Raw genomic sequence first — 63,968 nt, 5'->3', positions numbered from 1 at the left:
TATAAACGCTTTGTTCAACACTAAGAATGCAGGGCTCCTTCCTTAAAACCTGGAGATGAAAGAAATTGATTGCGACTCCGCCTGTATATAAATGGTTTTGAAAGAAAATGGATGGAAAATTGTTGAACATGATCAGTACTGAATAGGATCTGCATTTTAATGCGCTAGTTAAAAAAAAAAATACTTAAAACTGTAGATAAAGATATGATTGGAAAATATTCATTGTGCATTTTTGCCTTTGTTATTTTTAAATTCACTATCCAATAACTAACAATACGTGACAAAATGTCATGTGGCTGATATCACTTCTTGGAATTTTTATCAAGGTTTATTATGTTGCCTTTTAACACGCTACCAATTCTCTCAGCATGCAGAGCAATACAAGAGCATTTGGGAAAGTAGTAGTTACAGAAATTATACCAAGGGGTAAGCGTGCAAAAATGTGCTCATAAAATGAAATGACAAACTACTGCATGCAATGACTGATTAATAATTTAAGGGTGACGCTGTAGGAAAATGTATTTAACAACCCTACATCTAATCTTCCTAACCGAGATTAAATATTGGCAACAATACCAAGTGCTGGAAAAGTCTGGCTGTCTTTTCGGTCGGCCTGCAAAGTTTGGGAAGGGGAGTTTAACACTGAAGTACAGCATAATAACCACTAAAGTACATTATCCACAGGACATGCTAACAGCCTCAGAATAAAATAAAGCAATGAAACTTATGGTTTGTCACGTTCGTCATCATCCAGTACCTGCAAAGTCTCTACTGACAGATACAAGCAGCTTTCCAAACAAATGACCTGCTTTCACGTTACTGATAGCAAGATAAATCCAGTCCATCATGGAACAGTCATACTCACATTTCAGACCCGGCTGCTGGATGAAGACATCGAGAAAGGAAAACGGAGAATGGCCTCCTGGTGCTTTGACTGATCAAATTCAACCCAGACGCTGTAGATCGTGGAGAGCGAAGGTCTTCCGTGATGCAGACATAGCAAATACAATCAATGGAAGCAGCAGAGGGAAGGAAATGTTCTATAGAAAATCGAGATAGGAAATCGTGTGTCGTGTTTAGTTTTCTGATCAGAGTATGTGTATAGTATTCTGAAACACAGGAAAACGTCATTAGCATTGGACAATATTGTACTATAACCTCAGGAAATAGACTGCAGATTCATAGTGAGAGACATTAACCGTTACCTCTGGTAAGACTTAAGACATCCTACTAAAATGTCGATTTGAATGGAAAAAGCACTGTTCAGGGTGGAAAAAAAAATCACTTAGCAAACATCCAGCAAAAATCACCTGTTTGTGTATTTGTGCAATAATTGAAGTGCTACCCAGTACGGCAAAGGCCTCAAAAGGGAAGAGGCATTTTTACTCAGGCCTAAGAAAAACGTGCCTGAAACACTGACCTGCCTGAGCAGCGCTCTGCCATTTTCCTCAGACCTCACACTTATGTTGACATTTACATAAACCTTCCACTCAGTAAAATCATTACTTACATAAATGAGATCCTCAATCTGAGTAAATCTGCGATTCTCAGACAAAAATAACAAAAACATGCCGAGGCAGCTTTACAGTTTGCGGGAAACTGGTAACAGGGCAATAGCAGTCGGGACGGAGTGGGTAACTAACATTTGTAGTCTGGAAAGTAAAAATCAAGCTGCTCCAAGCTAGAGCGTGATACAATACGGAAGAAGCCTCTCCAAGGAGAAGGAGCTTATCAAACTCAGACAAGAGGACAGATTTTAGAGTAACAAGGATGTTTCCGTGCCCAAAGTCTGCTACCCTTCTACCTCTGGGCGACTTGCCCACACTCAGCCCAGAATTGGACGGCAATTCCATCGATGGGGTTATTCCCATTTGGCAAACCGTTACAGTTTTGGGAAAGAGAGAGGTTCACCTTCACATCTGTGCCACAGGCAACACTGGAATACAAGTCAAAGTTTCACACATAGTGAGGGGGTCACGCGAACGAACAAAAGCCTGCGATGGTGACATCATATACGGAAAAGACACAGAATAGCTGCCAAACTGCCTGTCTATTTCAGGTTCTTAAGCAGAAACACCAAGTACAAAAAGTTGAGAAACCAATCAGGGTAGAAGTCAGCATTGAGAATTGAAATGTCTATTGACTGCTCTCCTCTGTCACGACAGCGTATGGAGAGGAACTTATTTATGCATTGGAAACATGCACATTATCTCTGTCCCTTTGAGAGACCAATATGGATGATTATTATAAAAAGAAATGATTCAATGCAGAGGCACGGGGAAGTCAATATCACAGCGTATTTGCGTATTAACAAGAACGGTTACAAGAAGATAGAATGAATTACCATCTGGCGACATGTAGAATGGTGAACAGACTACTAATCATCCTTGAAAAGGTAATTACACTGAGCCGGTCCAGTAAAATCTCCAGTTGTAAAAACAGACAAAGCATTATATGGTTATCAATTCAGGAAATAAAAAAATCCTCAGTATAATTCCCACTACATAGAAGGTACGAAAAATAATCTGTGGAGAGGAATAATACAGTCTAACATTCTGCATGACTGGCAATGTTTCCAGTGAACAAAGTGGGAATCTATTATACTGATGTCAGCTATTATACCAGAAGTCACCTGATCTTTGACAGACTTCCTCATGATACATGGACCCAGCCATGAGAAGTACTGCTCAGAATCCAGCACGAGACCTGAGTGCAAAGCCCAGAGGCCTAAAGGACGAGATAATGGTGGGTCTTAAAGGATTATGGGTTTATCAGTTACCATGCATCTAATGCATTTGTATATAGGGACCTCTTCATTTGTAACCATTACTCTGCTGGGCTTATCGCTGATGGATTCCTAGTGATGCGAGTCCCTTTAATACCAGCGGACTCCACATGGCCTAAATCCAGCCATTCCTACAAGGCCGATGTACAGGAATGAAAATGCCACCGTATTTATCATTATCGCATAAGCGTACACACACACACACACACACACACACACACACACACACACACACACACACACACACACACAGTACATTTATTCATATCTTTACAGGACTGTCCATTCATTTCTATAAGCATCATAACCCTAATCCTAACAATGACAACCTAACAAAACACAAGCCTTTTGAGTTTCCCCTTTGTGAGCACCAAAAAAATGTCCCCACAAGGTAAAAAAAAAAAAAAAAACAGGTTTTTAATTACACTGCCATCCCACAGACAGATGAAACAGATGAAGAGCAGAAATGAGAAGAAAATGTATGTAGGGGATAAAGGAAGATAATTCTGTGTAATAAATGGAGGAAAATCCATCCGCAAACCAAATCAGCACAAGGTCCAGCCAGACCCAACCTCTTTATATTACATTGTACACAAAGACCCATAATACATAAATTACATAACCACTATGGCAGCTGCCATGTTCACAGACTAAATAGCTCTTGGTGGAAAGTGCTCTTCATTGAAAGAGCCTCCTGCTGTTATTCCTTAAACAAATGAGCACTGATTCAACAGAGAGGCCAAGACAGACCACAGCACTGTTTCAGGGGCATCATAAAACACAAAGACGAACAATAAAAAGATATAACTGAACTTTTATTGGATGTCTAAGGCTGTCCATGCATAGTCTAGAATGCTCATCACAGAAAATAGTCTACATATCCTGACACATCAAATTAGGGAAAATATACATTTGCAAATATAACTGGATTTAAAGGAGCAGACTTAATAAAAACATAAGCCTAAAATAAGCCTAATTTGAGTCATGAAAACCGAAATCTAATGCAGTTACTGCAGCCATAAAATACACCTGTTCTCCATATCATTAAGGGCAACACACCCCAGAGGCCTTTCCAGCAGAGTGACTGTCCGCGATTGATGTGGCATTAAAATACTCCATAGCAGCATACTCTCTTTATCTTGCTCGATTAAACTATGAATGGCTAGATTTGTCAGCAATGGAAAAGAACAAAAGAATATCTCATACACACTTGTAAACACTTGGATTGTATGTATACCTTCGCTTAAATCCATCGATATTTCTGAAAATCGTAGCACTTGGATATCAAACACTAGCTACAAGATGAAAAATCTCCACATTCCATAGGGAAAATAGGACATTTCTGAGAGAAATAAAAAAATACACTTTAATAACACATTTAATTCATTTAATAAGGTCTTAATGTAATAAATGTAGTACTGTATGACTGCAGATTTCAACAGAGTGCAGCAGTCAAAGATCGTCACGCCATGCATGACTACAAAAAGCCCCGTGATCTTCCATGCGGTTGAACCAAAATCAACAGGTTTAACTGTGACTCATAGCACTTTGGCTTGCAGAAGATATTCTTTGCTGCTGTGGAGTTTTGGTATAGAGGGGAAAACACTCAGTCGAACTGCTCCTTCATAGTGAGATAATACAGGACAACACCAGTGGGGAAACCCCAGGAAAGGCCCACAAAAGTCACCAACTGTGGCAGGCTAAGAAATTAACACCTGGAGAGTTTAATTTAGCCGTGCAGTGACTAACATGGTAACCCAGTTCTATCAGAACAAGTTTAACAATTACAGAGCATTGCGGGGCTTCGAACGACCTTCCTCTGCATACTGACCATCAGCGAGGCCTATTCACTGTACAAAACATTTACATTAAATATAACCCAACAAATTAAGGTGAAAATCCCATTACACCATACGGTTCTTTGTATGACACCTATAAAATACACCATCAAGAACATTCCTTATTTTACAGATCACAAGGTGCTTTAAAAGCTTTAAGGTCTCCCTGGCTACACAGGTCTTCCTGCGGCAGGCAGGGAGACCCCAGAAGCAGAAAAGGAGCGTGTGCGATGTAAGACACCGGTCTTCACACGAGGGTCCGCCTCCCGGGGCCTTCTGCACTTCCTCTACCTGGTCAGCTGACCGACCACCTTCAGGAGGGTCTTGTTCTCTTGCTTGAGCTGTTCATTTTCGTCCTCAAGGTCATCCAGGTCCTGCCGAGGGACAAAAAGAAATTTTGGACATTGGAATTTTAAAAAAAAAAGAAAAAAAGATGCTCTATGGATCGCTTTCCTCCAGCTGTAAACACAATCAGACCATGTAAGGCCATCAGCCAATAAGAAAGCAGTGCTGCACTGGTTAATTCAGCAGGTCATCCCAAAAAACCCACATCCACAGCGACCCCCCCGGGGGTCAGGTCCCCCACCCCTGATATAAGGTGAATAACAGTTCAATGTACAACTTGACACTGAAATTTCCCTCGGAAACATGCAAACAAACTTCACCTTGTAAAATCAGCCTGGTGTCAGTACACCAGCAAGATAAGGATCTATCATTTCTACAGGCTGCAGAGAAAATCCTGTCACTTGTAAAATAAAGCAATTAGTGGAACAAAGGACAGTCGAGCAGAATGATCAGAGTCAGAGCGGCAATGCAAAAATCATCTTTGTAAAGCGGGAAACGAATAACCCAGCAGATTGGATTCACTACTGGGCCCCTGAGCAAAGGCCCTAAAGCCCGACTGCTCTAGTGACTAACAAAAAAAATGTGTCACTCTGGATGAAAGTGGCTGCTAAATAAACAAATGAAACGTAAATGTAAAGAAATTACTGCTGGAGGGACGCTGTCAGTGAACCTGGAAAAGGCTGCAAATAAAAACTGACATCTAATTTTCATGTTTGCGGATAATTAAGGAGATTAGTCAGACGCTGCTACGAACACAAATGAGGCCATTAGATGGACAGTCAAATAAACAGACATTGTTAATACAATTACATATAAGCTAAATAAACAGTCAGATTTCAAATTTATTATTCAGAGGGAAAAAAATGAATTATGCAACAGATTAAAAAATACCTGCAAAAATCGGTCGTCATAAATGAAATGGTACATTGAGTTGAAAGACAGCTGATAGGCACAACCTACTACCTAAGCAATGCAGCCGTCATTCTCCCAGATCAAATGTGGGGGGCATTTGGTCCCCACTATGTAATATAAACCTAATCCCCACACACACACACTCACTCAGTAACACTTACAGCTCCCTTAAGTCCCACAAGTCAGGGAGAATCAGGTGACTTGTTTCGTCTGCATTTGAACAAACACTGGCACTTCATGTTTGGTTGGCAACGTTTCCAAAAAAGTTGGACTGCGGTATAAAATGTAAACAACAACAGAATACAATGATTTGCAAATCATATAAATCCATATTTAATTGACAATAGAACAAAGACAGCATATCAAATGCTGAAACTCAGGAAATTTATGCTCCGTTTGATTTTGACGCCAGCAAAACGTTTCCAAAAGATCTGGGACTGGGGCATGTTTACCACAGTGCTGCATCACCTCGTCTTTTAACAGCACTCTGTAAATGGCTGGGAACTTAGGAGAAGAGATGCTGGAGTTTTGAAAGTGAAATGTCGTCCCATTCTTGCCTGATATAAGATTTCAACTGCTCAACAGTTTGGGGGCTGTTTTGTCATATTTTTCGTTTCAAGATGCGCTTTTTCGTCTCAATGGGTGACAGGTTTGGACTACAGGCATCCCAGTCTAGCACCCGGACTCTGCTACTACAGAACTAGGCTGTTGTAATATGTACAGAATGTGGTTTGGCACTGTCTTGCTGAAAAATATGAGGAATTCTCTGAAACAGACGTTGTCTGGATAACATATCTCGCTCCAAAACCTGTACTTATCATTCAGCATTGGTGGTTTCTTGTCAGATGTGCACGCTACCCAAGCCATGGGCACTAATGCACCCCCATACCATCATGGATGCTGGCTTTTGAACTGACCGCTGATAACAAGCTGGATGGTCCTGCTTCTCTTTAGCCCGGGGGATGCGGTATCCATGATTTCCAAAAGGAATTTGAATTTTGATTCGTCAGACCACAGGAGTTTTTCATTTTGCCTCAGTCCATCTTAAATGAGCTCGGGCCCAGAGAAGTCCGTAGCATTTCTGGATCATCTTTAGATATGGTTTCTTCTTTGCATGGTAGATTTACATCCGGCATTTGTAGATGCAGTGACAAACTGTGTTGACAGACAGTGGTTTTCAGAAGTGTTCCTGAGCCCATGCAGTGATTCCCAATATAGAATTGCATGTTTTTAATGCAGTGCCTCCTGAGGACCTGGAGATCATAGCTATCCAACAGTCATTTTCAGGCTTGTCCCTTATGTACAGAGATTTCTCTGGATTCCTTGAATATTGTAATCATTAATATATTAATGACAATGAAATTCCCAAATTCTTTGCAATGTTACATTGAGGAACATTATTCTTAAATTGTTGCACTATCACTATCACAGTCTTCCACTGAGTGGTGAACCTCTCTGCCTCCAAGTCTCCTGGAGGCTCATACCCAGTCATCTTACTGGCCAATATTCCAACAGGTTTTGTTTTAGCATTACACAACTTTTCCGGTCTTCTGTTGCCGGCATCAAATTCAGCATTCATTTGTCATTAAACAATACAATTTCTCAGTTTCAACATTTGATAGTTTGTCTTTGTCCTATTTTCAATTAAATATGGTTTTATACGATTCGCAAATCATTGTCTATTTACATTTTACACAGCATCCCAACTCACAATGTGCCTTATTAACAGGATTAACACAGCTTAGTATTTTTGTTTGCACTTCAGGGCTGGAGATAAGTCATTTTTGACCATGAAGTACCTGTATGTATAAAAAAAAAGAACAAAACAAATCAGTCTATGGTACAATATGAATGAACAGGATGTACCTACATTTTTCTTGTGTCTGTGGCCACAAACCAGTGGCAAAACCACACAGTACCGCACAGCCAAAAATGAAGCTGGGGGAGCGATAATTGAAGTGGGGATTTAAATAAAAGCTGGCGCTTCAGTTTCATGGCTCATCTGATGGCAGCCCGCTGATGACATCACAAAGGGAAATGATGCTGAGGGGAGCCCGCTGATGACATCACAAAGGGAAATGATGCTGAGGGGAGCCCACTGATGACATCACAAAGGGAAATGATGCTGAGGGGAGCCCGCTGATGACATCACAAAGGGAAATGATGCTGAGGGGAGCCCGCTGCTGGTAGCGACCGTCCATCACAGCGTTTTCAAAGTGCGGAAAGGAAGATCATCATGCGAAAACGACAGATGTAACGGAAGTCAGGTTCGGGAGGAGAGCGGGCACTCTTCGCGGCCGCCCTGCCGGCGCTCCCGTCCTAGTCAGACCGGCCCCTCGTCACAGAACCACACACACGTACCCGATTCAGCAGGTCCACTTCCTCCCTGAGCTTCTCGATCAGATCGTCCTTTTCCTGGTGGGCCGCCAGCAGTCGGCTGTTTTCCTGTTGCACACTGGCGAGCTCCTGGAGACAGACACCCAGCACGTGAGAGCCAGAGGAGTCCCCCCACCCTGCAGCGTGAGCATTCTCTATCAGAGATACCCCCCATGTCCTCTTTTATCCTGTCATTCACTGGCATGACAAAGCTAGCCTAGGCTTCTTTAATGTACAATTTCAGGAAGATGTGCATTTCACATGGTCTCCCAATATCATGCTGGTTTCTTCCAGGTTATTTCACACAAATCAAATAGGCACCTCCAAATTGCCCATAGTATGTTACAGCATGTGCCCTGTGACAGACTGGCATCCCATCCAGAATGTTCCACAGCCCAGACCTGTGATAGGCTCCAGCCCCAAACCCCCCCCCCCCGCCAACCTTGACCAGCATCAGCGGTGGGAAGACAGATGGATGGTTGGAACACCACAACCTAAATTTCTTAGTAGATATCATCATGTACACAAAAGCTCTACCCTACAAGGATGAGAAAACAGCTAATTACCTATTTTCATATCCACAATTCAGACCTGAGACCCATATCAGCACATCTAAAAAGCACTTATTTTAGCAACCAATAAGGTTGATCTTTGAAAGTCACAAGGGAAATGACAGAGGGCAAAAGAGAATTTCAGATATTTACAGTTGCTCAAAAGGTCATCGCTGGTTGAAAAGTTACTGCAGTTTGGAAAAAAAAGTCCACTATCATAAAAACACCTAATTTTATTTTTCACACCATACCAGACACATACGAGTTGCTGGTTGGCCTTTTCATAGCATTTTCCAAAGGACAGCTGGCCTATCAATGCCAAGCCCTCCGCCAACCAAGGCCGAAGTGCATTTTTATGATTCCCAGGCGCCCAAGGAGAGTTTATTTTGTTTCACGCACAATAAATCCATGGCAAGAGATCATGAACACTTATGAATCATGGATGAAGAAAGGCAGACTGGGAACTGAACCCGAGTAGGAAGCCGCAGAAGGGCTCACGGCTCCCTGCCCTCGTACCGTCAGCCATAGGAATTACACTTCCAGGGTAAAAATACCAGAAAAACTACTACAAATCATAAATGAATCACTAAAAGATAAAATCAATGAATAATAAAAAGATCTGATTATGCTGAAGATTGATGGTCCCTTAATGTTACAGAGTTCCGCATGTGGACAGAGGGATGGGGGGGGCTCTCTGCTACCTTGACACCGTACCTTCTCCAGCTCCTCTACTCTTCTCTCCAGGCCGCTGTGACGGCTGTTCCCCTGCCGGATCTTGCCGTTCCCCCCAGGCTCCTCGTCAGCAGCTGGACTGGCCGCGCTGAGTCAGGGAAAACAGCAGCCATGAGACCACCGGCCTGAACTGAACATCACCCAGGTCACCTGCCTCACACCGCGATTAGACCGGTCCATGGGGTCACTACACATTAGTGGGATGACCACAGACATTCAGTAGGCAGTTCAGATGAAGTATGGTAGGGTGTTCGGTATGATGCAAGGTATGTTTTTCAGTATGAAGTTCAACTGGATGTTCAGTATGATGTAAAGTAGGGTGTTCAGTATAACATAGGACAGGCTGTTCAGTATAACGTAGGGTGTTCAGAATGAAGTACAGCAGGGTGTTCAGTATCACGTATGGTGGGATAATCAGTATAATGTAGGGTAGGGTGTTTGAAGTACAACGGGGTGTTCAGGATGTAGCGTATGGTGTTCAGCATGAAGTGTTAATGAGCATGAATATTTAAAAAAAATGATTAACTATGCAGTCAAAAAGAAGCCCCTTTCGAACGGCTAGCACTTTAACCATGATGAATGTATTGCCACAAACGCAACATTTCATTTTAAAAGGGCCTTCACTCTTCAGTCCCTACAAAAAAATCCTAAAAAATAAAGAACCACAACCATTCAAAAACCCCAACTATTACGTTCACAATTTTTTTTCATGATTTGACACCGATTTCTATACTTATTAAGAATGACCAAAACCATGGAATGATCCGGTCATGAACCAGGGTGCAAAGGTACCCTAACACACTGCCGGAGGGAACACCCAGGGCCAACCCGGAACCCCATGGATCAGGTCTATGCCGACCTCATTTCCTTACGATTTTACCTCAGATGAGTATTGTGCAAAGAGCTCACAGACAACTGCCCTCTCTGCAACCCAAACTAATAGGAGCTCAGACTGCCTGATTCCAAATGAGATTTTCTGAATCACATCCCTTCTTTTCTTTAAAAGGCTTACTGGCATATTCTATGAAAAGGGGATATTAGTGACTCCATAATACAGCACCAAATATTACATAAACAGAACACGTAACTCGCCTGGCCGCTGCTACAGTTATCGAGATGGTGTGTTTCAAGCAGGAACCAGCTAGAATCCTGGCCTGACCCAACTTTTTATGGTAAAAACAACATACTGTAATGAAGTTTTGAGACATTCATCGAGTTAGACAAAAAACAGCACATTCTGCACGGAGAGCGGAAAAATAAAATTAAGGAATGAGCCTTCAACCTGGCTCCTAAAATCCTACCGATATATTATCCCTGGAATTTATTTTCCAAGAAAAAGCCTTTAATCGTTAAGAATATAGATAAATTCAGCATGGAGCCTGCCTCACAGCATATATCCTGTGAGATGCCTTTGGTCGTTGATGGCGTTTTAGCAATGTACTTTTAAGAGAGGTAGTGGAGCCCTGTTTCGGTTAAAGAGCCATCACATGTGAGACATTGAAAGAGGCTACCTTTCTCGGCATATCACTGACTGGCTGTGGGTTATGGAATTGTGTCCAATCACCACACTCTGTTCCCTGTCCCTGAGCTGCCATTGTGCATGGGCCCTTAGAATGATCTGGATGAACGAAAGCATGGCGTAACACAGCACGTCAAGCGGGTGGCTAAGTGCCTGTGTGGCTGAAGGCCATGCAGAATTACGGGGAAGCCTGCTAACCACATTTCCGTAAGATGATGGATGTCCCTCCCCCATCAAATTAAAAGATAAAGAAAACCCCATTTGTACTTCATTCAAACCCTTTCGCTGCAGATGATGCATGAAACTTTACGTTTGGTTTAACACAGCTTGCCACTGTATTTGTTGTGTGTTGTGCATTTTTTTTTAAATAATTTTCAAAGTCATTCGTAAATCATAATCATTCGTAAAATAATTGCGGCTTTATTTTTTAGAAATGCACAAGACAACAATGTTAATTTTCGTTTACCGCTGTGACGCTAAACCAGACAACACAGAATTATTGCAGAGAAATTCGCTGTTGTCTGAAAATTATAGCTTTGGTAGATACTGTTATGGCAGCTGCTTCGCCTGCTGCCCTGGCAACAAACTGGAGGAAATTACACAAAAAAAAAAAACAAAAATAAAAACAAAATGTGTGTTCAAATTACAGCAATACTCGAGACTGCGGGGTAATTACTATATGAAACTGCATAAAAGTCCTCTGGCATTGTGGGAAAAGCTGCCTTTACTTTGGTAAAAAAAAAAAAATACATAAATAAAGGGAGAATTCGCTCCAGCAGTGTCATCTGCTGCAGTGATTACAGGCCCAGACTGACGGTCCCCTGTCTCAGCATAGAAAGCATGAACCCGGAGCCTCTCCTACTGGAGCCCCCCTAGACCCCCCAACCCCTCCAGCACTGAGCGCTTACCTTTTGTAACGGGCCGTCACGCCTCTTGGCGTCTCCTGCAAAACAAGAATGAAAAACAATTTGATAAGATAGACAGTGGCGTCAGGAGGGGGGCGACAGAGTGGCCGTGGGAAGGATACAAAAGCAAGACGGAGAAGGAACATTCTGAGGAACCGCGAACAGAGAGGGAGGATCACATGACAGAGGCGAGGACGCACGTTACAACCTGTCAGGCGCAGCCAAATGTAGGGCCTGATATCGTTCCCTTAAGTGAGGAAACTGATCTCTGACGTCCTTGAACTAGTTAGTGTGTCAAACTTCTGGATACAACTGCATTTTGTTTACTTGTTCACGTTACAAAATTACCGTCAAAGCCAACCATGTCAATCAGCTGCTACTGCCGCAGATTTCGGAGGAAAGCAGCTTTAACCTCTCCTGGAAACATTACCAGTGCATCGGAGGAAAGCATTCGGCAAGTGCACCGTCTCCACCACGCAAGCCAGCCAGCTGAAGTGAAAGAAACTCAGAGCATCTGTGCCGCTGCTGCAGAGTTTGGCTGCACAGTGTTCAGACCCAAATGCACTGAAGTCAATCTATTATACCAGGCAACTTGACAGAAGTGCTCAAGGACAATGAGGTGATAAGAAACAGATGCAAAACAGCAAGGCTGTTTGTCCTGCTGCTATACTCTTAGACTTGTCCTATTTGTGCAAAGTCATCGTGATTTATTCAATTAATTACTTTTTACATAAAGCTATCTATCCAAGATAGTTAGCAGACCCCTGTGTGATTTACAAGAGAAGAACTGGTTTACACAAAATGAATAAAATTAAAATCGCAAGATGTTTTGAACAGTTTAACCTATTTGATCACTGAATTTATGGATCATTATTAACACCAGGCAGAGCAGTAACACAGTGGATAGCCTGACACCGATCTCAGTGATCCTTGTTGGCTAGAATTCCTCTGGGTACTCTGTCATCCTGCCAGAATCCACAATCATGCAATGAGATCAACTGTCATTTCTAAATTGCACAGTGTATGTTCCCTATGACAGGCTGTTACCCCATCCAGGGGGTACCCCAGGCTGGCACCCCATGCTGCCTGGCATAGGCTCCAAACCGCACCACAACCCAGCACCGGAGAAGTGTTTGCAAGATGAACAGAGGGTTAAAATATTAGGTGACACTTTTCATTAAGTGCACCTTCATAATGCATCCATTATGCATTCATAGACCATTCATAAGCACCATGCAAGTGCACCTTAACATCCTAATATCCCTTAACAGCTTTAATATACAATAAACATTACATGATTATGCAGTTATAATGTTTGTTATTATTATATAATATCTGTTATTAATGTATATTACAGCTGTTAAGGGATGTTAGGATGTAAAAGTATACATACATGATATTTATGAATGTTTTCTGAATACTTAATAAATACATAATGAAGATGTACTGAACGTTTTATGAATGCAATATAAAAGGAATATGAAGGTGCCGTTAAAGCGTTACCAAATACAGTGGTACCTCGACCCATGAACAGTTCTGTTCATGAACAAATTGGGTTACGAACCAGATGTTCGAAAAATGTTTGTATTGGTTCGCGAACCGTGTATCAGGCTGCGAACACACAAACATCCCCCAAAAGCGCCCAAAGAACCACCAGAAGCACAAAGAAGTGTACATTATGCCCAAGAACGGTTGTGAAATGCATAAAAAAAACTTCATGTATGTCTTTACTATCTCTCTTCAGAGGTCAAATATCTGAAAAAAAGGGAGGTCTGTTATAGCGTTACCTTTCAGTGATTGATAAACATGTTTTTGATGATTTTTAACAGTCACATATCTATACATTTTCATAATCAATACTTCATTAATAAATTAAGTAACTCCTATTTAAATGTTATATTCTCGATTCTGCGTACTGTTTGTTTACAAACAAACAAAGAAGTTCATCGCCATACAACGCGTCGCATCACGATATGTACACAAAAAGTTTAGGTATATGAAAATAATGTACAGTATAAGAAAATAATCAATTTCGAAATTGTTTTTGACTGTTACTCAGTCTTCTAATGTTAATTGTTTCATTTTTTGAGGAGATGTTTTTTGCTTTTTTTTCCCTGTGTTTTGGCGTTTTTCGAGCGACCAGCCCGCCAACAAGCGTATGCTCAGTTGTCCTGTTTTATTTAATTTAGCATTATTTGTGTATAATTAAGGTTATTTTAATTTGTCTATATTCTTGGTTACATAAAACATTTAAAAGGTTTTGAGGTTTGAATGAATTATTTGTATTTACATTATTTAAAATGGGAAAAATTGATGCAGGTCACGAACTTTTCGGGTCACAAACTTAGTCCTCAAATGCATTAAGTTCGTGAGCTGAGGTACCACTGTACTAAGAACACACAAGAGAACGCCTGGAAAAACACTGTTTATTGTTATGGAAACGTAATCAAACATGGCTTGGATCTTTATGTCAATGCAATACATTCCACCACTATGTCATGGAATGAACACTAGCTCTGCTATTCGAGCTCCGGGCTGCTGATTCCCTCCTCACATGCTCTGAACTCCCATCCCATTGGCTGCTACCTGAACCAGCTGCCCCTCTTCTGCAACTCGTCATTCTCGCTTTAGAACTGATGGCACCATAGATTTAGCTACACTGATCACATGACCCCCCACCCCACCCCACACCACACCACACCTATGAGTACTGATTGAGTAAGCAAAACACTGATATGGGGGGGCGGGGGTGGGGTGAAACCAAAACAAAACAAAAACAAATCGCCCAGTTCCTTCTAGAAAGGTCTAGTCTCCAGTCTCCACCCGCATTATACCGCTAAGAACTTATCAGCTGGCACTGATCTCACCAGTGATACCACCGGCTGTTCACTTAGACCGCATAGATAACAGCATTCATGAGGCGGCCGTGCAGCGAGCTTAGCGTACAGGGGATGCCAAACTCCACACTGCAAAAAATCTAATCAAATCAAGTACTACAGTCAGCAACAGCACAGATAACGACACAACAGCAGAATTATAAACATCGACCTGTATTATACATGGCTTTGACAGACAGATGGGAGGGGACACAATGCACGGGATGCTCCGCTGGTGCACGACGGGGTAGCGTTTCATTAAGCGCCCAATGACTCCCAAGGAGTGCACCCCGCCTATCAGAACACTTACTGCGCAGCCGTACTGGTTCAGACGGCCGTATGCAGAGCTCAGATGCTGCAGACTGACCATCAATCCCAAAGAGCACTACAATGCGTTTATATTTCCATATGGAAAATGTAGAAATCTAACTAAATCTACAAGTCCATCCATCTTGCCTCTAATTGCTTATTCAGTACAGAGTAACGGCATCCTGGAGCCTGTCCCAGAAAGCTCAGGGTGCGTGACCTGGGATAACCTGGACCAGATACCAGGCCATCACTGACTTATAAATACTGCTGATCAAATATAACAAGATACGTAACCTTCAGAGCAGGCTTCACCTCATTATATATACACACCTTCTGGCCCATATGTACATTGTGCTCCTATACCGCTACAGAAACACAACAGCACTGCATATATATGTACTGCAGAAGTGCTCATCTCTCTCAGTGTGGCAGAGGATGAGAAACTGAGCAGGTCACCCAGTTCATGGAGACAGAGCACCGAGATATCTCGACTGTCCAGCTCGCGCTCCTACCACCGGCGGACTGATCAGCACGTTCACGACCACCAGCCACTAGAGGGCCATGCGAGATCGCAGAGACAGTAAAGCCCCCTGGGAGAAGGCAGCGATGCTAAGGGATCAAAGATCAGGCCTGTGGCGTATATGGCTGAATGTGCTACAGTGCTACAATACGTCTCTGTCCGAGGGTGGGTAGTGGGGGGGGGCGGTGATTGATTTAGCTTTATTCAGCCATAACCCCATAGCACAAAGCAGACACATTCCGGAGTGACGTGGTCCCACCCAGCGGCAGCACGCCGATTCGCACCAAGAACACCTCAAAGAAATGATTAAAAACAAACTCACTGAACTGGCACTGAGGTCCCCACGGAGAGTCCCATCCACACAAATATTTCCCATGACTGACCTCATTCAAAGAGCTTTGATTACAATATAATTAAAATGCATGCAGCACGGGGGTCTCTTTGCGTGTAGCTCCAAGCAAAGTGGAAAATGTAATCTGACTGCTTCAGAAATCCCCCCCCCACCTCCAAAAGAAGAACATGCAAGCAAACAGCAGGCTAACGGGGGAGCTGATGCGAAACAAAGCAGGCCAGCTTATTTAGGGGGAATGGGGGGCGGGGGGCTCCTTCACATCTCCTGTGTGGGAAGAAAATTCCAGGCATGGCTAATTCTTAAGACTGAAAACTTTGAGTTGTAATGTGACGTGCTCTCCAGTAGGGGGAGAGGGCACAAAGGCAATATGCATTTGGGTTTCAGACAGGATTTTAGGTGTTTTTAAAGACTTCGCCTGTTTACGCTTTCTATGACACAAGATGTTCAGATACCTTATCTGTTCAGAACAAGCGGAAGATTCCACAGTTCGGTAGGCAACAGCAGACAGGCAGAAGGGAAGCCACTGCACAGCCCAAGTGGCTAAAACCCAAAAACATTAGGGTTCAGAGAAAACATCTCGCACTCCCTCTCCCTCCTGACCTACCCCTCACATTACATCCTTCTGCACGCCCAACAGAGAGATGACAATTACAAACACATGGCCACAGATGAGGTGGGCTCTTTAAACAGGGGTACAAACAGCCCAACCGGCATCACATACTTTGCTTATTGAAAAAACAGCAACAGAATCTAAGTACTACCTTTCATGGACTTCTCCTCACGGGCAAAGACCTTTTTTTAATAACCAAACATTCCAAAATAGCCAACAATGCAGTCGACCATATTTCCTTATACCCATTTACATAATACAGTCCAGAACAGCCCACACAATTCTAAGAACAGGTGCCTTTGGCTTTCTGAGAATATTACGGGGGAAACAAAAACATTAGATATGCGCAGGGCTTTCAAGAAAGGCGGGGATTTTAGTGCCACAGAAATCAAATCGGAGATCAAGATGGGGGGGACGGAATTCAAAGAGCGACAAATGTTTTGGCAAGGTGCTGCATCAAAAAACGCATTCGGACTCTGGAATGTTCCACGTGATTCTGTTTTTGAAAGAGCTCCGGGATTATGGTTGCTGGTTTTAGTGTACGGTGCACATACTTTAGAGAAGCAGAGCTAGCTAACTGGTAACATATGGGGAGAAAGACCAAGAAAGCATCTCCTTCTGGTAAAAGGAGAGATGGAAGATTGCTTGTCAAGGAAGCACAGTGCTGTTTTCATAATATGTGAGTTGATAAAGGACGATAACAGCAGATGATGAACGTAGAAGCGACTATTTGGTTGAACAGATGATGTTGCTATTGCTGCTAAAACCCCTGTGAGCACAGACTAAACAAGCCACAGGCACAGACAGATATGAGGTCACATTGAAGCGTACACAGAGATACTAGCATCTCAGAGCAGGCACTTTTCTTTAAGAGATTACACTGTACAACTGCCACATCTTCAGGGTCTCAACAGAACATATGGCAACAAAAACTCCTCAAAGAAAAACTAAACACAAAAACCAAAATCGAAATAAGAAACCCTCTGCTCTTTGTGATTGAAATGGGCTGTTAATCAGACCATATGTCACGTAGCAGGTTAACTGTTTATCTGGATGGGACGCAAAGCTTCCTTCTGAGACATTTTAGATGTTTTCCACATTCATGACAGCCTTAATTTATTGCAGCAGGCGCCATAAAAGCGTTCAGTAAAAAGTCACAGTTTCAAGTCTGTTCAGTCCTAAAAAAGTAAAACTCTTATTTGGAGGGATTTGTATGAGTCACATTTCGGCAAACATCTGAGAGAAAACAAGACGCCCACGGTTTATGAAATTCGACATTTCACTTCACCTGCCTGGACTTATGCCGACAGAGATGGCAAATGAAACAGGCGAACCACGAATGAGGAAACAAGCGCGAGAAGATAACAGAAGAGCTTCACTCTGGCAGCGGGATCACGAGCCAGGAATTTCCAGCAATTGATGCTGCCTGAGTAAACGGTCCGCAATTTGGTGGGCAAAGTGAGGTCGGAAATGGTTTGTCAGCGAGGAGGTCAGCAGGCTGTAGGCGACACACTGCTGGAGTGAACAAGGACTGCACGGATCAAAGCCCAGCTCAGTAAAGCAAACTGAATCGTGAGGGTCGGAGGATATTCAGAACACGTTTTATAGAGAAGCTCAGAGTCTCATTTTTACTGCCAGCCTATGACATTCCAGCCCTGTTCTGTAGCTTTCCTTCTTCTAAAGGCTGCTGTCAGTGGAGTGAGGCTCTAAGAGGCCGTGAGTATCACATGCATGCTACACGAAAGCTGGCCTGGATCAGTATGTCAAGTTATTGTAATTAATAATGCGATTAAAGCACTGGGAAATTGCTGGAGCTCCAGTTAAGTTCTCTGGGGGAGACAGTTTAACGTCAAACAAACGCTTGCTAGTGATATTTCGCAGAGACCTCCTTTTGGCCTGAGGACAAAGCCAGGATGCTTTTCTGAAGCGAGACATCAGGATATTTAGTCTTGCAAAAGAACTCATTACTATTTTATGGTATATTTAGCTGACGCACACAGTCTAGCTGTGTCGGTGCTATATAAATAGTATCTTTAACAGATGAATGCTCACGTTAAAAACGTGCATTGTTACTGCAGACCTGATAGGCCTGAAGCACAGCGCTGCTTCGCTGCTCACTGGAGGAATCTCCAAGGAGCAAAAACGACGCAAATACAACGTATTTACGACGCAAATACAACGTATCACCTCGGATATTCTTAGAGAGCCACTCAAGCAGCCTGACTAATGACGTATACCCTCATTCCAGGTTCCTTGTCGCTTTCCTGCTCCTGCTACATTATAAGTGAGGATGGGTACATGACAGCACCACATCTGCAGGGAAAACACACAGACGTCCATGACCAACCATCAAAAAGGTCACCAAAAAAACAAAAAGTAAAACCACTCTGGAGAAACGACAGATGAAAGCCACTTTTGCTATCTGCTTTGCCGTAATGCTAATAAAAGCCAAATCATTCAAGCCACGAGGGGATTCCAAACGTCTTTCTAAAGAGCGCCGTTTCCCCCAGATGCCTGGATGACCGTGAAGTAAATTCACACATGAACGCTCTGTGCTCCATTAGAAGCAGCTAAGCATTTTCAGCGTAAACTGTCCCGGCCCCCCACCTTCCGAGGCAGGGAGTGTGCCTGTTAAACCCTTTGCTGTTGATATCCATTACCCTGCAGATTGAATCCAGACCCAGCCCTGAAGTGGAGGTAAAGGTGGTCGTATATTTCAAATGAAAATCGACAGAATCTACGTCGTTTTTGGCAATACAATGTCGTCTCGGGGTTGGTCAGCAGGACTTAATTAAGCATGCTTTGCACTGTGCCTCACTTTAAACAGTTTAAATTAGTATGTGTATTCAAGTATTCATACTGATAGTAAATGTAGTGCCCGTGCAATTTTTGCCGAGGAAGGCATGTGTTAAATTAGTGTGTAACCGCCAGCGTCGTTTAAATTGTTGGCTTCCCTGTCCATACTGCTGATAGTGTTAAGCCAATTGATAATAAAGAGAGCAGGTTCCATTTTAAAATGACTCTCGCACTTGCATTGATACGTTTATTTGCTCTCTGATTGTGGGTCTGCTGCAACAAAAACATTCTGGGGTTGTGGCATTACAAAGCACATGCGTCGTTTTAAGTATGACATAGGACGAACAAGGCGGCGGTGGCGTCTTAAGTACGACATAGGACGAACACGGCAACGGCATCGTCTTAAGTACGACATAGGACGAACAAGGCGGCGGCGGCGTCTTAAGTACGACATAGGACGAACAAGGCGGCGGCGGCGTCTTAAGTACGACATAGGACGAACAAGGCGGCGGCGGCGTCTTAAGTACGACATAGGACGAACAAGGCGGCGGCGGCGTCTTAAGTACGACATAGGACGAACAAGGCGGCGGCGTCTTAAGTACGACATAGGACGAACAAGGTGGCGGTGTCTTAAGTACGACATAGGACAAACAAGGCGGCGGCGGCGTCTTAAGTACGACATAGGACGAACAAGGCGGCGGCGGTGTCTTAAGTACGACATAGGACGAACAAGGCGGCGGCGTCTTAAGTACGACATAGGACGAACAAGGCGGCGGCGGCGTCTTAAGTACGACATAGGACGAACAAGGCGGCGGCGTCTTAAGTACGACATAGGACGAACAAGGCGGCGGCGGTGTCTTAAGTACGACATAGGACGAACAAGGCGGCGGCGGTGTCTTAAGTACGACATAGGACAAACAAGGCGGCGGCGGCGTCTTAAGTACGACATAGGACAAACAAGGGAGCAGCATCGTTTTTAGTATGTGATAGATTCGCACCAACGTCTTCGATTTTGTTTTGTCCAGACATCATTTGAAGTATACACCCAGCTTAAACCATGCACCACGAGATGCCTCTCTAGCGGAGTGAGAAGTTGGAGAAGCTGAACACCCGGCTGGTCATTTTCACTCAATTACGGTGCCGTGTCAGAGAAAGCAGCCAATTAGACCCGCAAATGTCGACCTGCAGAGCCACAGATGAATTAGGACAATATGAAGAACTGACTTGCTGGCTTGGGACCTTTTAGGTAAGAAACTCTATGAAATGATTGGGTCCACAAGCACTTTATGGTTACAATGTCATTATAAATAAAAATATATTTATATATTATAAATATATAAAACAGCTGCCCCTAGCACTTCCATTCTAGAGGATCCTCCCAATTGATGTAGGCCTCTCACACCACTTCCTGCAGATCTGGCAACAGCAATTATACTTCAAGTATATTTATTTAGCAGCAGCTTTTACCCAGAGCTACATACAGAGGAAGATAATATATCAGCAACATCTGATTGTGTGACTACTGATGCCATCACAGCAGGCACACCTCCACCAGCATGAGATTCAAGATATTGGGTGAATCTCAATGCCAAGAAAGCAAAGATCGTACTTGTGGTCTTGGCAAGACCGGTCTTGCTAAATCGCTTTCCAAGAATGAACTTGGGGCACAATGAATCATGGGATTGGTCTCATTCAGCGAGGATGCAACTGATGCATCCTTCATATTTGAGATGGAGCAAGATCATCATCCAGGGATTTTTACCGTCCTCTGTACTTCTGTTTTTAGGTATTGGAATTGATCTTCGGCAATAGAAAATTGACACGTAGGCGTTGGCATGTGGAAATAAGAGAGCGCCCCCGGTAGGTAAGGCACACGGCCTTCCGAAATGGGAGCGCAGACAGGAGGAGACGGCCTCCCTACCTCGGGATCCGTGCTCATGGACTCATTCTGGAACGTGTTGTGCTGCGTCAGAGCCTCGTCATTCTCTCGCTCCTTGTTGCTGCAGTCATCATCATCCAGCTCGTCCAAACTCTAAAAGGAGATGAAGGAGAAGTTTGCCTGAAGGCAGATTCTAAAAGGATTCAGCTACAGACCATCAACCCTCTTCATTCTGGCTGTACTCACTATCAGCATAAGGAATAGGATAACAAACCCGCCACTAGGTGTCATTCCCAGCCAAAGACATTTTTCTGGGTGCACAGTGCCTGGCACCTGGGGACACTATCCCCCCCCCCCCCCCCCCCTTGGGCCCCGGTTCCATATGTGTGGAGTTCCCACTGCTCATTCATGGGTCTTCTCCCAAGGTGTCTATAAATTACCCTTAGGATATGCTAGTGAGGTGTGAGCGCCCTGTGATGGACTGGCATCCCATCCAGGGCGACCCCATGCCCTGTGCTTCCGACAGTCACCAGGCTCACTATTACACTGAACTGGTAAGGTGGTTATGGAGACAGACTGATGGATTCCTTACTGCTGCCAGAACTGCCATTACTCAGATCCATAAATTACTGACATAAATTTCATCAAACTATAATAAATGTCAGAGAAAAGAGTTTTTTTTATTCCCTACAATACAGCTTCTATTGTGGCATTTGTAATTGGAATATTCAACCTTTTGAAAATTATTTTTAAAATGAAGACCAAACAGGCATCATTCACTACAGAAAGTACAGTATAAAACGGGAACAGTGAGGCGGATCGAATTTAAAAAACCTGCTGACAGCTGAACTCTGAAAATCCACCCACAGAGGCATGATGCTGGCTACAGTCCGGTTTTACCTGCTAAGGCCTCCAAAAAAAGCCAAGATGAGCAGGTACTGAAACGCCACAGGTGACCTTATAAGGGCAAAACAAGCATGAGGCCATCTGCAAGGCCTTTGAAGCCAGCAGCTTATTACCACACCCCAGTAAAGGCCAGCATTCTTCTTCGGTGGTCAGGAATGCTCCTCCCACATTCTCACATGGCGTTTAAAGCCATGTTCAAGGCCGACGGCCTGTGGGCCACATCCTTGGGCGAGTGTGAGACGCAATATTTGATGGACAGACACTTGTCCGTCTGGATCAGGTGAAGAAACCGTCTTAGTTTGAGGGCTCTTAAGAAAACGCATGCAGGATTAAGTGCTCAGCAACACACGCACTTCATACAGGTGAGAATGTCATTAGTCACTCCGGGTGTCTTTACCATTTTCAAGGGCAAGGAAAATGACACACAGCAAGCAGAATCAGGGCTATTTCGCTTGGGCTGGTTCACGCATGTTACAGAGCACTCAACCCACAGACAACATCTCTCCTGGAACAGAACCCAGAAAAACGTGATTAAGATCATACTTTACAGAGGCGACCCAGCTTGCCAACGAAACAGAGCTATAATGGCGCTAGACGTCAACCCAGGACATGAACTGTACAGTAAACCCAGTAATGAAGCAGTAATTACACAAATGCGGGGGTGGAGGGTTCAAAGACAAGCAGCTGACTCGAGATCTCAGCTCCTTCCTGCTTACACTAGTGTGGCTGCGTCAGCGTCACCCACCGCAATTCACCATGTGTTTACGCCGCCTGAACATGGTGAAACCCGAGATTCATCATCAGAGGAAAACGCTAATTCAGAAACACTACAGGTAATTCAACCCAGCTGGTAGAAAACAGGATGTATCAAAAAATAATAAATAAAACATACCGCAATATGGCAACAGGAAATAACAAAGCCTCCCTGACAACCATATAGGCATAAAATAATAGAAGCATTGTTGCATAACCCATCATCAAGCTAATAAAATGACTAATTTATGAAAACAATTACTTTATTTAGAACTGTATTCAGAGTTATTATTAGCTAACAAGAGTACAGAGGCTCATCCTTGGTTTAAGCTCCTTAAAGCAGAGATAAAAAACAGCCACCACCAGTAACTGATGATACCCAAGCATCCATTCGGGCTGTAGCAAGACTACAGCATGTGTTTTGTCTACACAAAATAACTGCCTGACATTATTACAAGGCAAATCACATCCCTCCATCAGGAGTACACTGGATTATGGGATAGTGTTTACATTAACAGCATACAGCTTGAAAGGCTTGTCTGGTCATTCATCAGATCCACAATAAATTTAAGTGAGGCTTCATTGGATCCTTCAACCCAGCCTAGATATGCTCTCCAGCTTTACTAGGGGTCGTATATATCAACACATACTACAGCTGGTGAATGTGCCAAGGCTAAAGACTGGCATCCAGTTGCTCTGCATCTCGGTCACTGCGATTCGTCCCTGGCAGACGGCAGATGAACACTGTAGTGCAAAGGGGCCACCACAATTCACCAGAACGAGAAATGCACTAAGTGCAGGTTTGCATAACAAACGACATTCATAAAATGAGCTTTGTTTTCACTGGGTGACCAAATGCCCTCGTAGACCACAGCTCAGAAAATAATCATTCCACTGGCCATTGTTTAACAGCGGAAATTTACCCGAGAGTCCAGACCGTATGTAGAGGAGCAAGCGAGTTCTTAGTTTAACTTCAAACTTAGAGGTCTTCAGAAGAGATGCAGATGATCAGCTCCATTGTTAAGGGACTGTTTTAAAGCTACTATTTTCAACATTATTACTTGCGTAACATGAAACAGCGAATTCAGCTATGGTGATCTTAATCGAGGTTCCATCACATTTGCTGGAGAGGAGGCTGCATACCAGAAGCAGAGCTCGGGTCATTATGTTCTCAGCTTACAGGCCTCACCAACATTTCCTGTGCATTTCTTGTTAACCTTTGGGACTTGCAATATGGGTCAGATTTCTGCATTTACTTACATTACTCTAAAAAGCTGCCATAAGAAAAAGCCCAACCAGGAGTTACATGACGCTAAAAGCAGCACGGTGAAACCGCAGATCTTTAATCAGTCTTGTTACATATGGATCGCTGGTGCTGGACTAAAGAGTCATACAAAAACCTGCATTCTTTGCTAAACATCCATAGTTATTGTGGGTCTTCAATGTCCATAGGACCAGCATGAATGAATCCATTTACCCATAATTCCCCGGCTGCTCACTTCCACAGGGGTGCTAGGCTGGACTCTGTAGCAGGTGGCTTTCAGTGCCTACTGGGGACAGTTGTCATCTCTCCACCCTGTGCCATGACGCTACCAACACTTCAGCTGGGGTCTCATTCATTGGTTGTCACTCCCAGCTTGCATTTGCTGCCATTAATGAAATTGTTAACAGGAGGACATTTTCACAGCCATCTGAAGTAACCAGCATGTACACAACAATCACAGAAAATTCTCATAACATGGTAATTGCTAGACATTTGACAAATGCACAAGACATAAAAATCCCAATTTGAGGACAGGGTGGGAACAGAATGTCCTACTGGTTTGCTTGCTTGTTCGCTTTCTTGGCTGCCGTGTTCCACTGCAAAGCTTGTGATTTAGAGGTCTGATAGTGAGAATTAGCCCAAAGCCAAAAGAGTTTGGCTCCAAGAGGCTTACATTCTTACAAGGGCCCCAACCACTTCTATTTGAAAGAAAAATGTCATGCGACCCCCCCCCCCTCAAGAACACAGACAGCTCACATGCACACTGAACCTTCCCCAAGGAGGTCTGTGCAGACAGTGAATCCTCAAATCACCCTCCATAGAATTCCTCTGTTTCTGTTGTTTTTAGACAAAGGATGCATATGGAGTAACACGCACATGGGTGAAAATGCAAGCAAAGTAACATGCATGTGGCTAAAAATGCACATGGAGTCACCAACAGAAACAGAGTCAATAATTAAAGTTACTAATTTTGGCATCAGCATTGTCATCTAAGTTTGATCTAATGCACTCTGAATGCTCTGGCAGACAGCCCCAACATTCCTCAGAGGATTTCAGCCCTCAGACACACGCAGAACACGAAGACCAAAGGATGCTGCCTGACCATTTAATTCACCTCTAGAAAAACAGCTACCACTGCTCAGGATAGCACAACATGCCAAGATCTTTTATTAAGCCATAAAAACTTTAACAGTATATTAATATGATATTAATGAGGAACAGAGACAATGGGGAGGATCATAAAAAAAATTATGGGTGTAATGATTCTGCAAATCCACAGTTCAGTTCAGACCTCAATATGTGAGCCATGGTTTGGTTCATGTGTCATTTTTTTGCGTGTATTTTGTTTGGGGGGGGGGAGTAATAAGAATTCTGGGATTTATTAATCACCAGCAAACAGAAGAATACTAAAGAACTTGTTAGATCCCCTTAACGTCACATTAAATAACTACGTAAACAAAAATAAATTACTATACTCTACTGGTTAACCACAATGTTCCCTCACCGCTGACTTGAATGTACCCAGGTGCTCCGCATTATCCATCTTGAGCTAATGGAATTAGCCTAGCTTTTACCACTGGTGTGATCACTCGATTACGACTGGACCAAAATAACCAAGTGACACACAGTTGGCTTAATGTATAATAACTACAAAATATGTGACCTGTGCTGGCAAAATGAGTGATTTTTAGATTCTCCTTTTTTAAACCTTCAAAATGATGTACGGTTTGTTGGAATCGGACAAAAAATGACCGAGTTACATCCGTTAGAAGATTTATAAAATCGAGTTCTATTGGTTCAGAGTGATGTCATTGGAAATTCTATGCAAAATTTTAGAAAGTATGCGAGCCTCGCTTCACGGTGATACCAAACAATCGGTGGGGGGATTCCCAGTCATGTTGCGAGTGAGTGGAGAAAAACACGGATTTTCTAAGAAAATTTAAGATAAAGGACTAATTTCTGAAGACAAAGCCCGTACAAAACATTCAAATTATAATGGTTCAAGGTATTTATTTGCTATTTTGATTATTAGGATCGATAGATGATCACTTAATGGACTCATTTTTGGGGAAAACCTCAATTTCAACGAAAATTAACTTTGACATTTTTGACTCTAGCTCATAATTAGCCTGTGCGCATTCCAACTCATTTTGCCAGCACGGGTCACATATACAGTTTGACCTAGCTTTAAAAAGAATAAGAATTTACGGCATTATAGATTTAATTGTGAAATGAAAAATGAATTTAGTAACATTAGCTGACTCAGCAGCGAGGGTGGGAGGTTGTGGGGGGGGGGGGGGGGTTGATATCATGAGATTGTGAATGTCTGTATCTCAGTTTCAGTCTCGGTTTCAGAACTGTTACACCACCGATCATTACTAAACATAAAACACATAGGAGGGAAATTCAGTGATGGACTGGGCAAACCAGGCACTTCAGACACCAACACCTTTTACCACTGACACTCCAACAGCTTCCAACAATAAGAGCAATGACTGCTGCTGGAAAGTGGGCAGCCAGTTGCGTTTGATGGAGAATGAGAGTCTGCCCATGCTAATCCCACGAATGTAATACACCATCCATGCAGATCCACTCCTCAAAAAGCCCAACACGTGGCTTCCAGTCGGTGCTTTTCGGAAGACGACCCTCTGCCCAGAAAGCCTGCTTCACTACTCCCTGAGCGAAGCTCAGTTGCACCATTCTGCATCCTAAAACAGTCCAAAAGGTCTGTCGGAGTGTGAAGATCTGTTTTCAGTTCCTACACTGAGCTGCAGGAGTCCACCAGACTCCCTCCCATGATTCCATCTCAAGTCTGTTAGTTTGCAGTATTCAGCCAACTGTGTGTGGATAGTTTTTGGAGACCTGGGAGGAGCACAACAATAAATCTAAAAGGGTAATCCACAACAGCAGGGATAACACTATTCTCCCCCAACCAGATCCCACACACATATATGCACCACGGTCTTCAAAGGCTCTGATCCTTTTTAAGAAGCCAGCGGTCCCCATGAAGCCCCAAGCTGTCCAACGACCGAAGAGCAGCAAACATTTATCTTTTACGTTTCACAGCTGCTTCTCCACAGACTCTCCTCCCATCCCTATCAGCACTCCAAGGTGTGACCTCCGACTCCAAGCTCCGGAATGCTGCTCTCAGCAGCCATCTCCACATCCCTGGAATCTCCGGCATCCGTGGGAGCTCGATTCATGTCCAGTGACTAACCAGTGCTTGAACAGGAGCTTTCAGAATGCTTCCTTTCTCAAAGACCTCAAGGACCCTCCATTGTTACACTCAGCCAAAAATCCTTGGAAGGACAGTTTCCAAGGCGTGAAAATTGCACTGCCAGACATCCCATAATAAATGCGAACCGTCCAACGCACTAAAAGTTTTGAACACCTGTGACCTTGCCACCCACACAAATGACTTAAAAAGTGAGGGAATTGCAGAGTGAGTTACTGCACCAGGCCATGATTTATATGACACAGGTCAACAATGAGAAGAGACACCTTGGCAGAAAAATACAGGCATGCAAGCAGTCTGATGCCAGGCGCATAGAAAGCCAGCCATTGTTCCCCATCTTTGACTGAGAGCCCCACAACGCCGAAATTTGGTGGCTGGGTCCAAGCGGTACTTTGCCCAGGCCCCTTTGTGCTGGCCGTGCAGTTTTCACCGCTGCTTCCCAGCTCCCTGGGTGCACAGTCCTCCTGAAAACCCGAGGTGGGGGCTATTCCAACTTCACAAAGCTGACCGAGGAAGCACAGAGACGTAGAGATAAATTCAGATCTGACCTTCAGCATAGAGCTGCGAGCTGCTTCAGGCCTGAACCAGCCAATACCTGTTTGAGCTGTCCTCTTGACATGTATAGGCTAATATGACGTCAGGCCCCGCCCACATTCTGCCACATGACTGACTTAGCAGGTGTGTTTACCTCACTGCACTATGCATCAAGGTAAAGAATCATGTCATCATAAGAGTTTGAGTATTACATGTCATATCATAACCATACAGGTACAGAAAAGAAACAAATCACTTCTGTCATTAAGCCAGTATGGCATGTCACTCTTTTGTATTCCACAATTATGGGAGGAAATAATTTTACATGGATATATACACTCACAATATAGCCAGAGGGCCACTTGTCAATTCAAAATGAGACCATGCACTCCATACAAACAGCAACCCTGTGCTGCATAAATTAACCAATCAGCTGATTCTCGGCATAAATTAGCCAATCAACCTTCAAGCTAATGATGAAAAGATTCCCATTTTTAAACGGCTACGGCTGCTAATCGGCACCTGGCCACACCTCCCACCTTAGTTACACGGAAAGAAAAGGACCTGAAGTTCAGGCTTATGGCTCTTGGCATCGGTTCACGTGAGCAGAAGAGTAATGACAGCAGACGGAAAGTCCTGTTATCAGGGCGGCGGCCGGATTATCCTGTTCGCCTGGTTATATTTGGCACATGGCGCGTTAAATGTCACTTTTTGTAAGACCAAATGGGGAGCTATTCTGGGGTGAACGGCTGAGTAATGTCCCTACTTTGGCCATTGACTCTGTAGATGGCACTAAATCAGTCCCTTAATGTCCTCTTTCAAAAAAGTGGTAGATTTTAGAGGCATCTAACACACCACTGTGCAGACGTAAGGTGCCACCTCGTTCTTCACTTGGCCGACACAGGGCTGACATGTAACATGAGGGACAGTGGTGAAAGTGAGTATGTAACTCACTGATTTCTTGTTTAGATTGTCTTGCTTCCACAAACTATTTTTTTTTGTCCTTAACTTCGCTTTGCATGAACTAAAGCGCACCCGCGTTGAGTCCATCAAGAAAACGTGCTTATGTTTGTGTTTCGCCTGTTCCCAGTCCACAAAATTTTAGCTCACATTTATAAATCTAAATAATAATTGGAGGAACAGTAATAAATTTATTTATTTCGGACACATGTAGCATACGTATTTTGGGGGGGGGGGGGCGCGCATGTTATCACAGGGGCACTGGGTCCCCCTGCCCCCTACCCCAGAACTGCCCCTTCACGATCTCTCACTACATTTGTAAAATCACTAAAACAGGCAAACTGAGCTGCGAGGTGAAACGAGCACGTTTACACACTCTTTTTATTGAATGTGGATTTTATGGTGCTTTTTACACATCTTCAAGGTTCACCAAAAAATTACAAAAACATCTCTATCCAACGTCACATGCTGTGTCCAGGAGTGAATCTGCTCCATGCCCTGAATCTCACAGAAGTGGGGGGGGGGGGGCAGGGTCCGGGTACGGCACAAGGAAACGCGGCGAAATCGCACGTAATTAATGACATCTGCTGACCGCCACGGGCTTGTAAATGTCTCAGCACTAAGGAGGCTCATATCTGCAGATTTATGGCGCCATTTCCCCAGGGAGAGGAGAGAAGCGAGGTGATGTGCGGAAAAAACAGCAGAGTGAAAGCGAGAGTCACTGTCTAAACTTAAACATGCAGCACTTTTAAAACTGGGAATAAGAACATGACGACAAACATGAATGAATGCGCGCATGTGCGCGCACACACACACACACACACACACCCCACCCATAGACACTCCAGACTTCAGAGCAAAATAGTCATCGGTCAGCCAAGGGATAAATACTACGAGCTTTAAATAAATACAATAAAATGCAAAACATGTAGAAGCAGCCATCGCCGACATTTCCCCAGACTTGCGGTTAATTTCATGGTTCATGTGTCAAACATTGAGTAGGTTATATGAACAACACAACCGATTCCAAGGTTGAGTTCAGGACATAATGCCAATATTTTTTATTTGTTTGTTTATGACGGGGGGGGATAAACCCACACAGATCAAATTGCCACATGGTTAAAAAAAAATATCAAAGTCCCAGAAATATATCAGTCTTTATTTTGTGCTTGTTTCTTTATTCGGCCATAAAAAACAGAAACATTTGGAATCATTATCACTCCCAAGCAGTTCCAAGAAAATAATCGCTCACAAATTCCAGAATAAGAAGTTTGTACTGTTATAGGTCCAACACATCATATTGATGTACATGCTTACATGGGAGCTCTCCTGGTGTGTAGGTACTGGGGGGGGGGTGAGATCACATCCCAACCGGTGTTAAAACATTAGCCTCAAGACCGGGCATCCAACATGGAGCTGAGACAAGGTCTGTCGCGATTAGTCGACATAGTCCATGACGTCGACGCTGAAAATGCGACGACATCAATACTTTAAATGAGGGGTGTCAAACTCCAGTCCTGGAAAGCCGGAGACCTGTACATTTTGGGGTTACCCCTTATTTAATACACCCGATTCATCTCCTTGCACCTCCTTGTGCTAATTACCACACAGCTCCTGAGCTGAATTATTTGTGGTGGAACAGGGAAAGTAGTAGGCTACACAGGGCTCCGGCCCCCCAGGACTGGAGTGTGACACCCCAGTTTTAAATCAACGCATCATTTTAAAAAATTACCTTCATGATTTCTAAAAGGCTTCATTATAACAAATCGATCTTTTAATATCACTCGGTAATTAATAATAATTTGAGCTACTTCCTTAAACAAAAAGGTGGTTTCACACTGTGCAAAGTTCGATGCCATACTATAGCGGCACTAGCGCTGCGCACGAGGGCCTGAAGCGAAAACTCACAGGCACTGTTCTGGACGATGGACCGCCAGAGTCTGTTCGTGTTTATTAAATTACCATTCGTACGGAGAGCGTTTTTGTCTTTGTACCTGGTGAATACATCCATTATTAAATCCATAATCTTGTTTGCCTGCTGTCTTAAAATTTCCATTGAATACGTGTTTGAGAAAATTAAGATTTCTTGCGTGAGCGTGAGATTCTGAAAGCATGAGTGTCACGCCAGATGCATGAGAGTTGGCAACCTTTGGGACTGTTGCTGTTATCATAAACTAAAACTGAAACGAAAACGGACACTAAATAAATTCAATAATTTGTGAAATGAAATAAAAATGATCAGTATATTTAACAAAAAAAGTATCGAACTGCATAAACTGCCCTCACTCGTCAACGTATTTTACCTTGTTTAACCACACTATCAGTATGCTACTTTCGCTTCCACGATATACCAAAACAGTCGCACGTGCCGTGCTTCGCTAAACGAATTTATTAAACATATTTGATTAAACGTATAATGATACGCCGAATTTACATAGATTACTAACTTTTGGGCATCACAATTAATATTTCGGTCATACTACTAATATCAAATTGTCGGCGAAAATAATTATTGCAGTATATCGCCGAAAAGCCGGCGTCAATTATAAACCCTGCGGTGAAATACAGTATGTTGCTGTCAAAAGAAAAGTTAATTAAACGGTCAGTTTGATTCTTTGCAGGGAAATTATTTATTTACATTAATCGACCAATCGGTAAAATAGTTGTTAGATTAATCCATAGAAAAATTGTTGTTAGTGGTAGCCCTACCTGAGGCTCTGGTATCCGGGGCTGGCTTTGACCAGGCAACCCAGCGGCAAAGGGCCACTGTACATGGGGCTTCCTTAGTTGATGAGGAGGACACCAAAGCGAACACCTAGTGACGTATTAAGAGGGCACCAAGAATACCAAAACAGGTCTTCAGAGCTAAGAAAAAGAGCAGTGTGAACTAAGAAGTTTGCGTTCCACTGTCCTACAGCGCTTCGTACTGGTCTCACGCTTAGGATCTCTCTCGGTACCTCTGAAGGGACAAAACAAAGCACTGATAAAGCAAATTTCTGATACAGAAACATGTGACATAGTTACACTCCAAACTCCTCGTCAACTCACCTCCGACTTTCCACTTTGTGAGTCCATGTTAAAATATAATGTAAATTTGAAATTCAGGATGTATAATTACCCAACATGCACTGGGGACTATGCTCAGACTCCAACAATTTAACCAAACTTCCTTCTGCCAGATTTTATTCATGAAATTCCAATCCCAGCCTAATAGTGCAAATCTTGGCACTCCAAAAATAATCTCATTTGGTCAAGCAAAGTCCAGTACCAAAGTTAATTTCGCTTGAAGCAAGCCAAACCCTTGATATGAGTGGAATTGGCTTTTTATCATTCAAACAGGCAAGTTCAATAGGAAGGAGTTAGTGTGGAGGCCTTACATTCCATTCTCAAAGTTTATTCTGAAAGCCAGTGTTTACAGGCTTTCCTCTGGGAAGTGGAAGCAACGATCTGTCAAATAGCCAATCTATCACAGCGAACCAGAATCTGCTGCAAGCTCAACTGAACATATTGCAGACCAATTCTTGGTCAAACAAAACTTTGGGTAATAAGCAACTCTGCACACTGCTGCTACTCCTGTTCACGGATGATTCCTCAGTCCGTGAGGTCCTTCCTGTGAGCACTGGCTGGAGCACGACTAACTGCACCCCTAACAAGCCTCAGTGCAGGCCAGGCAGACACGCTGCTGCCAATCCTGAACGAGCCACTCTCCTTCTCAAGTAAAGAACACCGGCTCCAAGTTCACTTTCAGATGGTTTGTAAGGACCTCCTTTGCTTTCCTGTCTGCTATACAGGAAGTTCCACCCGCCAGTGTGTTCCTGTTCTTAACCCTCCCGAAGAAGTGGAAAAGCCCATATCGCACACAGGTCCTCCTACAAAGTCCTACAGTTCCTACAAAGGTCACAGCGCGGGCATGATCAGCGGTCCACCGACTGCCAAATCAGCTTTGGGCTTTTCTCAATGTGACACACAGCTCCGTCAATAGACAAAAGCATCACTGACAGCTCCCCTCAACACCTTGCAGGGTAGTGCTGGTCAAACGAAATGCAGCTTCACAATCATAATGACTGGGGCTGCTGCTTCTCACGGGTTCATTTGCGGCAAGAACAGCTCCTGCTCCCCCCCAGAACCCGACAGCTAGAACATGGATAATGGATACATGGATGAACAAGATGAACAGACTGTAGAGTAGAGTAATCAGCACCACCCAGCCATCTCCGGTTACGCTACCTGTTACATGATTTGTTCTGTGCCACTGTGTGTTTTAATAAGATTAATGTGGCTTATAAGGGATGTTTCCCAAATATGCATGTCTCACATCAGCTAGATACTCAGACATATAAAAACCTTTATATGTCCTTTCCGGAACATTCCATCCAGCTACAGACAGTGAGCTTGCAGCCAGGCAGTACAAACACAAATCTATCACATTCCGTCTTTAGCCTTCGCTGGAGAACATTCTGAGAAATTGAAGTAAACAATTAGTGCAAAAGGAGTAACGCAAACGTAAGCACATTTTCTTGACAGACTCTTAACATGGGGGTGCCAGGCAGTCGAGTCATTTCAGTTGGTGAAAAGCAAAGTGAACAACAGAGCTTGTGGAAGCCAGGCAGTCTAAACAAGAAATCAGAGTTACATATTTGTAAAATCAGTAAAATGTGACCGCAAAGCATTGAATAAATAACATTGGTTTTTAAAATAGTCTTAAAAAGATTCTCAATGCTGAAATACTTCCAGAGTGGCTCAAATTTAAAGGTTGGGGGGGTGTCAGCAGCAGAGACATCCCATCCCTGAAGCTGGGGAAGTCTGACATATTGCTTTATTCGGCCAGAGTGTGGACAGCGAGCAGTTTATACTCTTCCTATAGATTCGCTCCCTTAAGCTTTTTGGGAGCTGAACAGGCCATCAGACCTCAGAAGAAACAAACAAGGGGGACAGTTAATTCAGGTACAGCAGAGAGATTCAATTCTCATCTGTCACAAAATGCAGCTTTCACCAGTCAGCTAATGCCATCGTGCGTAGGCCATCATCGCGAAGGGTAGCACTTAAGACTTGAATCAGCTGCCCCCTCCAATTACCAAGGGCCCCTAAAGAGAATGGCAAAGTCCCAGTTTACTGTGACCAGACTAGAGAAAGATGAGAAGCTGTTCACTTCGAACCACATGCAATGGTCACCAAAGAGCCACAGATTCAACCCAGGGGCATAAGCACTGTACGTGTGCATAACACCACCTCTAAAATTCAATTACTGGGAGGTCTGACAATTAGTACAGACAGGGACAAAGACATTCCAGAAGCAGGGGCAGAAAAACGAATCCTGAAAACACAGATTAATTAGACTTGTAAGTGAAATGATTCAGGCTTTAAAAGTCCTATCATCAAAGCAGCAGATGGGGTGGAAAAAATTAAGCAAAATGGGAGAGAAGAGAGACAAAAGTGCAATAAATTATCCTTCAGGGAAGATCTTTTTTAATTTATTATAGAATTTCCTCTAACAGCTATTCAATATTTAAAAAAAAAATGATTAAAGAAGGAACATAAGGCCTAAGGAATGGTGCTGGCGAGGATGACAGGAAATGACGGGAATGAATGACATCTCTGAGCCCTGTCATGCCCCAACCCAAGGCACAGGCTAGGGTTTTGGGGGGTGTCGAAATACTTTCCCCAGCAGAGGCACGTGGGCAGAAACACACGATTCACCACGATAACCCTTTTTTCTTTGGCACCTATAAAATGAAGGCGTCAAACTAATTGTTGCAATGAAGTTTCACGTCCCCCCAAACCATCCAAGATTCTGGGAAACAATTTGTCTTTGCTGAAGCACAAAATAAGCCAATTAACTACCAAACCCGTCTCACCAGAAAGCCATTTCCTTCTAGACAATACTTTTTCTTTGCAGACACAGATGGAGGCAGAAAAGAAAGGGGAAAAAACATTTGCTTAGGACAGACTGATCTTGGCACACAGTAAATCTGAAATGAGGCATTTAAACAGAACTTTGGGGGAGGGGGGGGTGGTATAGACAGGTGTAGCAAAGAGCACCTCCTTTTGGTGTCATACACACTATTAGGGGTTACCGTGGCAGACAGAGGGCTGCTCACCTCCTGACCCGAGATAAAGTCAGGGGGATGCCTTGAGCCTATTTTAAAAAGGTGACATTAAACATTCACTCTGAGCCACAACACATCCTATTGGTCATTCACGTTTAAATAAATGCAGCTGTCCCACGCCCCCATTAGAGTCTGCCCCATCAGATCTCTCCTCGTGTGTTTCATCATGCCAGACAGGATGGGAACACAGGATGTCAAAGCGACACCAACTCAAGCCACCTGTATCCTCAAATCTCGGGGCTGGGGAATGAGATGCGACGTCGCAAGAAGGCAGAAGGCATCCTCCTCGTAGCAGAGGGAGTAGAGGAAAAGTCCGTCCAGGATACTCTGAGAAAAATGAAGCGTACTGGTTTGGCCACTGCATTAGACGCCCATGAGCATCATGCAAGGAAGGCATCCGGAAATGAGGAGGGGAGATCAGCTGCACTAAATGCTAACTGGGGAGGGTCCACCTCTACTGGGGGGGGTTCAGACACTAACAGACCATGCTGTGTCACTGCCACCATCAGCCCTTAGTTCAGCATGCTTGAGGGATGCTTAGGTCCTCCTCTGTACACAGGGGTGGTTTATAAGGAAAGAGGTGAGGTCAGCCAGCGCCCAGTAGAGAGGATAGTAACCAAAAAGCCCACCCATTCGACCCTCCAATGTAGCGGTGTATTACCCAGAATCCTGTCTCCACACTGAGGTTCTGCTGTGACAGACCATGTTGCACCTCCTCAAAGTCTGAATCGTAATCTCCAAGTGTTTCTTACTGTGAAGTGCATCCCCATCAGCCAGACAGACGGTCCTGTTAAATAATCCGCATGTCCGTCCAAACCGCGTCAAACGCTCCTAATTCACGCGGGACAGCCAGTCGACAACAACAGACACATCACACCCCCACGGAGATGCACGGCATTCAGTTACAGCAGTGTGGAAAAACAACGCCATTATCGGCTTCGTGATCGCTTTGCATCAAATGTGTTCTTCAAAGCACCGCTTTTCCCAAACAAGTAGACAAAAAAACAGGTAAATTCTTTCAATATTAAAAAGAAAAATATTTATCAAGCTACTATGCACCTGCAGTATCCTGGCAATAAATTAGAGATCAAAAAGCCAGATAAGGTAATTGCTTCCACTGTTATTTTGTTAACTGGCAATGTAATTATAATAATCCAGTTTAGTTCAGTAATTCTAAAAATTGTTTTAAATTATGTTCTTCCGAGATCAAATAAGGTCATTTTTAACAAAGATCAGAAAACTATGACTTATTGAAAGCTTAATGCACTAACAATCTCTTAGGAATTCAAAGTCAATGCTTCATTTTTGGCAGTAATTTTTTTTTTCCCAGGCATGGAAATAAAAAAATAAGACCTTGTCTGACAACATATTATTCCCTTGAGTAAGTTACACTGTAAGCGCTGAAGTGTGGTTAATACTCAGCCAATCAGTAATTAATCATGAACCCCAGAACAACCTCTTCCTCGCACAATATTTCCACTTAATTATTTCCAATATAGGGGTTTACCCGCTCAAAATAAAAACAAAACAGCACAGTACCTAAACTCGTTAGCAAATTAATTTGGTTTCAGAAATAAAATAACGAGCAATGCCGATGGCAACAAATGATTTTCTAATTTGCAGTCCTATTTTTGGCACAAATCGTGCTTTAAAAAAAATGATACAACCTTCTTCTCGTTAGTGGAATTACCCACAGTGATCTAAAAAACCTCGCTGCATTTACAGGAAGGTTTTTAATAGTTATAATTACATTGCTTAATTATCATTCTACATTTACATGATATGTGGTGGTCACAGTCATTTAATAGCATCAATTTTGTCTCATTTTTGGTTATTCTGAATATCAGTTTTTCAGAAGGTCACCTTCTAAAACAAAAAAGCAAAGAAAGAAAATGTATCATTTAAAAAGAAAAAAAAGCTTTGTCTCCAGCCCAACCGAGACACCGTGCAGGCCGGACTGTCCGCACTGCCCCTCCTGCAATCCAGCGAGTGCCTCGCTACGGGGTGGTGCTGGAACGTCATGGATCGCGGGCACGTGTCCCAACCTTGTGACTGAGCCGGTTCGACCAGCACTTCTCATAAAAAAAAGGACACGGAGAGAGGGACCCCGCCTTCTCGCCACAGCTTGGCCTGCAGCAGAAATCTCGCTTATCTGTGACAATGACCTCTACGCACGTAGGACTTCCTGCTCGACGGGTAATTATGTATCAGCTTTCTCAGGGAGGGAGCTGGAGGTGCCGGTGCTAGCCCCCAGCCATCTCCATAGCAACCAGCACGCCGACAAGCCATACAAGGTGACTTACACAAGTAATAGTAGTATTCCCAGCTACATGGAGATTACCCATAATTCAAGTTTGTTTAAAAATTAGGTTGACACCTTATCTCAGAAGCTTAAAAGGGTTCTCTGACGAGTATGACACATGCACACGCACACACTAAATCGTATGCTACAGGCAATTCAGAGACACTAATTAGCCTAACTGCATGACTTTGGAGTGTGGGAGGGAACCGGAGTTACCCATGGGGGAGACGATTCTACACACACACAGAGGAGGCGAGATTCAAACACCCATCCCTGGAGGCAACAGCTCAACCTGCTGCTCTACTGAGTTGCCCAAGACATAGACCAGCTACAGAAATACTGAAAGCAAGGGAAACTGTTGCTGTCCTATTGAAAAACAGCTCTTAATCCACCTTGCTTCATTCACTCACTTGGATGTATTGGATGGGGGCAAGACATTTTCTTTGGACAAAGACTTGAGTGATTTACTTGCTTAGTGGTGTATTTACTAATGTCAGAGCAGTACCCCACCACACAGCAGGTTTTCACATTATCACCCTAATAGGCCATATCTACTACATTCTGAAACTGAAAACCTAGGCATAACCACTTTGAATAGGTCAGTGAAATAACCAAGTCCACTCTGTGTGGAAGCAGTCACATCAGAGAGTGAGTCACCCCATGCAGTTTGGGGCTAGCTGCCATACCAATGGGGGCAAACAGCGGGTGGGGATCCCAGCCCTGACAATGTTGTTAAGAAGTCAACAGAAATGCAACCCCCCCCCCCCCCCCCCCTTACATTGGTACAGTCCCATACAAGGGCAGCTCGGGAAAAGGCCAGAGAAGATTAGCACATCTGCATGCTCTCATCACGACTTTGCTCCTTCCGAACAGGAAGTGGATCTTTCGGGGACGCGGGGGCTGGAATTTGGACAGGCAGGTGTTATTATAACCCTTTATTATCAAACACAAAGCAATACCTCCAAATCAGCACTAAACAAGAGCCCCATTCACCGAATGACATAGTAAGTACTTCTGTAGTTCAGCTGAGGATAAGCCTAGGAAGTGTCTGCCTGAATTCGGAGAGGTCGTGTGATTTCCCAAAGGCCAGCATTATGGAACCGAACACCGACACACATCAGACAGAGGGAAGGCATGTTTATCTAAATAAACAATTCGTAAACCGTGTGGTGTTTATCAAGCAGCAAGCTTGTGAGACATATGCTAATTAGGAGTTTCTAGGGGGCCGAGGGACAAAAGGTTTAAACAGGGAAACAGAACCTGAAAGACTCAACCAGTCCCCAAATTCAAAGGAATATTTTTGTAACACAGATCAAACTAATACAAAGCTAACTGACCCCACAAAAAATTTCACGAGAAAGAATCAATCACTTGCTGACTAGTGAGACCGCTGAAACACCCACCCATACACAGCTAGGGCTCCAGTCAAAGGTGAAAAACACCGACCCATGTAGAGCTAGGGGAACGCTCTCCAGCAAGTGCCTTCCGACTGCTCGATTCAATCTCCCTTAGCGCAAGATGCCAGAGAGGCACAAAGGAAACATCACAGCACAACCACAAAAAGCTGCTTCTAAATCAAAGAGTATAAAATAACTCAGACTCAAGCTAATACATGTCCCTTATAAAGACACGGACATTCTAAGGTGAAAAGTGCGACAGAAATCAGATGGAAGCAGCAGGCAATAATCTAAGAATCAATCTTGGTGATATTGTGTATATATTAAAGTAATACATCTTTTTGTCACCTTTCACACCTATTTATTTAGCTGATTTGCTTAGTACTGCTGCTACAACTACTTCTACATTTAAAACAGTCCTATTGCTTGGTTGTGTACATATTTATCCTTCAATACATGTACAGTACCAGTGAAATGTCTGGACACACCTTCCCATACAAATGTTTATCTGTACCATTCTCTGCATTTTAGAATAATGATAAATGCATAAAATGATTAATGTATGGAATTATGCACTCACCAAAAAAGTATTTTTAAAAATTAATTTGGGAGGTGGGCCAGCTCTGTGGGTTGAGACTCAGAAGGTTGCTGGTTCAAATCCCATGTCTGGCAGAGCTATGCCACCATTAGGCCCTCGAGCAAGGCCCTTAACCCCAATTGCTCCAGGGACTGGCTGAGCCTACTTTCTCCTCTATGCCAGTTTCGTGAGGTGGGCTCCTGTGATGCTTTTCCAGCTGTCCTGAGGTCCCACATACATATATTTTATGCACTTATTGGCCGCTTTTTCTTCACTCTCTGGTCAGGTGAGATCATGTGATGTGACACTATTACTTTCCTTTGTGGGTGGCTTATCGTGTCAAACCTTTGACTTGTATTGTATATACATATTTGTTTTAGTTCCTCCTCTTTGTGTTTGACTGACTTGTTTGTGCAAATGAAGCGCTCTCTCTGTACAAGGGGACTGTCCCATGGCCCCACCCCCAGAAATGATGACACATACAATGCCGTGTGCTTTAGGCAGCTGGGGAGGATACCAAAATGTAAACACGGGTGGGGGGTCTTTCTGGGAATTCTAAGTAACAACTACATACCACAGACATTTGTGAAGTAGGAGAAACACAAGCTCCGTCTCTGTTGGGGACGGGAATCATACACAGCTCATCTGTGCCCTGCACACACACGCAAAGCGGAGACCCATGCATGTGGGGTCTACTTTATTCTCCTAAGAGTTCGACCTTCTTTAACCCTATAAAGAAACATTTAATATACATAAGTGAAAAATCATCTTAGATTCTATGTTGTGTAAACTGGCCTGGATTTAAAAGTGGAGAGCAGCGCAATAGCAACTGGTAATGCAGAAATAGAGAAGGTGGACTTTGGACCAGAAGGTAAACTAAAAATATACAACTGTATGAATGGGAAAAATTTAAACGATAAGCTAAATAAACTACTTTCATATAATGTACCAAGGGAATTATCATCAATAACAATAATAATAAAACAGGAAGCCTTTCCAATAGAATAACTCATTAAATTCCAATCCTTCTCCAGGTAACAAAAGCCAGCACTAAAGAATGACAAAGGAGGGAATTTTTTCCAGCGTGTCCATTTAAGGAAGTAAATGCAGACACACCGAACACCCACTTCACAGGGCAATAATGTGGATATAGATTAACTGGGTGCGACTGCATTGTTGGGATTCCTCGTGCAAACAATCCGCTTGTCGTCAGGCATTTTCAAGGGCAGCTATTAGACTTTTCAGGCGGCTGAAACGTCCAGAAGGCCCCCTGAGAACGACGATGCAGCTAACTAGTGGTATTAGAAAGGTCTCCTTCTATTGAGCAGCCTATAATGAACAATGAAGGCTTCATCTATGTCAGGTGTTCCGCCGCAATGTTGTCTTTAGAAGTGCCCACGCTTCGGGCCCTTATCTGCCACCCACCGGCCAGGGACCCACCCTCCACCAGGCCGCTTTTTCTGCTCTGCCACACAGGTGGCCCAGGGTGATGGACAGCATCGGGATCCAATTTCGGCAGGGAGGCCTTTCACCCAGGTGGAACCGGGTTTGGCACGTGTGGGGTGACACTGCGACCCTGTGCGGAAGGCGGCATGCAAGGGGGCATGCAACGAGGCTGTACCAACCACACATGTTCAGAGGGGGATGTGTCAGCCTGAGGGCCTCAGAAAAACCCTGGGCTCAAGGGCACTGACACCCCCCCTCCCCAGGCCACAGTCTCATATTAAGCACACCTAGGTGACCCACAGAGTCAGTGACATTGTGAGTGGGCCCTCGTTTATTTAAACTCGTTATGCTAGGAAACGACATTCCCGATCTGCATCTATGCACTTGGCATTCTTGGGGCTGATTTTCGTGCCTGAAGCAGCTCCCCACAGCTATAGCCCAAATACTTACATTTTTTAAAACTAGTCGTGGAAGGTCAAAATTGCACATCTTCCTTAGATTGCTTGCTGTCGACTTCAAATAAGTCTTGCTGTAAATGAAGATTGGACGTCTTTGATTACTTAAAAGCCCATCTGAAACTGTTCAGTGCCATAGGAATGCAGAACAGGCCCTGAACAAAAGGATAGACCTGCCCCAAATGACAGGCCTGGCATGGCTGCTTCGTGTCACTGTAACTCACTCCCACCCATAAATGAAAACAAACCAGGAGCCAGCAACGTCTGCATCGATTTAATCCTCTGTTTACAGTCTGCAGGTCCGTCAATACGGGCTGGAGCTGCGTTTGTCTGATGTATAATCAGAGGTCGAAGTCTATGAGATAGTCTCAGTGACTTTACACAGTGAGGGGCAATATCTACACCCTCCTGTAGGGACACAGAAGGCCATATTCTGACGCTCCCCTAAAGCAGAGGCATCGACGAGCAGGATCCAACACCTAAGCAGACAGAGAGCTCCCATCTGCGCTGGCTCGCTAATCTTCACACGGCCCTCAAATATAATCCTGCAGGAATGCCGCCCAAATGAAGATCACTTGCTCTCCGCCGAGGGAAACAAAACGCGCAGCAGCAGGACAGCTACTGCAAAGGGGCTGAATTTGGGCAAATCAGTACTCAGGAGCCGAATACACCCCCGCTTTGTTCATCACCGCCCCCAAAGACAGTGTGCTTGGGTGTCTGCGCCAATGTCAATAAGACTGAAATCCCACCCCATTCCCCAAGTTTATTAAGCCCTTATCAATGAGACCCCCCCCCCCCCCGACCTCTCCCTGTCCACCACCCTCGACAGGGTGCTGCAGGGAGATTCCCACAACTGTGGAAGCAGGCCAACAGGCTGCCTGACATCACTGAGTGACGACTCCCATTAGGGATCTGGGACACGCATCCCTCTGAGAGTCCTGACAATGCATTACAAAAAGCCTATTTTGAGTATGGAACCCAAAATAGAAAGACTCGTATAAACGACTACATAAAGAAAAAAGAACTTCCAAAAAGCATACTGTAAATGAGGTCTACCAAAAACCGCTTCTCTGACCAAAGAGGAACAAAGACAAACTATGTCAACAATGTACCAAAGCCTACATACAACATCTCTGGACGATGAATAGCCGGTGGTTGGGGAGCTAAAGGAAAGGCCGAAAAGTGGGATATGATTCCTGAATTCACAACAGAGGTATTTTAATACGATCCAAGCCCAATTACTGCATAGGGAGAACAACAAACAAAACTAATCCAGACACCGATGGAACACAAGGTCCGTTTTAATGCAGGATCAAAGCTAGGGATTGCTTAGCTCTGCCCTGCGGGATGGCGAATGAGCAACAGTTCCTCGTCTGAAGCAGAGCACACCTCAACATCTGGGTTCGAGGTGAAGGGAGAGCCAGAATAGTTTCGGATCCATAGATGTGCCGCCATTGACATGCTGCTCGATCTCAGCACGTCAGCGGCTCCCAAGCACATCCTCTTACATCCTCCTCACAGGTGTTGTGTGACTTCACAACGCAACGGACGGGCTGGCACACAATTTGGCACGTGAACAGCGGAAGCAAACAGGGCGGGCCATGAAGGTCTATTTTTACACTGGCATCCACCTGTAATAACATGAAAGCTGGCCCCGTCACACCATGTGGGGAATATGCGCACGCGTTTGGCAAAAAGGACAGTCTTACTCATCAACAGCATAAGCAGTGGCCCGCATGGAAACGTCACGCACCGCCGGGCTGCCGTGACCCCAGCCTTACATTTCACGTCCTTCTAAAGGGCAAATACAGAATTTCACTGCCGTTACAGTTCAGTGCAATTCCTGGCTGAAAGCACAATCTTAATGCAGGGGGTGTGTAGTCGTATTATTATAATTATCATCATCATGAACTGAGCATGGCGATTTAAGAGATGCCTGTTCGTGTTGACGGGCCACCTCGCCCGCTTGGAGACCTCGCTCAGCTAGTTGTGAAATTTGCCGGGGATGCGACAGAATCCAAGACTGCCAATAAATTATCAAAGGAAAATCAAAGAGCACGGATTAACTCGCATGGAATTATGCTTAGAGCGCATACACTCTGAGCGACTGTAGAAGACTCAGACAAGAATAACTTTTTACAAACACAATGCATTCTCCTCCCCTGTATTTGTCATATGTATTATCGGCATATGATATTTATGCATTATGTACTTAGCCCGTAGTATTCCAAACACCTTCAGTGATATGACGACTCTTCTAATAAAAGATCTGAAGGTCTGTGCGATGATTGGCTCAAGCGGTTTAATGAGAATCCGCACAAGCCTTCTATAGGTGTCTGACAAACAGCTAACAAAACACCATTAACAGTGAATGCGCCCGGCATTTCTCGCTTGGAGGCTTCCTGGTTCCAATATGAATGCTCCACTGCTTCCCAGTTATTCCACTGCGCTGCATGTTTGGTTTGAGGGTGCTTCAGTCCTCCTCCAAAGACTGACCAACATCCCCTGACACTTCCTTGTGGAGTTTTCCATTGGCTCCAACTTCTCATACAACGCAACTGATCTTCTGTTTGCCTGCTGACCTAAGACTCATAACTGTGGGAATTCATTATTCAAGAGAAAGAGATGCAATGAATGCCAAAGATTAAAAAAAAAAAAAAAGAACTAAAGAGAGAAAAAAGAATTCCTAAAAGACGTCCAGTGTATGAGTCATCAAAAGTCTGTGGTTTGAGGACCCCAAGGCTCTGGGGACCAATCATTAATTTAAGAAACACTTACTATTATTATTATTTTTATTCTGACAGTTTTATCGAACACAGGAGACATTATATCTACAGGCACAACAAAAAGAAGACCTAGGGTTTAACATCAGAGCTCCCTCCATGCCAGCCCTGCTAGACAACGGAGTCTGCCTCTCATCTGGATAATCACAACTTATCAAAAAGAAACAGCCCATATCTTACAAGAGATTAGACAAAGAAAGATGCACATGGAAAGGCCCGACTATAGTAACCACAAAACGCTCAGCAAGGGAAGAATGTACCTTGGTGGTAACAGACAGACCTAGTGAGGAGGAAGGATGGGGTCAGCAGTTGGATCACTGAAAGGGGCATTTATGCCAACAAGCTCAGATAATTACCAGTCTGTGTGAAACTGCATAAGGTTTTATGAACTGATGAAGATGAAGGGGGAGTGGCACTAAAACTACACATAAATACATCTTGTTCCTCATGCTGTACTGTAACAAGAAACTACATCAAAACAACAAAGCAACCAAAGTAATACAATGAGCAGTTTCAGCTTTGATTTTCACCTAGGCTACCTTTTAAGAAATTAATGGAAATTGGAGGTATTATTTTAGGTAATGCAAGTGCTGACACCAAAAAAAACAGAGGTTTAACAACAAAATTTAGTTTCTGTAGACTTTTCTGTAGAAAAATAAATAGATTAGATGGGCTTCTGGCAAATCAGAAAGTAAAATTTTTTCAGAAGATTAGAAGTCTGTTCCCTGTTTAAAATGTGCAGCATTTCCTCTACACGCATCTGATGTCTGAAAACGGACAGCAGTAACAGCGGAGTGGAGAAATTCCCCTTTAAGGGCACTTCCGGTCCAAGTCACAGCAAAAAGAATGATTTTTGTTGGCACCAGTGTTACAACACATTTTTTCTTGGATAACATCAAAGTAATCACATCTACAAATGTCAGCAGCAATATCTCTAAACTTACGAGGAAAAAAAATTCCAGCTTCCAATATCAAATAAAAGCCCTTCAACCTATAAAAAAAAATTGTTATCTATAAATTTCAGAAAAATATAAACTTTACCCTTAAAAGCATTACTCCTTCCCTTAACAAGGAAATGTAAAAAAATAAAAACATTGAAACAAAGTTTAAACAAATCTATCATAAAGATGGAAAAGCCAACACACCGCAGGTGCTTATAAAAGCATGTATATTGGCCACGGAGATAAAACATATTGCAGGCTAACCACTAAGGTTTCTACAGAGGTAAATACATAGAAGGAAAAGTTTCAACTTGAAACTTTAAACACGCAATCATGAAATGTCTATAAGCAAACAGAGACCAAGATTCAAAAGAACACCACATCCCGATTAAAAACAGACCTCTCCCAGAACTTTTTTTTTTTTACTCACGGGATGCCACAAAACAAGACTGCCAGACAATGGAGTTCATAAATTGTCTCCATGGCCCAGTCTGAGCACAAGGACTCTCTCAGCACCTCTAGGACAGGAAGAGCATTTAATGAGAACCAAACGGGACAAGCTTATCAGCCTAAAACCGGGGGGGTGGTCAAGCGAGAGTCTTTTGTGGCGTCCACATTCTTCCTTAGGTCAAAGGTCTCCAACGGGAACAGACATCTCATTTTCTACCGGTGGAGTGAGAGCAGGGTAACACAACACTTTCCTGGAATGTCTGGGGTTGGACCGAAAATTGCAGAGGACTTAGGGATCGCCTCCCTGAGGAGAAGCAATTATCTGAACGTCAAGCTGTGCCTCCTGGCAGAGCTCATCCAGCATCATCCTGCAGGATGTAACCGGACGGCTGTTTCATAGCCGCAAGAAACTCCTCACCTAGGGCACAGGACTGAAGTGGATGATAAAAAGTGTTGACAAGCAGCATGGAGCTTAAGTGACAGCCCTCTGCCAAAGCACACCTTCTCTGCTCAAAGCCCAGCATTACAGACCACCCTGAGCCAGGGACACTAATGACAGGGTGACAGGCTGCACAGAGGCACCTCTGGGCCGCCACACCTCATCCCCCAGAGGCCCCCGGCTGGGTAAGTACCATGTGGCACATGGGCAGAGGACCAGTGCCAATCCGGTCAACCGAAACTTTGTATTTAACACACCCTGAATGTGATTTCATGGCAGTACAATAAAAAAAAACAAACCATTCACCCTCACATGCCATTCATAACATAGCATTCACAAATAAACAAACCAGCCATCTGTCTATTAATATACAGAAAAAAATAACTTTTTTTCAAAATGCAATCATAGAGAAGACAATTTGTCCTGTAAACAAATTCTCAGCTATCCAAGTTAATGTTCCATACCTTACTTCTTTTATGTACTTCAAATACTGCAATTTTCTTATGAGCTGGCTACAATTTAGTTGATTTCTATATCGTATAAGGCATATAAGGAAAGAGATGTTGATACAAAACAATTGCTGTAAAAATACAGCAATATTAATTATGTTTTAATGATTTCTGAGTACACCAGTGTCAGAAAACCACTGTGAAGTATGGGAGTACCTTTAAGAGAATTTTTCATGGCTGGCCACCTGTTATGAACTATGGATAAATGCCCCGCGTTGTTTTAGGTTTCAATAAATGTAACTTCATAGAAATAACACAATAAAACTCCAAAAGTGACGGCGCAGGTGGGTTTTGGTGGCAGAAACGTGCCCCGGCCAGTACGCCGACCATGGCGGTGCAGCGGCGCTTCTCCTGGCCCGCCGACGGCTCGGACTCACCTCGTTGGACGGTATGCTGACCACCCCGGTGGAACGGCGCTTCTCCCGCAGCTTGCGCTTCTCTATCTGCCCTTTGCCCTTCCTGGCGCTTGGACCCGAGCTCTTCTTCTCTTTGCTCTTTCCAGAGCCGCCGCCCGGAGCGGGGCTCTCTTTGTCGTTGTCGCCGGCGTCCACCTGCGGGGTGCCCGGCAATTTCTCCAGCTGTGAAGCCTTCTTCGGGGTGGCCGGTGGCCCGTCGGCGGCCCTGGGCTCGCAGGAGGCGGTCGGTCGTGCCACGGGGTGGGACTGCGTGCAGGTGACAGTGGCTGCACCGCGCTCAGGGGCGCCGCCGCTACCACCGCCGCTCGCCTCGGTGGCCGGAGTCAAACTCCGCGTGTCGTTTTTATTGCTACCCCCATGAAGCGCACCGATGCTGGAGCCGGTCGAGGCTGATATGCCCCCAGGCATTTTAGCCCTCATCTTTTCCCGTTTGGCTTTCCATTCCTCCAGAAAGTCCGTAGCCGCGTTAGATCTGAATCCACCCGTCGCCATGGTCCCTTTTCTATATTTAATTAACGAGTTGCGGGCTGTTAACTCAATCGGTCCGGGCCGTTTAAAAAAAAAACTTATCTGCTCAATTAATCCGTATTATCCAGAGTACCAGAAATTAGTCTGGAAAAGACCAGGGAAATAAGTTAATTTTAAGAGTCTGTTTTAAACACACACATACCCGAAATGCTGACTATTGTGCTTCAAATTAAAGCGAAACAAGCGTAAAGTCACGGCTGTACCTGTAATCCCTCCGGATTCTGGTTCATGAGAGCACGTCCCAGGACCTGACTAACTTTTAAAACTCTCGCTACTTCAGCCACAAAAGTTGTTCTGTCACAAAAGGGAGCGTAATTATCGCAGGGAGCGCAAGATCGTGTCATCGACGGTGCTTGCGGGGAAAGTGCCGACGTGACTTACCTGTTCCTCATGTCGCTGCGGCGGCGTCTCAGGTGGAACCGTCACCATAACGCGAGACGCCTTTCCGCGGTAGGTGTGAGCAGCGGACGGGGCTCAGCCCCCCTCACTCACGCAAGGCTTTAGCCTGCGTGCCGGAAAAGTACGAACTATCACGAAGAGTTCCGAACTCGCATGCAAACCGAGGACCGACCCGATCGCTCCTGGACCGCCGATCTGTAGACCTTCCTATGACCCGCACTGTGTTGTTAATTGCTTCCCTCGCTGAGGAACTCCTAGAATTCCTTTTAACCATGCCGATGACTTTATGTCATCTGACTTTTAAATCCAAGATCCTAAGTGTTTCAAGTGAATACTCCAGAGTGCACTATAAATGTATTGGATGCAGGGTTTACTTTGGCCAGCTGGCCATTCTGCCCATGCATTTACGTGTATGTAACACTTTTATTACCTTGTAAATAGTCTGTAGGGTTTGCAAACTAACCCAACACGTTTGATTTATTTAGCTAACTTTAGTTTCATAATGGAATAATATATATATTTGCCATAAGATTTCTTTCGTGAGCGTGAGTCTGACAGCTTGTCACGCCACATGTGTGAGTTGGCAATCCTGTGAATGTGTGTGAACAAACAGATTACTTTAAACAATAATAATAAACAAATAATAATAATAATAATACTAGAGGTTAGAGTCTCCGCCTGGGTGGAGTTTGCATGTTCTCCCCATGTCATCATGGGGTTTCCTCCGGGTACTCCGGTTTCCTCCCACAGTCCAAAAACATGCGGAGGCCAATTGGAGTTGCTAAATTGCCCGTAGGTGTGCATGCGTGAGTGACTGGTGTGTGAGTGTGCCCTGCGATGGGCTGGCCCCCCATCCTGGGTTGTTCCCTGCCTCCTGCCCATTGCTTCCGGGATAGGCCCCGGACCCCCCGCGGCCTAGTAGGATAAGCGGTTTGGAAAATGGATGGATGGATGGATAATAATAATAATAATAATAATAATAATAATAATAATAAATATTAGTTGCTTAATCTACCCATCTAGGCACGCTAGGTCACACCACAAATTTGGAGACCGTAGAGTTCGTGTTTTGTAATGAAGGATGACAGTACAACATGAGCGTGCATGTGCATGTATTCAGTAAGCAAGTTTAATGTGTATTCGCCGCCGCACAAATCAGGCAGTATAATATATATATATATATATATATATATATATATATATATATATATATATATATATATATATATATATATATATATATATATAAATCTGATTTACCCCGTAGTCTTTAAGCAGATTATATTTCTTTCAGAGTTTCTGCCACAATTCTGTACAGCTCCGGGGAAATGTACAAAGTGTAATATTTTGTTTGCAGTGTTAAATTAAATACAAGCAGAGCCGGAGCTGTTTGCAAACGATCAAAGTAACAAAAAACATCCATGCAGGTGACGGAGTGGAAGCTGAGTACGCATGCTATGAATTGTACTGCACTAATGGAGACTCGGCATTGTAACGCCGTTGTAGTATGGTACCGCGGTAATTATGGTGCTTCATTTAACTCCATAAGCATATAAGCATACTGTATCAGACCTCATGCCTGACTCCACACACCTACTTCTAATACTCCGGGTTGTTGTACTTGTTTCTGTCACAGCACGCTGTGTTTTTTCTATTCCACACTGCGACCAGAATCGATGTCTGATTTTGGGATGCCTACCCGAAAGTAATTTCATGCCACGAAACGGCCCGGTAACTTAATAACAGCACACGGGCCACTGCGCGTGTTCAAACTGATCGTATGCTCTGTAGCTGGTTTTCATAGTCTAATAATAATCTTATACTATGGCGAAGCGCCTGGTGTAACCAAACCGGGGTGAGAACAGAGTGTGCTTGCTATTTGTTGTGCGCGGGCATCGGGGCGATAGCGAGGTAGGTGTATGTTACAGGTAGGTGCGCGTTTCTGTGCACTAACGGGGGGGTGGGGAGCACCTCGGTGTTTGACAGCAGAGCTTTTGGGGAGTGAGGAAGCTTAGGACCTACGGCGGTAAATACAGAAAGTGATTCATGCTCAAAAACTTGCGTTATGACCAGAGATGCATATTTAGGATTCTCTGCTTTCGGGAAGGGTCTGTTTTTGGGAAGAAAAATATGAACTGCAGCGGTCGCCTCAGCTACTCAGACGAAGTTTGGTCTTACTGTGCTTTCATCCATGTATGTTTTTTTTTTTTTTTTTTTTTTTTTTGTATTTCAGACGCAACTGCTAATTCGTTTATTAATTTAAGCTTTAAACGCCCACGAAGCACTTTGTGCACTCCTGTCAAAAAAGATCGGGGATTTTACAGGGTAAATCAAAATGGTTTAATTACAACTACAGTAGTAGTGGCACAGTGGTTTAAGTTGAGTAAATAGCACTGTACCACCATACTGATAGAAATCCCCCCAGTGTACGTGAAGGTTGCATGTTATTTCAGCGTTGCCTGGGTTTTCTCTGGATACTCCAGTTTCCTGCTGCAGACCAAAGATATGCATTTAGACGAACTGGTATCTCTAAATTTCCTTTAGTGAGTGTGGGCCATGTGTTGGAATGGCATCCTGTCCAGGTCCCAGTTCAATAGGATTTAAAGTGGTTGGAAGGTGGATGAACAACTGTCACAATCAAAAAAAAGATGAATGAACACCCAAAAGTGTGAAAACATTTCACTGCCTGCAGTCCAGGTTTTATGTATAATCATAACTTGAATACTAAACTTTTTCTTGTGGGAATGTTATGGTTGCATATTAACACTAAACCTCAGTGACGATTGTAACCTAGAGAGAGACATAACAATTTACTGTGGACACTAAATCGTAAGCGGCCTATTTTAATGTGGTGAGGATACTGCTCCTCTTCCACACCCAGCGCTTCCTGTGAAGTCCTGGCCAACCCCTGGTCCTGTGGTTTCTCTTCTCCCACCAGTATAATCACATGGATGACCTCCAGCATCCCACTAAATCAGAGCTGATACATTTGGCATTTCATTTTCCTGCACAGGTCAGTTTGACCGTGCAGACATGTCTGAAGATGCTATTTCGATCTGAAGATGGAAAAAAAGGTTTAATTCCATAAGATGCCTACAAGCTAATGACCAGACATGATAGAAATGATAATGTAAACATAGAAGGCTGCTGTAGTACTAGTGACAACACACTGACTTGTTCTACGAATATAGTGACACAGTGTCACAATAGAATGACAATGTCTGCCTAACTGACGTGACACTAATTATTTAAAAGCTTTCTCTCTGAAGCTATGATGATCATGGCAGGTTTTGGGGAAACGCAGCCCTGGATTAAGATTGTTGTTAAGTGTGGAATTCTCTAACCAGGAGCATCGTTTTTAAAACATTTGACATAAATAAATCATTCAGGGCTTCAGCCCCAAATGCCTCTGGCTTGTAACATGTCTGGTTTGGGCATATTTTGTGTTTGGAAACAAACAGCAAACACTTCAAGAAAACCTTACGTTGTTCTTCTGGTTAGGAATATAAACAAACTGCAGAGAGAACCGTCGCACCGTATGACACACGCCATCACAATCAACTTCCCGTTAGTGAGCGTGATCGTTTTCGAGATTTCCTTCCATAAACTAAGGAGTGCCCCCCCCCCCAAAACCAGGACGGGTAATATGGAATGACCCTCCAAAAGGGTTACTTTCACTTCCAGCCTCCTCACCCACAAACTCGTGAAGCAGTCTCTCTTGGGTCCATGTGCCATGTCAGAAACTGACTGTTGCTCCTTCCTGGGATCATCCTGTCATCTTGAACCAACATGATTTCCCTTCCATAGGGCTGAGGAGGGGGCCGGTGACCTGCCTGAGGGAATGAGCAGTTCCCAGCACTGGGAAGGAAGTAAGCCGACACAAGGCAGTGTAGGGCGGTGAAGGAGGCTTCCTCCAAAAGAAAAGAGGAAAGAAACTGGTGCTGTGAGTCTCTTTGTGCTGGGGGGGGGGGGGGGGGGGGGGGGGCATGGGCCAGCAGCCAGGAAGAGGTTTTTGTTCAGGAACAATTAAAAGACATTTGTGCTGTAATGAACTGGTGTTTTAGCGGCATGGAAATGTCAGGACAGTGTGCTGGCTTTTGATGACAAAATCCCTGATTGTCATCCGCCTGATTGTTATTTCATTTAATTAGCAGGCATGTTTATCCAAAGCAACGTAGGTTTTTATATTTTTGAGAAAGCAGGGTCATCCAGTCCCTGGGGCAACTGGGGTTAAGGGCCCGGCTCAAAGACCCAAGGAAATCATTTTGTCGACTCTGGGATTTGAACCAATGACCTTCTGACCTCAGGAACAACGTCCTGAATTGCTGAGCCATACACAAAGGGTTAGGGATACCTTTCACTTATAAAAATGCTTCCATCCATCCATAACTCTATCCATCCCTCCTTCAACCTTTTCTGCAGAGCATCGCAGGGGGGCCTGGAGCCGATCCAGGCTCCAGCCCGGAGTGAAGGGCAGGGGAACACAACGCATTTACAAAATCATAATGTAAAAACAACATTGTGTATTTTAAGAATTTCCTGTGATCTCACAAAGATCTCCAAGAAGCAAAAGCATGAATACCCACTGATCCTGCTTTGTCCAAAGCACATATTTACAAAGCAGGCGACGGTGACTGTTAGCTGGCCTGTCAGGTCAGCTTGAACAGGCAGTTTGAGCAATGTAACAAGGTTGTTAATTCTTCTACACAAGCCACTATTTGGTCCGGAAGCGGAGGTACCTGTAACTGAATGGATGAACGGCTGACAAATTGAAACTCAAACCCTGCCAAAAACTGACTGCCACATCTGAGGGGTTCGGGTTAAGAATTCCAACGCATGACTTCCTTTCCCTGCAGAATCCGCTGCTTTATTTAATGACGCGTGGGAATGGGAGGCGTGTTCTGAGCCTCATTACGCATTGCCTGGTTGGATGTGAACCTTGGGCCTCGCTACCTCACTGAAAGTAGGACAGCTGCAGTAATCACCTCTTCCTTACTCACCAGGGGTTCGAAATGCCAAACAACCACCAGAATATCAGTTAGAATATAGCCCAGGCTCCCAGCCTCTAAAAGCTTGTGCATCTTAAGATTCCCTAGTTAATGACAAGTTGGCTGCGTTCAGGACCATCTGCTGAATGGTGGATTTAATTGCCCCCGAGCAATTGTTGACAGATTTAAAAAACAAGAACTTTCCCTGTCTGTAGCATTAGCTTCATTCTATTGAGGATAACCACACATATGTAGGAGGATGTCCTACTACTAGGTATGTTATTATGGTACAAGGAAAAAAAGGGTATGTAATAATGACCTGTAGCCATAACTGTGTTACTGCAACTGGACAAAGAATGGCAAAAACATAAATAACCCACAAGCACCTTTGATTAAAATACCCTCAGTCTATGGGCTGCAGTTAGACTGAATCCCTTCCAATGGCTACGTACCGCAAAGGCTGCAATTATAGGATTTGGCTGGCAGTGCATGCTGGGATATCTTATGTCTAATAGTTCTGTCAACAGATTTCATTGCGAGCTCAGTACTGTAGAGGTTAAAAAATGATGTTTTGATTGAATATTTGCCCCAGCTTTGAAGTGTAAATATGATGGTCGTGGTAAATGTGGGCCAATGAAAAAGTTATGCCAAGAAATTGGCTCGTGGTCTTTGTAACGACACCAGCACTTGGGATGCTGAAAAGCGCTCAGACGTCTCGGTCGCCTTCATCGGGCCCTACGTGGGATAATTCCATCAAACGGGCCACTTCTGAATTCTACCTTAAGGTGCTTCAGGAACAATGACTCAATGACGGCTTTTTCTGGAAAGTTCCACAGCACGACCGACATCACCTTGTTCCCGGTGGGAGGGGGAATGAGAACGTTTGCGTTTCGTAAGCGCTAACAAGAGCGCTCAAGCGCCAATGAAATCCCAGATGCAATAATCTCGCGCTCAGTGTGACTGGAGCATGTTTGGACTAGAACTGGCGCAGAAACCAGTCTGCGTTTATAAATCACCCAGTAAACTTTAAACTTCTGGCCCACTTTCTTGACTTTCTGTTTTCGATTTGATCCAGCACTTAAAAAAACTGCATGTATTGCATTTTAAGAACTGTCATCTAACACGTCAAGGAATATGCAATTGCCAATGCTGGATTTAACTCACACCTCCTAGAGATGAGCTACCCCAGGTAGCCACACAGCATGCAGAGCGCAGACTAGGTGCTGGAGTAAATCCTCCGGGTGGGGCCCGCATGAACCAGCCAAGGAGTGTTTAGGGACAGGAAGGAGTAATCTCTACCCAGCCAAGACCTCAGCTAACAGCTACCGATTCTGCGCAGTCAGATCGTCTCATCCAACGATAACAATCCCCACCAGCCTCTAAGGGTTTGGGAGATATTACAATTCTGGGACATACTGGCTGTGGTGGGCGGTGTGTTGGGAAGAAACTCACTCGGGCTGTTCTCACACGTTATTTTGGGTAGCTACATGTGAGAGATTTCGAACTCGGCCTCTCAAAAAAAAAAAAAAGGCAAGATGTTATTACAAGCCTGTATGTGTGTGACTTATTGCAGCAGCAGGAAATAATATTGGCGTGCCCTGTTTGTCAAAGATGAACACTGACTCTGGCTTTAAACTGCCACTAAATATCAGAAATGATTAACATGACTCTGTTTGCTCCCCGATTCTATTGCTCAGTTTGTTTAGTATAATTTAAACATTAAATTGATAGATGCATTAAGTTTTATAGAAGCCAGCTTACTTAGAATGCCTGTTGGTGAATCAAACAGAAAGCATTAGAACGTTTTACATATTTTATACTTTAGTAAGAGCTGCAGGAGACGCATTACGGCTAAATAAGCCCAAAACGAGCATCCGATTTTATTTGTTGTGCAGAATTTGTGAAATAAAAAGAGAGCTTTGGACTCGCAAAACCCAGAACGGCCATTTGCTCTATTTTAGACATTTAAAAGCAAACCAGTAAACGACAAATGTAGGGAAGTCAGGGGTTGTTAAGCATTCTCCTGTGATTGGTATTTTAATGTCACACTTTGGGCCGAACTGCTATAATTCTCCCCATGTTTGGGGTGTCGTGACAACACAAAATAATAAACAGACCACAGTAATTTCAAACAGACTCGCCTGTTACCAGGCCTTCGCCACTCCTGTGTACGCTACTGAAAGCTGGCATATATCCGTTAGCTTATGCCGAGGATCCTGTATCTCTGTGTCCTCCGGGGGTGCCAGCTGAGGAATATCTACGTCAAGGGATGGGGAGGGGCAGGGCAGGGCAAGTTTATTGCATGATTTTGGGCAATTACTGCGGATACCTCCACTTACCCACAAAAAGACTTGTATTAACGTGGACTTGTATTGGCTGTATTGGTTTTTGGACACAGATTATTTGATGTGTGAATAAGACGTTGCTCAGTAAATAAGCCACCTTAGCAGCACATGCCTGCCTATTAAAGCAGCATCAGAAGAGAGCTCATTCGCGCAGTGCAGATACATGGCGGTCTGGGAAGCACAGGAACTTTGTTTATATAAAGGCAAAGGACGGAAATATGGGCGGGATCGGCAGCCACTGATCGCCGTGCTGATCTCCAGCCCTAGACAGGAAATGACTGCACGGCACTACTGAGGTCTTTCGCAACCCTCCTGCTACGGAAGAGCTTTAGTGTCCATCAAGCGCCAGAAAGGTCGACCCGGATCTTTGAGTCCACCAATCGGCGACCCGCACTTCCTCTCGAGAGTCGCCACTGATTTCCAGCGGATACGCTATGGAGCCACGCTTCTCCGGTTTGGCAAGGAGAAGCAGATGGTGGAGGTGCAAGTGGACTTTCAGAGGTTTGGATTGCAAAAGGCTACACCCACAGCATAAGAGAGCCGATACCTCTGACTTCAGAGGACAATGACATGGGCCAAAGCTCACAGAGGAATCTCCATTGGCAGGAAATGGACATGAAGCTTCGCCTTCACACCTTATGCGGTGAAACCTGACGAGTCATGACTGCCGACTGGGCCCCCAACCTCAGAGAAATGCGGGACACAAGCAGACGCTTCCCATCCTTCTCACCGCCCAAAGTTGTGGCAGTGTTGCCAGTAACCACAGTAACGTGCACTATTTCTGTGGGACCTGTGCCTGAAATGGTTTGTGTGGCTTTGCCACATAAGCTACACATGATCTCACCCTCAGCTCAATGCACTCGTGGGCAAATACCAAACCTTAGGTCTTTTAAATTATATTGTGGAATTAGAACAAACACCCTCTAATTGGCCAACAGAAAATATTTAATAAAATTTCCCCGAGTCTGCTGCTTAATTCCAATCTTTTAGGACAGCGAGTTCAGTAACTGCACAAACATGTATATTGTGCACATATGAAGGTGTGACTCATTCATTTGCTTGTATACAAATCACCAATGTTTCTCTCTGGGACAAAAGATTGCATCCGAGCTCTGAAATGTACTACATTCCCTGAACTGTCAGGGACTGCTCTGAAACCCATTGACCTCTAGAGATTAACAACAGGCAGTGAAAGGGGACAGAATTGATGTTCAGCTAAAAGAAAGAGAAAGCATCTAAGACATGGAGTATGCCATCTAGTGGCAGAATACGTAAGTGACGTTATAAACAGGCATGGTACATCCAATTGAAATAGAACTGCACGGTAACAAAAATAAAGGCCTAAAGACTTAAACTGATGCCAAGCGGATGGACAGAGTGATGGAAACTGAAAAATATCCTTAATACAGGAAGAGACACAGTGTCACTTTATTTGTATGTCAAAATACGTTTCTCAAAAGTTCAAAACTTCAGCATCCTTTTACAAGTTCCTCCCTGTACTAATAAAATGCTGCAACCACTTCCTCCATTATATTTTTATTAAAGAAATATAAGACTCTAAAATCCAAGAATTGATCCAAATCAGCAAGTGCACCCAGCTAACAGACGTGCAGCAAGTTATTCTCGTCCGAGTAATAGGTCCCCCTTGAGGCCCAACAATTTACTTCCCGAGTCATATTCACTTTAGCACAAGACTGTACAGGTAGGTGTGCTTGCAATGGGCTGATTGTGCCAAGGAAATATAACGACTCTCTCTGCAAGGATGATACCGTTTATACAAGAAGTCCGATGGATGGAAAATGCACCCCCCCCCCCCCCGCCCTAAATGACAAGCCCCAGGCTGGAGAGAGACACTAAAAACACTTACCTTACTCCCGTGAAATGATGCAATACCCAAGTTCACAATGTACAACTGACTTTTTAATGAACTCTTCAGTGGTTGGTAGTCACAGCACAGTGCACCAATATGAAGTCACACATATATATATATATATATATATATATTTTTTTTTTTTACACAAGTTTAAAAAGAGGGGGGGGGTCAAGAGGTGGGGAAAATTGCAACCAGTCAGAGCGCAACGCCAATTACAAACAGGGTTTCAAAAAAAAAAAAAAAACAAAAAGGCCATTTAAATGCGTCAAATAAAATGCATTTCGATGCATGGTCTTTATTTGACATAGTGGTTGTGTTCTCCGTGGTGAACAAGACATCACATGACAATGGCATTGCATACAGACACTGCATGAGGACTGGCTTAGAAATCCCTACCATTTAGTCAATACTTTGGGCTAATACTAAAGCTTAAAAAGAGAACTCGTCCAAAGACACTGTAGACAATGTGTGAAATGTAGTGAAGCGATCGTATTTCACAACTACTGTGAACACTTTTTAAAAGGGGAAAAAAAAAAAAAAAACATTGAATAGCGTAAACAGTCTCTACAGGAGACTGGATCTTAATTCAATGACGTCAGACTATAAAAGAATGGTTTAACACGCACTTTGTCCTCTGGAGTTTGTGTTTCTCAACAGTAACAGACAGGATGCCCTGGGGATCCAAAACACATGTCATGTGCTGGTATCAAACAGTTCACACATACAGCATCACTCAGTACCTGCTAAAATGACGTGAAACAGACTATGATCCAAAAAAAAAAATAATTACACTACAAACTTAAAAGGATCAGCGATGCAGGAAAGGGAGTTGTGGAAATTGTACTTTCAGTGGATTCATTAAAGCATTTTTGCAAGAAATAAATGCATATTGCACATAGAGTGAAAGCTTGAATTCCACCATGTTCCATCTTGAAAGACTTGACATTTCCTTCTCAAATAAAGTGAAATTAAGGTGGAAGAATCCAGGTGCAAAAACATTTGAGTGCATGTGAGTGTGTCATTAAAAAAAAACCATATCAGGGTGGGAAGGGATTCTGGGAATCTGCGAGGACTTCTGCTGAGTGACAGAGCCTCTGAAGGGGCGGGGCATCAGGAAAACAACAGATAGGATTGGTGGAAAAACAGCACGACACACGACACTTCTGAGAACAAAAACAAGGGGGAAGCTTGTGGCACAAACATCAGGTGTTGAGTAACTGTTCTGTGACATCTGAGAGCTCGATGCAAGTGTTTATGTACAACTAAGGCTTAATGGTTAAATAATTCCCCCCCCCCCCTAGGCTTCCCCACCTGCGACGTTGTTCCAGGGCAAGGTGGTGGCTTTGTTGTTGCCCCCCATCCTCACTCATCCGTAATGTCTCACTTTCGCCTTGTAAACTCCATCGACTCGATGGCAGAGGCAGGGCGCAGTAAAAGAACCTGGCTGGTCACTGGGGTAATAGGACCGACGAGGGGTAGGATGAATCACTCCCGTGGGCGATGGCAGTCACCATTGGTATCTGAACACATGCCACTGCCACCTGCTGCCGCCCAGGTGGGGAAGCCAGTCTACTTGGAAAGTTTGCTAATTACTCTGATCAGTGCTCCATTCTCGTCCTTTAGTCTCTGGTTGTCTGCTTTCAGGTCTGGCAGCGTCTGAAATGGAGAGAGAGAGGCGTCAGCCATGTCCAGGCAGGCATGGCGAGGTTGCCGTTCGGGCGCGGTCTCACCTACGGCCTGTGACGGGCATCGCTGTAATATCAAGACTGAGAGCTTCCACAAACCACACACATGCATGCAGAACAATCAAATCTACAGGGGAAGAGCTCTGCTCAAAACACTCACACACCCAAGGCAAAGAGTTACAGCTAAACACTACCGTAATGCCATTTTACCCAGAGTAATACCCTTTCAAAGGCTGGTTTCCCTTTAACGTGTGTGACACTCAAGTCTGCAACATGACCAACTTTTACTGGTCTTCTGCGAATTTGAACATTATGTACTTAAAGCAACACCGTTGGGATAAAGAGATTACGAATACAGTCAGGCATTTATTAGAGTAAATAGCACGTCCAGATGACCTGCAGGTTTGCAGAATTCAGTGTAATATTAGGAATGTGAAGCACCCCATGTCTTCAGGGGACGGCTCAGCATTTGTGGGAGCTGACATATGTGCAACCAGGGACGACTGGAATGTGTGAGACTTTGCCTACCCACATGCACCACTGTCTCAGAGAGCTAACTCGTCTGCACCCTCTCTAAACAGAGCCAAGTGCCGTATCGCACAATCATAAAGACTGAATTAAATCAAACCCAAGCCCAGTATCAGCTGAGTCAGGTGAGCTGGAGATGCAGTGTAACAAAGAGACAAAATGGCTGGAGGTGTCCACATTTTAACAAGGTGCCTAAAGTTACCAGGGAGAAAATGATACATGTACAAGCAAGAGATACAGATATGTATTAGCAGGGGTCATTATAAAGTAAGCAAGTGATGTTTAGGGCAGCGTTTCCCATTCAGTCCTCTGCGACCCACAGACGGTCTACATTTTTGCTCCCTCTTGGCTCACTGCAAGAAAGTCTACATTTTTCTTCCCTACAGGGAGCTGGGAGGGAGCAAAGATTCTGACTGTCTGCATGTCCCCGATGCCCAGGTTGGAAAACACTGGTTTAGGGTGATAAAATGACTGAAGTTAATCAAACACACCACAAACGCCAAATGCTTATAAGGTGTCAAAACTGCTGACAAAGAACCACAGCATTAAAAAAAACCGCACTGCACACCTAGCAAACAAGTCCTCAGATTGTGAGAAGTTTCAGTAAATTAAAGAGAGGATGCATGAAGGATCTCAAGAGATTAATGAGCACCATACAAACGGCCAGTGAAACGTGGCTATGGCATTGTGCGTAAATTACAAGGCACAGGTGGCGAGATTGCTCCTGATGGTACGGAGGATCACCTGCTGCAGGACTGGCACGTTCCTGCGATACACGACCCGACTAACACAGAACCCTCTTGAGATCCCACAATTGTACCACATCATCATGTGGTCTAGCACATATAGTAGTATTACAGACCGTTACCCAAGCCATGACTTCATTAAGGTCACATGATAATGCTTGTTAGAATGGAGTAGGAGTTGGTATGAGACCCCTTTCTTCATGTCGTTCATATGAATTCAGTTTTGGCATGAGGGCCTGACATCAGATGAGAGCCAGGGAAGGTTCGGCTTGACCACAATTGCTAGCATCATGTGGACACTAATGAAATGAGGCTGTCACATACGCCACCAATCCAGGTGCTCATGGGAGTTGTACGTGTTCTGAGGGCAGAAGAAAAAAACGATTGGTTCAGTGAGATAACCAATCAGATTGTAGAGGATTTGGGTTCAAGCAGCTAGAGGAGGTGGGACCAATCAGATGATCATTTTTTCTTCTGCCCTCAGAACATTTCTGTACAAGTAAAACTCCCAGAAGCAACCCAAACACTTGGTAAATCCACATAAAGTCAAAAAATAATGGAGGTAATATGGATTGGTATGCAATTCTTAACCATGCCAAGAAAGAAAAAACAGAGAGAGGGAGTGATCGCAAACCACAAAACATAAACAAGAGTCAATGCTTCCAGAGGGCACACAGAGGAAAGGACAGAGAGCAGCAACAACTAATAGGTTTGCCGTCCTATGGGGTGCAAACACTAGCATGAGAGCCGGCACCTGCCTGTCTATGTGCACGGGCGGGCAGAGTGAGAATGGAGAATGGGGAGGGGGCGTGGCTACAAGTTCGCCACGCACGGCTGGCTACAGGACTCTGTGAGCCTGGCCACCACACGCGCCAGCGCCCTGTTTTCAGCCACAAGCTGCTCGTTAAGCTTCCGCAGAGCCTGAACCTGCTTTACCTGCTGGAGGTTCTGCAGAGAAACCACAAAAGAACAAGAAAGAAAAGTAAAATAAAAGGAGGGAAAAAAACCCAGAACAAAAGAGGGGGCGATGAATGAAAAATCCAGGGTGCAGGAATGAGGACAAAAGAGGAAGAAAAAAAAAAAGAGACAGTTAGGAAATGGACAGACACAGCCCATCTGGAAGCTGAAGAGTGAGCCTGCAGGACAACATGTCTGAGATGGATATCCAGGGGATCAGACAGGATGAGAGGCACACATGGACGGGGGCTACCCCTGGGACCCTCCCCCCTTCCCCAGAGACCGCTCGCAGTATGCGTGCAGAATGACACCGAGTGCCAGCGTTCATCAGTCACACACTTATTCTGGAGGCCAGGAGGGGATCCCATGCAACACGCAGATCGTGTGACAATCCTGGTTTGTGAAACCGCGGGGGTGTAGAAGATGGTGTAACCGTGGAGACAGACCACTACAGCTAAATGGATCCAGTGGTATACGGTCTAAACCCAAGCGGGATGTCACCTATTAAACCTGTACATACTAAAAGTCCACGGAAAAGATACAGGAAGGCTAATCACACCGACGCGTGGCTGGGAGAGGCGAAGTGGTGGCCTCCTCTCCAAGCTACGCCAACAGGCTGCTAAAAAGGGGAGAGATGAGATTACTAACCATTACAGAGTCTGTTAACTGGGACAGTTTTATACCTTTCACCTTCTTAAGGCACCATCAGATACACATATTCTGATTGAATCCAATCAGTTTACAAACCAGCAACAGGAATCATAAATCCTGTATAAAAACACCATGACACAAGCAGCCGAGGGCTTATCTGGGGCAGGGGGGCGGTGGGAGTATAAGGAGGGAAGATTCATCCAAAGCAAGTTTGTAAACAGGGAAGTACCTTCAGCTCTTCTTCCATGTCAGAGATCTTTCTTTCTAGAGCCCTTTTCTCCTGTGAGGGACAGAGTGTGGAAGTTAACGGCAGTTTAGCATCAGCTCACGAGCATAAAGGACATCACCTGCATCGGTCACGTTCTGTCCCCGAGCCACCCTGGAATCTAGCGCACAGCAGGCTGAGGGTCACCTGTGCGTCTTTCAGGGCACAGAGTCATATAATGACAGCGGCCGGTCTCCAACGACAGAGGGACAAGCCCGACTTGTGCAGGAGGCTGGGAAAACCATGCCAGGTGCATTGTGACACAGAACGAGAGGAAGGTGGCGACAGCAGCAAAACCACATGGGTATCAAGCACAGAAGCTAAATGTGTGTCAGCTCTCCGTTTGCACCAATGGTTTTCACCAGCCAATCAACTGAACTGCCCAATAAAACAAAATTACACATGTAGCAACTATTGGGAAACTTGGGGTCTCTCACAAGGATACCAATAACAAATATGCAAGTATGCATTCGCCATATAAAGCGATGTATGCAGCAATTTTGTACTCATTCTATGTGAACTTTCACTTATGACAAGAAATCGCTGTGCATTTTAACCTTAAGGCAAATGTGGACACACTCGTACACCACTGGAGACTGCTTACACACAGATCTAGAGTGATTAACAATGGCATGACAAGTAGCCACTGGACACACTAAGAAATATAGCAGATACAGTTTAACAGCTGCGCAGATTACTGGGCATCCTAGCAGGGCCAATCAAAGGAACCATCTTGATCTACTGCAAATATACAAACATGAAGCATGCACGATACTGGAGGAGCAAGATGATCCGTGAGGGGCATGTGATGCGTCACACACACACGTACATGCATGAACACTCAGCGTGGGCGATCACACCTCTGCCTGGAAGCGCACGCACACACACACACACACACACACATGCACGCACGCGCGCACGCACGCACGCACGCACACGCCAGCACTTCCACTGGTGAAAATCTCATCTACACACGCAAAAAGGAGCTTGTGGCTTTAGCTGTGGGCAATCCCAAAAACAGCTAGTCTGCTTGTGACTCAAAAGCCAGAAGCATACAATGGCACACAGCAGGATTAGACCATACCACCCAGTTGAAATACGGCCTTGCTTGACACCTTCAGACATAAATCAATCTGTTACCAAACAGTAAGACTGTATCTGACTGGTTGAAGGCATAATAATGCGATGCTTGTGTTCAACCATTATAAATCATTGAATGATGCTGGCACATCACTGGCACATCATTGCAGAGTCCTATCGATTACACAAGCCCCGCATCGTCCCAGGCGTCCTTACCCTCCTCTCCATCTCCAGCTGTGACCGCTCAGCGAAGCGCTCCTGCCTCTGAAATGAACACAAACACACACACACGAATGTTAAAGGTCGGTGCTTCCCGGGGCACCAGAACACACCGAAGCGTAATGAGTCCCAGTCACTGAGTCCACGCCAAATGGGAACATGCACGTATAAGTCACATAGCCACAACAGAGCTGTAAACACTGTAAAGAACCCTCCCCACCCACTACATGGAGACTTCTCCCTCCTACTGTCCAGAAACCGGTATCGACGCTTTTGGTCCGCTTCTACCAGGCTGTGCAATAGCTGCATACCACAAGCCATCAGAACACACACTAATATCTGGACTGACCGTCTTCAAATTCCTCTAAACAGCATATACAATCTACCTCTAAATTGTGACTGCACTACTCATTTATTATCTCTGCACTATTTGCTGCCAGTTTACACCTTGCACGCCCTGTTACTGTAATGTTAAATGTACTATATGTTGCACTGGAGCCATGGAGAAACATTGTTTCATCACTCTTTGTACATGTATGAAGCTGCTGATGACAATAAAGTAAACTTGAACCATGGATAAGTCCTAGCAAAGGAGATATGCAGCAGGTCTTTGAGGTGGAGGTTAGTTCTATTTCCTCCCAATTCCCCTCCCCCCCAATCCATAAATACTAAACATCCTGCTAGGAACAATGGCCCCTATCCAGGTTGTACTTTCTGGCTCTACATCAGAATGACTGATGCACGTAGCGAGCTAGATAAATGGTTATTAAAAAGACAAATGATCCAGTACTGACCTGCGTTGCCTTTTCCAGCTGTAGCTTCAAGTTTGCCAGCTCCAGGTTCGTGTCACGTAGCTGTGCTTTCAGCTTCTCGTTTTCAGCTAGGATCTGGATGTACAGCTTTCAGGGGGAACAAGGCAAACCTT

At 44.2% G+C, this 63,968-nt stretch overlaps 2 protein-coding genes across 10 annotated transcripts in view; both read right to left on the bottom strand.

Annotated features, from left to right (window-relative positions):
* Positions 1 to 3,581: 3,581 nt before the first annotated feature.
* pawr (PRKC, apoptosis, WT1, regulator) lies at positions 3,582 to 47,926 on the bottom strand. Of its 3 annotated transcripts, none has more exons than XM_049016998.1 (7): positions 47,689 to 47,926; positions 46,741 to 47,391; positions 21,348 to 21,458; positions 11,967 to 12,001; positions 9,522 to 9,627; positions 8,242 to 8,346; positions 3,582 to 4,997 (listed from the first exon to the last, which is right to left on the bottom strand). In XM_049016998.1, the coding sequence occupies exons 2-7, from the start codon at positions 47,269 to 47,271 to the stop codon at positions 4,911 to 4,913; spliced, it is 975 nt and encodes a 324-aa protein (XP_048872955.1). In that variant the 5' UTR covers positions 47,272 to 47,391; positions 47,689 to 47,926; the 3' UTR covers positions 3,582 to 4,910. The 3 variants fall into 3 exon arrangements, with proteins under 3 accessions (XP_048872955.1, XP_048872964.1, XP_048872974.1); XM_049017007.1 differs by lacking the exon at positions 47,689 to 47,926 and adding an exon at positions 47,511 to 47,682; XM_049017017.1 differs by lacking the exons at positions 8,242 to 8,346; positions 47,689 to 47,926 and having other exon boundaries at positions 46,741 to 47,682.
* A 9,241-nt stretch (positions 47,927 to 57,167) lies between these two features.
* ppp1r12a (protein phosphatase 1, regulatory subunit 12A) overlaps positions 57,168 to 63,968 on the bottom strand; it is a 43,087-nt gene continuing 36,286 nt past the window's right edge. For 4 of the 7 annotated variants that reach the window (XM_049005845.1, XM_049005840.1, XM_049005839.1 and 1 more), the window contains 5 exons: positions 63,838 to 63,942; positions 63,041 to 63,088; positions 61,709 to 61,759; positions 60,630 to 60,819; positions 57,168 to 58,568 (listed from right to left, as the gene is read on the bottom strand). In XM_049005845.1, coding sequence (XP_048861802.1) covers positions 60,685 to 60,819; positions 61,709 to 61,759; positions 63,041 to 63,088; positions 63,838 to 63,942 — 339 coding nt within the window. In that variant the 3' untranslated portion in view covers positions 57,168 to 58,568; positions 60,630 to 60,684. Of the gene's footprint in view, positions 58,569 to 60,629; positions 60,820 to 61,708; positions 61,760 to 62,828; positions 62,860 to 63,040; positions 63,089 to 63,837; positions 63,943 to 63,968 lie in introns of those variants that run through there. The other 3 variants (XM_049005842.1, XM_049005843.1, XM_049005841.1) reach the window with 3 other exon arrangements.

The sequence above is a fragment of the Brienomyrus brachyistius genome, chromosome 1, assembly GCF_023856365.1.
Source record: "Brienomyrus brachyistius isolate T26 chromosome 1, BBRACH_0.4, whole genome shotgun sequence".
NCBI classification, from domain to species: Eukaryota; Metazoa; Chordata; class Actinopteri; order Osteoglossiformes; family Mormyridae; genus Brienomyrus; species Brienomyrus brachyistius.
Note: the sequence above shows the minus strand (reverse complement) of the source record. Positions and strands in the feature narration are given on the sequence as shown.

Coding starts and splice junctions, on each gene's coding strand:
- pawr (XM_049016998.1), bottom strand. CDS start 47,271: ATGGCGACGGGTGGATTCAGATCTAACGCGGCTACGGACTTTCTGGAG. Junction 21,459..46,740: donor TCAGCATACCGTCCAACGAG/GTGAGTCCGAGC, acceptor ATCTCCTTTTAG/AGTTTGGACGAGCTGGATGA. Junction 12,002..21,347: donor CCATGAGCACGGATCCCGAG/GTAGGGAGGCCG, acceptor CTTGTTTTGCAG/GAGACGCCAAGAGGCGTGAC.